Raw genomic sequence first — 60948 nt, forward strand, 5'->3', positions numbered from 1 at the left:
TTTGTAAAAGCGTCACTTAATCAGCTCCACGTAACTTAATAATTAACTGGCCACTAATTTAGAATTGTATGAATTAGCTATCATTAAATATTACATTACTGGGAACTCATTGGGTGGTTAAGGCCCCAAACCAACATTTTGATGTTCCAGGTTGTCTTTTGACAATTGGGCTTGGGCAAGAAACTAAATTAATTTCTCCTGACTTTTCTCTCTAGGAGATAATTAGTGATTAAAATGTTAAAAAACGAAATCTCCTATTTATAATGGATCTATTCCTGGCATCGTTTTTTCCACACCGCGCATTTTCCAAAAAAAAAAAAAAAAACATAAAAATATGTGCATTTTTTCCCACACAGACAAAAACACTGAAAAAATAAGAAAACACAAAATTAACTAATAAACACAAAAACACAAATTCATCTTAAGAATAAAATCTCAAAAAACCTAAAAAAAAAATTATGAAAAACCAAAATGAAAAATACATACGTCTATTAAATTATCGTGAGTGTATGTGGTCCAATCGTGTAAAACAAAAATCGTATGAATATGTCCAAAAAAACTGTTATGAATGCGTGTGTGCCTGTTATAAAATAATAAATAATTTAAAAAAAAAAAAATTAAATGTAGATTTTTTGAAAAAGTAATTGTTTTTTCGGTTTTAATTGTCTTCGCCGCCACAACAAGTGTTCGATTCGTCGAATAGTCAATATAATTATTTATTTTTTATTGTTTTGTGTACGAACTAAAGGAAAAAAGGGCTCAGTTGACTATTCGGGGATTGTGTACACCCAAAAAAAAAATCTTTTTAAATTCAATGTAGAATTTGATATTTTTCTCTGCACAAAAGATAATATGCATTTACAAATTTTTTCATTTTCTAAGTGCTATCGATTTTTCTCAAGCATTGGAATTTTATTCAAGCATAAAATTCCCGCGCTTCTTTTTTAAAGGAACGTAAAACAGTGCTATCTCTATGACAGATAACAAAAACAACTTATTACCAACTGCGCACGCTCAGAGATATTCTGTTTTTCATCATTTTTTATATATATATTATATATTTTATCTTTTTTGTTAAATATTTTGATTGCGCTAACCAAAAAAAGAAATCAAAAATCTTGTATGATGTTTAAATGTAAGTTTCCATTTATAATTAAAAAAAATCGTGTTTTAGCTTAAAAAAAAAAAAATAAAAAATAAAAAAAATTGTGCAAGCAAAACAAAAATGGGCTGCGCATGTGTGATGAAAAAAATTGTTCATCTTAAAAATTTTTGGCTCATCAAGTTTTACCACAGAACAGTTTTTCATCGACGCACAAAAAGCTCAGTTTTTAATTTATTCAAATTTTCTATACAAAAAAAAAAAAAAAAACAAAATAGCTTTTTTCATCTTGACGATTTTTTAAGAATCGCCTCTAAAATATTTTTTTTTGATTTTTTTTTTTAACAAAAACCTCTAAAAACAATGGAAATTTGTTTACAATTTTCGAATGAAAAATCCATGAAAAACTATACACACAAACAACCAAAAAAAAAAAAAAGAAAACCAACCAACAAAAATCCACAAGCTATTTATTAATTTTAAAAAATATAAAAAAAAATATTTAAAAAAATCCAAAAAAAATCCCAAAAAAAGATTAAAAAAAAAATAAAATAAAAATTAAAAACAAAAATAACCTGAGAAATGTTGTTCATTCGAGTGAAAATTCAAAATGCAACAAATATGAATGTGAAATGTCGATGTACCATTGTCTTATACATATAATATATATTATTAATTATGATAATGTATTTAATTGTAATCTTAATACGTCTCATAAACAATAAAAACAGTCAAAATTTAATGCATTTTTATTTATTACAACAGTTACCCACCTACTTCGATTCTAAAATACAATATTAGTCAAATAAAATATAGGTTAGGTTACGTTAGAGTGGCTGTCCTGGGTTGGGACAAACTTAGACCATAGGGTCCGCTGTGATACCGAAAAAAGGTTGGCCAATCCCCGGCCACTACTTCATGAAGTATTTGGAGTTGTTTAAGAACAGCAGGAGTGATTTCACGTCAACAAACTTCAGGTCAGAGATATCGTTAAAGAAAGGCTGGCACAAGTGAGTCCACCTCCTCGTGGCAAGAGCTGGGCAGTGACAGAGAATATGAGACATCGTTTCCTCCTCCTCACTGTGACAGTTCCTGTAATGATCATGATACACTGTCAGGTCCAGACGTTCAGCGTGCCTGCCACCTAGCCAGTGTCCTGTAGAAGCCGCAATTGTTTTGATAATTGAGAATTGTGCAAAAACCTTATATTATTCCATGAACCATTTGGAGCTGTTTATGAACAGCAGGAGAGCTTTGACGTCGACGGACTCCAGGTCGGAGAGGTCGTCAAAGAGAGGTTGGCTCAAGTAAGTCCATCTCAGATGAGACATTGTCTCCTCCTCAATACTGTGACAGCTCCTGCAATAGTCGTGATACACTGTCAGGCCCAGGCGTTGAGCATGCCTGTCGCCCAACCAGTATACTGTAATAGCCGCAACAACTTTGTGAACAGAGGCCCTTGGAAGTGATTAAGATCTTCGGAACGCCTGCGATTGTACTTCATATCTATCTTGTAGTACCACAAGTACGTTCCTCCCTCCACTAAGATTGGTCCTTTTTAAGGTATCCTCTTTTAGGAGCAACTTGTATGTATGTATGGTTCCATATCCCTTTAAGGGGTGTTAGAGACTACTTTAGCATATTTCTTCTAATGCCATTCCAGCCCAAGCTTTTAGATTATCCATCCAGCTAATTTTTTTCCTTCCAACTGTTCGTTTAGCTGGAATTAGGAGCAGCTTGCAGTTCACAAATATAAAATATCATGGTATAAAGAAAAAATTCATCTATCTTTGAAACTTTCCACAATTCTAAAACCTTTTTTGAGAGGTTAAGCCAAAGGGCGTCGTATTTTATACTGACGGATCTAAGTTAGAGAGGATAGTGGGTTGTGGGTCTTCTCTGAAAGTTTTACAGTGTACTCAGGACGTAAAAAGTGAGGTTGAGTTCGTAAATGAGCAACGTAGATCAATTGGGTCTTGGGTCCGTGGGACCCATCTTGTAAACCGTTAGAGATAGAACAAAAGTTTAAATGTAAAAAATATTCCTTATAAAAAAATAATCAACTTATGTTTGCAACATTTTTTCGTAAACATCAATGTTTACCCGTGAGGGCGCAAATTAGGCGTGAATTGTATAGTATGTTTTATATAGGAATATCAGTTATATATGTGTGACATGTATGTATGTGTAATGAGATAGAGTAATTAACACTGTCTATGCATGGTATTTCAACAATTGACTCAGTCAATTGTTTGTTTTCACTTGTTTAATTTATAAATTAAAATGAATTTTTCCATACAATCGCAGTTTTGCCTGGTTTCCCCATAGCCCTGGTTTTGTTGAGTCCCGATTATCGAGATTAATTTATATCATATTTTAACGATTTGCCGCCGAAATTTTTGTCGCTTCGGGACTTTAATTTTTGCTATACCCCCCCCCCCCCCCCAATAGATCGGGCTCTGGACTTTCGGAACAGAATAGTGTGTTTTTTTGGTAACTGATCACGAATCCGGGGATCTAAATTCAACAGGGTTCAAAATTCGTGTCATTTTTGGCTAAAAAACAATTTTTAAGGCGAAAATGGAAATATGAATATTTTGCTGCGAGAATTTCTCCTAGAAAATTTTTTTGGTCGCTGATCACGAAAAAAGGGTTTATATTTTTTAATAGGTCAAATTCTTAAATGAGCAAAATAGGTCTTGTAAACCGTTAGAGACAGAACAAAAGTTCAAATGTAAAAAATGTCCCTTATAAAAAAATAAACAACTTTTGCTTGAAACATTTTTTTGTAAATATCACTGTTTACTCACGAGGGCACACATTAGATGCAAATGTGTAATGTGATAGAGTAATCAACACTGTTTATACATGGTATTTCAACAATTCACTAAGTCAATTGTTTGTTTTCACTTGTTGTTTCTAGAATTAAAAAACTTACCCTCTCTCCACACAACCTCTCCTATGGTCAATGTCAATCGACTTCCAAATTTCATGATATCTAATTGTACCTATTGCAATATCCATAATAAATATAACAAAATTTATAATTTTCTGTCACTATGTCTTGATATCAATTGTCTTCAGTTTCAAGTCTCGATGGAGCTGCTTGTTTATCTCTAAAAAATAATGAAATCTAGACAAAGTCGTGCATGTCACTCAACATTAACTATAATAATAAAGAAATCGCAGTAAGTAACCTTAGACTTGGCACGACTTTGTCTAGATTTTATTACTTTTTGGAGATAAACAAGCAACTCCATCGAGACTTGGCTAGTTTTTTACAGAATGTTTTTGGTGTGATTTCACTTCTTTTTGTAGAAACGTGAGCATATTGATTTGTTTTATCAGATTTTCTTATTTGACACAGTTTTTTTCTTGTTAGGAGTAGTTTTTTTATTATTACAAATCTGTCTTATATTTTTTCCGGTTCTGATTCTTGTACAGTAGTGGTAGTTTTTCGGATTGCTCATTCCGTTCATTATTAATTCTTTTAGACGGTTTAGGCGGTTTAGACGGTTTAATTTCTGAAAGATTGGCGCGGTATTTACGCCTATGCCATTTACGCCTACGTGCTTTACATCCGGAGGGTTCTACATTTACGCCTTTGTAAAGGCGGTATGCTGATCTCTAATAGTTAGGTTGGGAAATTTTTTCGTGGTGTAGGCCTACTGGGGATCTCGCCAGAATAAATAGCGGGAACGCATCCCAATACACAAATGGTTAGTGTGCTCAGCAAAGCGGGCGAGAATCAGCTAGTAAATTATATAATGCATGATACAGAAGGATGTTCAAATTCAGAAAATAGTTGTTCGATGAATATTAAACATTTTTCTTTTTAAATTTATGCATAGAATAAGAATATGTGCATTTCTTAAATATTATTAATTTTATAATTGTTATTTTAATCATTTAAATGTTGACAATTCGATGTATGTATTTGATTTATGTTGCGCAGATATGCAACGCTATCGTTTATATTATTCATAAAATGAAATTTTTTCTACCTTAAGCTTGCCATACACGATATAGGTTCGTGGTTAAAAATGAACGATATGTTCCGCAGACAAACTTGAATACGAGAAATGCTGGGCAATTACACAGAAATGGGGCTCCACTTATTTTTGGCTATAAAATAGTCAAAAATTAAGCTTTTTTTTTTAAAAAAAAATAATGCTCCGTGACGGATTTACGAAAATCCGAAATTTTCCGACAATTTTGTCAAATTTTTCTTAGAAAATTACAAATATTTTTACTATAAATTTTATATGGTTCTCAAAATTCATGAAACTTAGGTGACGTACGAATTGACTATGTCTATAATGAGGTTCAGTTAGAGCCAGTCTACGAGGTTTTGGGCTCGTCTTCAGTTCACTTTCTGATCCACGAGTGAGCCATCCCGTTTATGGGATCGAGCTAGCTCGGATCTGCGTTTTTTTAGCCCTTGCAAAATGCCTATGATTGAAATACAAAGCCCTTGTATTTCTTCCTTTAAGAAATTAACCCTTCCGTTATTCCCGTTCCAACTCGACCCCATTAAATTGGAACTTTGTCTTCTGGCCCGAAACTGGTATTTTTGTCAAGATGTGCGTAGCAGAACTTTAAAATAAATTCAGAAAACTTCATAAATTGGAAAAATTAAAAAATCATTTCCGACTGGAAACTTGATTTCCATCGTTTATTTTACATAAATTTTAAGGAAATTAATCGTTTTTCTGAGAAATTTTTAACAAAAAATTGAAAACGAAAATTTGTCAAACTTCAGAAAGGAAAAACTCAAATATGAATTTTAATTTAAAAAGCTTAATTTTAAAATATTTTATGTCAAAAGATAGGTGGGGCCCACTACTGTATAGTTACCAAAACTTTCGGCGCTTCCAAATTTTCTAAGCTTATTTTCTCACGACATGGCGATTCGAATTTTCCGTCGAAACTGCTCAATTTGATCCAGTATACTGGCTTAGTTAGCATACTAAACACTTAGTTTTGAAATCCAATCATTCATATGTTGAAATTAGAGATCGGATAATACGAATTTAGTTTAAATTTGATATTGAGGTTATAATAGTATTATTAATAGTTCAAGAAGTGTAGGACTGAAAAAGGCTTGGTTAGGAGTTCATTAGTCATTTTGAATTTATATTCAAGACCAAAATTTGGAACCTTATATTAACATCCAAGCGTTTCGTAAAGTTACGTAGGTAAAACAAATTCTGATAAATTGTATCGTGTATATCAAGCTTTATGCGAGGTGTTTCTCATAAAGTGCGAGCCCTGAGTATGTGAAAACTGTTGGTCCTAGAAAGAAGATGTTTAAAAATATTAGATACCATCATTTTAAATCACTCATATCTACTTTTTTTCAGCTATTAAAGATAAAAAATCGACGTTTTTGGATATTTTTTGTTGAGAATCTTTGTTATTTATAGCAAAATAAAAAAAAATTTACAGAATATTATATAAGTATTAAAGAGTAGGCACACACGTTTTTTAAACAAGTAAAACACATGTTTACATAACGTTAACGGTGAAAGCTCTAAAGTAGGGTTGCCACCTCGGTCAGGTCTCTCGCCCGGGACATTATGAAGGTGGTGTTGGGAGTGGGAGGGGGTTAGTGAAAAGCGGGAAATTAAAAAAGGCCAATTTCGTTGTATTTAATTTATTTTAAATATAAGTATGAAGTAATACAAATAAATTTGCAATTTGCACATTTGGTCCATCTTTTCACGAAAACTGTCAGTCAGTTTGTTTTGACATTAATCCTTAAGTATCTATCAACAATTATCACAAGATTAAGACATACAAATTTTACATAAGCATGACTCGATACTCGATCGAAACAAGCATACATGAAAATTCTGCACGAATGTTACTTAAATAAAACGAATATAAAAATTTTACAACTGACTCATCGTCACACCAACAAAATAAGCTGAAAAGTCCTCTAAACGTTAAAATCATGAACAAACTTAATTCTCACTACTCTAGTTGCTAAGGTCGAATCCATATGATGGAGATTCAGCAATCATAATGCTGATTTTTTATTTTTCGACCCTGAACACGCGGTGGCCCGGCAAAATTTTCAAAAACTCGGCTGTTCGGTTAAATCTTCTAAGTCCGTCACTTCCGGGAGAGGTTTCAACCCTACTCTAAAGTAAGGTGCGAATCGGTTTACACTCTAGCACCGCTTTCAATGGTCTGAGGCAAAAAAACCAAATAAATTTTGATAGCCTTTAAGGTTATCAAAATTAAATATGTTTTGGTGAAAAGAAGATGAATTTATTGGTCAAATATGGTAATAAAAAATGATATATATTTTTGATAGATTTTGGACGTTTGGAGACCGATTTTAGCTATTTTCAACATGTTGCACAAATATTTTAATCGATAGGTTAAATAGTTTTATCAGAATCGTGGAAACTTTTTGGAAAACCATATTTCGAGGAAAACAGCGAATTCTGGACCATACATTCAACCAAATAATTTCTCATAAGTTTCTTCCTGTTCCGAAAATTACTGTTTATTTTTCTAGAAGTGATTGTTATAAGGTGCGTTACATAACATAACATAGTAAATATAAATTGAATGATACGGTAAATCGAGAGTGGTTATCTAACTACACCAAAAAACAACTTTCAATGCAAAACAAAAGAGTTGAGTTTCCTGATTTTTGGCCACAAATTTAAAATAAATACTTCATTGGGAACATTCATTACCACCAATCTCTGCATTCATTTGAAAATTGGGAAAGTTTTTAAAAGTTGAGGAAAAAAGTGATTTTTTTGGCCAAAAATGGCAATAATTTCGCACTGGAGTGTGGTATTGTCGAATTTAGATCCCACATTCGTGATCAACGACCGAAAAATCCTTCTGAAAGAAATTTTCGCAGAAAAATTTTATATTTCATTTTAGCCCAAAAAAGTACATTTTTTGGTCAAAAATAGCAAGAATTCCGTATTGGAGTGTGGTATTAAGAAATATTAACCCTTTTTCGTGATCAGCGACCAAAAAAATCTTCTAGGAAAAATTGTCGCAGCAATTATAATTCAATTTTCGCATAAAAAATTGTTTTTAGCTAAAAATGACACGAGTCCCGAACCCTGTTAAATTTAGACCCCCCGGATTTGTGATCAGCTATTAAAAAAGCCACTAAATCCAATTCCAGAAGCAAAATATTTATTTTATACATTGAAACTCTCTCAAGTTTCAAATGAATGCAGAAGTTGTGGTGTAGAATGTTCGGAAAGAGCCAGAGCCCGATCCAGTGGCGGGGGGGGGGTTGGTGCAGCAAAAAAGAAAAATCCCGAAGCGGCAAAAATTTGGGGCGGAAAATCCTTAAAATATGATATAGATTAATCTCGATAATCGGGACTCAATAAAACAGGGCTATTCCGAAAACTGGGATTGTATGGAAAAATTCATTATCACTACATAGTATAAAACAAAGTCGCTTTTTCTGTCCCTATGTCCCTATGTCCCTTTGTACGCTTAAATCTTTGAAACTACGCAACGGATTTTGATGCGGTTTTTTTTAATAGATAAAGTGATTCAAGAGGAAGGTTTATATGTATAATACATCCATAGTATAGTATATCAGTATAGTAGAGTAAGGGGTTGAAAGGGATTCAAAGGGTTCAAAGATCTATTGTTTTTATCTAATTTTAACCTTCGGAGGGTAGAAAGGTGTAGCGAGAAAGTGGGAAGGAATTATCGAATATTTACAAATATACCTAAGTGGGGTATCAACTAAAAGAGCATGACGTGTACATTACAAAACTGTTATCCCACGCAAGGAAATGTGGAGGGAGGGGTGCAAGTGGGGATGTTGCCCAGCAAAGCGGGTAGTTCACAGCTAGTAATTTATAAATTAAATAAAATACTGAAAAAACACCATTGGAATCTATGTATGCATTTAAGCGAAACTGTACAATACATATACCCTGTATACAGAATGTTTTTTAAGTTGACATATGCTTGAAACTCGAAAAATAACTTTTATCGATAAAAATAATATGTGAAGGCGTACCTACATCTTACGCAGACATTAAACGTGATTTAGGTTTTCAAGCTCACTCTAATCTATAACTGGTAATCGATAGATGAACACTTTAAATTAGAAAGTTGTTATTGATTAAAAAGTAAAATATTTTATTCTCGCAAACGAAACGTTTTTTCGCAAACCTTATAGTTTAGGCAATAACAGACTGAAAAGTTTTACCCAAAATTGTATTTTCGAATCAAAATTGTTACTTCGTATAATTGATTCTGCGAAATCTAGGAATTCTTCGAAAAAAAATTTCTAATAAAAGTGTATTATTTTGCACAGAAAGCTAGATTATTTTAATCAATTACTGTCGCGTTTACAGAAAAACTATTCGGTTCACAAGAAGATGTTTCAAACAGAAAATGTTTGTATATTTATAAAAAATAACTTTCTAATTTAAAGCGTTCATCTAATGTTTGTCAGTTATGAATCAGAATGAGGTTTTAATTGAACCTGAAAAGTAAGATCGAATTCGAAGCCGGTATGAGATGTGTACCTTTGAAACTAATATTTTTCGTTTGAAGCGTTTTCCTCGATTAAATTAATTCCTCGATTAAATATGCAGGACACACTGCATATGGTATGAGTATAAAAGATGGGAAAAATTATTTTTTTGTCCGGAGCGTGTAATTAGCTAGATCGGGCCCTGGAAAGAGCTAGGAAACACTTAGAAAAAATAACTTTTGAAATCGGTGCTTTGCGACAGGTTTCCAATATTTGACAATATTTTCCGAATTATTTACTCGACTATAAATAGTGTTCTAGCGGCTACAAAACGGATTTATAACACAGCTTCATCCCTCCATGTTGACCTTCGATATTGTGCATATGGCTGCACAGTATCGAAGCTTGGGTGGCGTGACTGACATTACATTTTGACAGATACTTTGGACAGTATAAATTGCAGGTACACGAAAATATCAATGCGCAGTCCGCCACCAAATTAGCAACGAGTAACATACATAATAAGATTAATTACGATTAGCTAATTCATACTGATGATGACTACTTGGTAGTCGAAATGCGTATTTATAAAATACACAAATCTAGGAAATTGGGGTAAAAATCGAAATTTATTTTACATTATTTTTCGAATTATCTACTCGACTATAATTAGTGTTCTGGCGGCTACAAAACGGATTTATAACACACCTCCATCCCTCTGTGTTGACCTTCGATACTATACATACTATATTTTCGATAAAAATATGACTAAAAATTAATATAATTTAATTAATGTTTTTAACTATAATTTTTTGTTTGAGTGACCGTGTTGTCATTTATATTTAAACAGGCATGTGAAAACTTCAAAGCCGGTTAGTAATCAATTTAGAGCACATGTTCTTGTCATGTTATCAAAATTTGTACTCGTTAAAAATGTACAACTTAACTTGTACACGTTACATGCACAGAGGTAGGTAGGGTAGGAAAAAACATTGATTTATAAAAATGTGCTTTTATATACAGAGAAAATAAAAAAAGTTGATTGTGACGCAGTCACAATCAACTGATTGTGACACTGATTGTAACACTGTGCCATGAATAATTATAATGATAATTAGTGTCTGACCGAAACTGGAATTTCTACCGAAACCGAATCATCTTTTTTGAGGACTTGATCCGCGCTTGAGCAGGATAGATGGGTCCAAGATTTGGCACTCAAACATAATATATCAAGACTCCATGCAGGCTGCAACAGGTGCAAATAACATCTATGGATCTTTCATCGTCCTCCATATATGTGTCAACCCCTCCAAGTTGGATTATCTGAGATCCTTAAGTTAAAACGATAGTAGTTCGATCAACAATATTCTCTCAGAAGAGCCACTAAAAATGCAACACAAAGTCTGGGGAGAGGGAATAGGAAGGATTAACTGTCCTTCCAAAACACTCGAAAAAATTTAACCATATGTCAGTCATTTATTGTTAGATTTGTAATTCCATGTCGAAAAGTTAAATTTTGAAATGCGGTTTCTCACATCATTTTTTCATTTTTAAAATTTTTATATTCTACATTTTACATCTTCAAACATTAATTAATCACCTATCGGTCCCTACTTTGCCCCGTTTTTCACCCTTTTAGAGGTAGTATTTCGGAAAATACTTTTTATCGGATGCCTAAGCCATACATAGAACACACCCTCAAAGGCCTCTGCGATCAGCGCTTTAGGTTGTGCGTTGATCCGTCTGTCATTCAGTCAGTCAGTCATTCAGGACAAAGCATTTTATATGTAGGTATAGATTATGAATAATAGTAGTTTGATATCCGAACGCTTCACTGGGCTTAAAAGTAAAAACTACTGCTTATCCCTCTTCCATAACACCTGAAGGGATTGTTATACGCAGCTAAAAGATAGGTACAGTTTTCAATTTTTTAAATTGTAAAACAGTCATAATTCATTGAGTATATCAAAAAAGGTGGCCATAATTTTTTTGACATTTACTATTTTAAAGATTTCTGCAAAAATTTTTTTTACAGAAATTTAATCTATGTTAATTGTTAAATTCTTTTTTTTAAATATATCTTTATAAATTATAGCTCATGTGTTATTCTGATGTATAAGCTATATTGCTGTACAGTTTCATTAAAAACCATTCGCTAGTTTTTGCGTGAAAGCTTAACAAACAAACAAACATCACATTTATAATATATAGGGATATAGGGATAGCGATAGTATTAAATAATATAAGCGAGCCTCTACTAGGTTTAAAAGTAACTTTTTGGTGGTAAACTTTACAAAAAAAATACAAAAGATTTAGACATGAAATGAAATGTTGTAGTTCCATATTTATGTCTAGATGTGTTATCAATCATTATTTTTAGAAAAAATTACATAAATAATAAAAAACAACAATATTTTTTATTTATTACATGTATATATCTATATATATGCAGAGACAGTAGCACCATCTGTGAGCTACATCTAATGCTAATATATAATTGGCTACATTTAATATTAATTTTAATTGAGTGACCATCTGTAGATTCTTTCAAGTATTAAAAAAAGTCATAATGAAAAATACAAAAAACGTGAGAACAAAATATGAACAATTAATTTTTGCAGTTCTACAGTAGAATAACCAAAAAAATTAAGTGATATTAATACAAGTAATGAAAAAATTTTAATTATAGTTATTATAATTTTAAAGTTATTTATTAATTAATTGTTATTTTAGCAATAAATTGCCACGACGCGACGTCGTACGTTGACTGGTCGTAAAGAACATGATCGTAATCGATCATTAATGGGTGATCATCCTTTAGATATTGCTCAAAAGAATTTGAATTTTGAAGTATATAATGTATGTCATCGTCGTTGGTTTGATTTACAAATTAATAAAGATGGGTTTTGATGTATTTGTCATAAATTTAAAATAAAAAATGAATTAAATATTTTCACAGCGCATAATAACATGGATCTATTTTATATGATACCATTCGCGAGCCATTACAAAGTTATACTTTTAGCTGGTTTTATTATTATTATTGATGCCGCTGTTAAAATCCACAAAACAAACTGAACAAAATGGCAGATTCTGTGACCGCTGTCAAACTTAAACTGACTCACCATCACCAACCATTTAAAATGAGCCAGTAAAGTGTAATACAATGCAAGTGGAAGTTCAAAGAACGCAATCGGCTGAATGGGCATAATAAAATTTCTTATGAATAATCAGAATTATATTAGATTTTATTTATTGAAATAAATGAAAAATATTAATCTTACATCTTAAAAATATTAATCTATTGTTTATTTATAACAATAAAATATACGTGTAATTTATTTTATAACCATGTGCGTATTAATACAGGGCTGTTACTATTGGACGAAGAAACGAAGGAATAAAGTTCGAAAAATTTGAGCAGTAAGTCGGATTTGAATGCGGTTTTTGACATTCGATTCGTTAGAGCGTCAGGAAATTTTATGACCTAGTCTGATTTATAAGAAATTAAAAATATGCAATTAGCATAATTAATATGAATTTTATAATTGCATTTTAAATTGACCGTAAATATTAAATTAACAAATCGGTTAATAGTGATGAAAATGATTTCAAACTTGTTACATGGAGGTTTTTGAGATCGCTGAACATGGAAAGTGATCAAAAATGATCCCCCTAAGAAAAAATGTAATTTATAGCCAAACTATTCGACATATGTATAACGTCGAAATATTTTCGAGTTCTTTATTCAAATGTTACAATTTTGGTTTGTGAAATACTTTTGATCTGTTCAAATTTTTAGAACTATTCAAGATTTCTCAATATGGATCGTTTTGACCACCCTTGTAAGAATAGTAGGTAAAATGATCCTATTGCATTTTTTATCAAACAGTTCATATAAAATATTAACTTTACATTGCATCAACGATTTGTATGAAAACAAAAATCACTGGTAAATTAATCTAAATCAACACATTCAAGACCCGTTACATGATGGCGGATCATTTTATCTATTATAATTTTACACACAAAATAGGGATCAATTTAGCTTATATAAAGGGGATCATTTAACCCGTAACGACATATTTGAATTTCGTCATAAAAACTGACCTTAAAATTTATTATACGTCTATGAAAATGTGTTATAATATTATTAAAAGTCAACAAAAGCCAAGAGTAAAAACAACCAGCTGACAAAAACTAATACAAAAAAAGAAATTTTGCGTTGAAATTTGCCTTTCCATAAATCATAAGCAGTAAAATTAATATTTTCGCTACGAAACACAAATTAGCTTATACATCCCCATAAGTCTTTGTTGAACGATAAGTATACTAGAAGGCTTTAATGGTCTACTTAAAACAAAGAGGGATCATTTTACCTTTATCGATCATTATAGACCACTTTCCCTTACCTAATAAGGAAGAGTTTTGAATAAGGAAGGTAACATAATAAAAATTGCGTTTAAGTATGAATAGGGTATTCCACTATTTTTGAAAAAGTACTTCAAAATGTTGATTTTGCTAATAAAAAGCCACCAAAAATTTATTTCTGAAAAATACACACGCTTTCTTGCCAAAAACTTAAATTAATCGGGCATCCAATTTGATGACGTAATATCGGTATCACTATACGAAATAACACAAATAAGTTTGACAGATATATTCATAGACATCTGATTATAATAAATATAAATACTTATTATCTATGGATATATTATACCCAGCTGTCTACACTGAACTAACTGATGGTCTATGGTTCATACCGCTATGACATCACAGCAGGGCTTACCCGCGTTTTAGGTCACGTAATATACAGTTTAAAAATTACGATTTTTAATTTTAATATTATAAAATGTGCTTTTATGACTCGAAATCAGAATATTTAAGTATATTTTTACATAAACTTTAACTTTTTTCAAATTTCATAATTTACTTTTGACTAACGATAATGCCCTATTGGTGTAAAAACGTTTATTCGAAAATATTTGCAAGATTATTCACAACTACACAATACGCAAATGAATGAGTTCAGGTAGTAAAGATTTATTCAAGCAAGCCATAAACTTTTTTCAAGATCTTGCGCCCTCCAGAATCTACTCCCTGTGCCTGGGGACCGGCGGCACCGTCTATTTACAGCACTGGACTCGAGACGCGCTCTTTTTTTGGCTCAAAACAATGATATAAAAAAAATTATTTCATTAAAATTTTTATATAAAACTGCAGAATAATAATTCAAAAAAAGAACTGTGGTTAAGAATGCCTGTGGAAGTCCTTAAATACAACAAGCAATTGGATTGCTAATTTTTCATATTGCACACATTTGTTAAGTTCGTCCTATATCTTCTCTTTGAACTTTTAATTTGTGTTTCTATACAAATTGTATTTCAATCATGTAATCTGTATTGCATAAACTGATTAAAAAATGAAATAAAAAAATTAAACGTTGAGTATTATTTATTAGATAATAAATAATATTCAACGTTTAATTTTTTTATTTCATTTCATTTCGTGTAACCTTAGATAAGGTTACACGATCACTACCGGTATTCTTGATAGTCGTAGAGAAAAAATACAAGAGTTTAGACTTGTAGTTAAAATTGTTTGTACCTTATTTTAACTTTGATTTTGAATTTTGTAAACTACATGAATGTAGACGAAAAATAGGAATAAATTTTTTCGATATCTACCTTGATTTTCAAAATATTGAAAGCTAACTAATTAATCAATATTTTCAATTTTCGATATTTTGATAATTATTCCAAATATCGTAAAATTTTATTCTTACTATTCGTCTTACATTGTCAAGTTATAATATAATTCACTATCAAAATTGAAAAAAAATAATTTTTTAAATTCCACTTCCGTTGTTACATACTCATACATCCTTAATTAGTCGGGCCCAACGGATTTTTGTGTTAAATTATTTATTAAGGTTTTAACATTAATTTAAATAGTTTTGTTCTCTGTGTAAATCTATGAACATCTATCTATCGTTTTCCCATAAGACCAATGTTAAATATGCCTATTTTTGAAGTCACTTATTTATTAAATAATCAGGCAACCCCCTCCCCCCACCTTAAAAGAGACAGTCCAACTATATATGTATAAAAAAATCAAGCCTTTTATCCAACATTGCTCTGGCGCTCGTACATTCTAAAGGGGGGGGGGGGGGTATCTTCAGTTTTTTACACAAAAAATCGTGGTTTTTTGTATTTTTTAGAGAAACTTTATTTTATTATCGCAAAAAATATTGCATAATATCATGCAAGTATTAAGATAGCCCGGCATTTTTTTTTCTTTTACTGGTAGATGATAGTTCAAAGTCCCTTGATCACAATAAACACAGTTTTGGGGCCTATTGCTGGGAAAAATTTTGAATTATTTCATTTTAAAATTGTGATCTTTAACACAATACCTTATGAAAGAACTCACAATAATGTTAATTGTACAAAAATTAATCGGCGATTGAGCTTCAAAAAAGTTTTCATCATAAAGAAAATTTATCACAGATTCTGTTTATGCAAAAAAAAAACTTCACGGTGCTTTCCAATCTGGTGTCAGAACAATACTCCATCAACTCTGAAACTTTTGTTGGAGTTAATTTACCATGCATATATGTAATATACCAAGGGATACTAAGTTTAGTCCCAAGTGTGTGCGCTTAAAAATATTGATGCTACCAACAAAATTTTGATATAGTTTTGAAATGAAATCACTTAATTAGTTCATTTCCGGTTTTCTGTCTGTCTTTCGTCTGTCTGTCCGTCTGTCATCACGATAACTCAAAAACGAAAAAATATATCAAGTTTTTAAAGCGTGCTTAGGACTTAAAAAGTGAGTTCGTAAATGAGCAACATAGGTCAATTGGGTCTTGGGTTCGTAGAATCCACCTTTGAAACCGTTATAGATAGAACAAAAGTTTAAATGTATAAAATGTTCCTTATAAAAAAATAAACAACTTTTTTTGATAATTTTTTTCGTAAACATCACTGTTTACCCGTGACAGCGCAAATTATGTGCAAATTGTATAGTATGTATTATATGGGTATATCAGTTATATATGTGTGGCATATATGTATGTGTAATGTGATACAGTAATCAACACTGCCTGTGCATGGTATTTCAACAATTAACTCAGTTAATTGCTTGTTTTCGCTTGTTTTCTGTTTCGTTTACTACAAAACGAGCTATTAGCAATACTAGATTAAAAAACTGTATAGAAATCGGTTCGCATCAGGTACAGTTACACGTATATGGGTATGACTTTTTTTCTACTTCGAATTTCTTCATAAAATTTTAGGAGAGTATTTCTATGATACTAAAAAACATTTTTATGTAACAAAATTTGTTGAAAATTTTTGATGAGAAAATCCGTTTAAGCCTTTTTAAAGCTACCATGTTCGCATACCCATAACAACAACATTACCTTTAAGCTTTAACATTTTATAAGTACCTAAATATATAAAAATATTGCAAAATAAAAAATTCCTGGAAATGAAAAACTCACAAGCTAAAGAATAAAAAGCATTTGTCATAGACTACTAGGAAATGTTTAATTTTTCTAATAGCATAAAATACATTCATAACAATTGTTGTGTAGGCTTAAGGAGCTTATATGATTCTGTTTAATTTTTTTATAAATCTAACAAATCAGAATAGCAATAATAGCTCCTAGCTTTTTCATAAATAGAGTGTCTGAAAAGAATAGACACGACTGAATAACTCGGATATTAAGATCGGTGAAAAATAACATGTTTGAAATTTTGACTTAAATAAAGTACACAAATATTTGAAACAAATGTAAAAAGACCCCGCACACAATACATTGATATTAGGTTTCGGTTAAAATTTTTGAAAACTGTGGATTAAGGTCGCCTTATCAGCTCAGTTGGTATGCGCAACCAATTCCGTCCGCGGTATGCTTAGGGTAGTGTGTTCGATTCCCGCCGTCTCAACAAAATTAATTTAATTAATAGTTGTGATGGGCTGGTGTAATGCAAGGTATATGCATAAAAAAGGTGCACTCAGCCTCTGAAATTGAGGAGCTGATAAATGAAATTATCAGTGGAAAGGTGGTAAAACGCATATTCGGTATCATAATGGGCTCTATAGCCTAAGTGTGTTCTTCGTGGACAGCCAATATAACCTAACGTAACCTAACCATGGATTAAGATAGGTTTGATCATGGTGATCAAAAGTTATTATGGACTAAACTAACAAAAACCATTCCCTTCCGAGCCCATCATGTAGGCATAACCTTTGAAGGGCCGTAGTTCGGAAGGAAAGGGTTTAGTCCATAAGAGCTTTTGATCAGCATGATCGAAACTACCTTAATCCATAGTTTTCAAAAAATTTTAACTGAAACCAAAAATCAATCGGATGATAATACATTTTTATACCATGTATATATGAAATATACATAGTATATTAAGTTTAGTCCCAAGTTTGTAACGCTTAAAAATAATGATGCTAGGAAAAAAATTTTGTCATAGCTGTTCATAAAATCATGTAATTAGTCCATTTCCGGTTGTCCGTCCGTCCGTCTGTGGACACGATAACTCAAAAACGAAAAAAGATCTCGAGTTGAAATTTTTACAGCGTACTCAGGACGTAAAAAGTGAGGTCAAGTTCTAAATGAGCATCATAGGTCAATTGGGTCTTGGATCCGTAGGATCTTGTAAACCGTTAGAGATAGAACAAAAGTTAAAATGTAAAAAATGTTCCTTATCAAAAATTAAACAACTTTTGTTTGAAACATTTTTTCGTAAACATCACTGTTTACCCGCGAGGGCGCCAATTAGGCGGAAATTTTATAATATGTACTATTATCAGTTATGTATGTGTCACATGTTTGTATGTGTAATGTGATAAAGAAATCAACACTGACTATACATGGTATTTCAACAATTAACTCAGTCAATTGTTTGTTTTCACTTGTTTTTAGTTTTAAATTAACAACAAGTGAAAATAAGCAATTGACTGAGTTAATTTTTGAAATACCACGTATAGCATTCTTCATGACGAAATTGACTGATATTCCCATATTTAATACATACTATAAAACTTACACCTAATTAGCACCCTCGTGGGTACACCAGGGATCTTTACAAAAAAATGTTTTAAGCAAAAGTTGTTTATTTTTTTATAAGCAACATTTTTTACATTTAACCTTATTTTCTATCTCTAACGGTTTACAAGATGGTAAATTTGTGTCCTACGGATCCAAGATCCAATTGACCTATATGTTGCTTATTTACGAAACCTCACTTTTTACCTCCTCAGCACACTATAAAATTTTCAGCTTGATATCTCGTTTCGTTTTTGAGTTATAGTGGTGACAGACGACAGATAGACAATCGGAAATGGACTAATTAGGTGATTTTATGAACACCTATACCAAAATTTTGTTCGTAACGTCAATATTTTTAAGCGTTACAAACTTGGGACTAAACTTAATATACTATGTATATTTCATATATACATGGTATAATTAATGCAAAAATACTTATTAAAGGACAAACTTTTATTGTTCAAAAAAGTAAAAAAGAATTATTTCTATGAGACTCATACATGATTATTTGTAAAAGCTTGAGGCGCTTCCAATAATCCTCAATATTTTGAATTGAACGCCCCCAGCTTTTACAAATAGTGAAAACATGTATGATTGATTCATAGAAATAATTATTTTTTACTTTCTTCTGTAGATTTTAATTTTTTTTAGTTTTTTAACATTTAGACAATATTTACTAAGAACAAAAATATTAGCATTATCCACACTTTTGAGGCACCGTGTATATTATTATAAGCTGTATATAACTATTGTCTGGTTCAAAGCTTTTCTTGAATCGAAAGCACTCAATAGTTTTTATAAACACATTAAAATTAGTTATAGGCGGGGAGCCCGTGACAGTAGAACTGCACTTACAGAGATTTCAAAATTTCGCAAATGAATCAATACTATTTAACGGCCGGCCCTATTTAACCATAGGTACAATATGGGCTAGGTGTGCTGAGGTTTATCCTGATTTATTGCAAATTTTATCTGTTTTCGAGGAAATTTGGTGTGGCAGCTCTTATCGTGGCAGAAAGTCTATTACACCGATTTTTTATATATAAATTCAATCCAATTTTAACCTTATCGAAGAATTATTTGGTTTTTTTTCTATTTTTATTTGTTTGTTTTGAGTTCTACTTTCGAAATATCTCGGTGTGACAGATCAAAATTTGACCAAAGTATCTGTCACTACAGTTTATAATATAACTTCAACCCTCGGAAATCATAAAAATGGAATGTATTTAAATTTTTTTCGGAGGGTTTTTTAATTTTCGTCACATAATATACTCAAGTGCCATGAAACAGTGCCACAATATGCCATGAAACAGTTGTCGACAAAATCTAGTTCCACGAATAAATAAAGGCATATTAGTTAAATAAAATATAATTATATTTTTTTCTCTATTTAATTTAAATTTATTTATAAAAGGCATCGATACACTCATACAAAGAATGAACAAGTGAAAGGAAACAATTGGCTGAGTTAATTGTTGAAATACCATGCATAGTCAGTGTTTATTTCTTTATCACATAACACATACAAAAATGTATAGACAGTGTTGATGCGCAATCGTTTGTTTTTTTGACGTCACGTAAATAACAAAAGATATTCACTTTTAAATAGACACACACACAACTGATATTCCTATATTAATATATACTATAAAATTTGCACCTAATTAACGCCCTCGTGGGTAAACAGTGATGTTTACGAAAAAATGTTTCAAACAAAAGTTTTTTATTTTTTTATAAGGAACATTTTTTACATTTAAACTTTTGTTCTATCTCTAACGGTTTACAAGATGGGTCCTACGGACCCAAGACCCAATTGACCTATGATGCTCATTTACGAACTTGACCTCACTTTTTACGTCCTGAGTACGCTGTAAAAATTTCAACTCGATATCTTTTTTCGTTTTTGAGTTATCGTGTCCACAGATGGACGGACGGACGGACAACCGGATATGGACTAATTAGGTGATTTTATGAACAGCTATGACAAAATTTTTTTCCTAGCATCATTATTTTTAAGCGTTACAAACTTGGGACTAAACTTAATATACTATGTATATTTCATATTTGCATGGTATAAAAAGGGTAATTAAATTGATTTAAATGTAATGCTGAAAAACACTATCTTCTATATATATTTAAGCGATTTACCACTGACTGGCTCATCACGAAATCTCCGAAACTATTGGTCCGATTAACTTCAAATTTCGCATACTTACCTATTTCGTGACAAAGGAAGAGACGGATTTTATGGAATTTTTTCGTGGGTAACTCGCCTCAATAAATAACGGGAACACATCCCAATACACAGTAACTCATGGATGATGTGGAAATCTGTGTAATCACTGACTGGCACTATATTTTCCTATTCAAAATTTGAAAAATTTACAATCAATATCAAATCGAAATTAAACATTTCGTTAATAAAAGAAGTATAGATTCACATCCAAATGGTTAGTGTGCCCAGCGAAGCGGACGGGAATCAGCTAGTTTATTTATAAAATTCAGCATTACATTTAAATCAATTAAATTACCTTTTTTCATTCTTTGTATGAGTGTATCGATGCCTTTTATAAATAAATTTAAATTTAAATAAGAGAAAAAAATATAATTCTATTTTATTTAACTAAAAAGCCTTTATTTATTCGTGGAATCAGATTTTGTCAACCACTGTTTCATGGCATATTACACTTGAGTATAATGAAGCAACTTCTTTTGTGAAGCAACTTTTGTTATTGTGAAAAAAATGGAAAAAAAGGAATTTCGTGTTTTGATAAAATACTGTTTTCTGAAGGGAAAAAATACAGTGGAAGCAAAAACTTGGCTTGATAATGAGTTTCCGGACTCTGTATTTTTTCCCTTCAGAAAACAGTATTTTATCAAAACACGAAATTCCATTTTTTCCATTTTTTTCACAATAACAAAAGTTGCTTCACAAAAGACGCTCTATCTCACAAACTAATTGACTTACAGACGTCAAATTTTGACACGAATCATTTGAAGGTTGGTACTATATAAAAATAATATGCATTTAATACTAGCGACGCCATCTATGTGTCAGACCGGGGACTTATCAGCCAACCTGTTATTATGTGACGAAAATTAAAAAACAGACCAATTACAGTAAGCAGTTGCTCCGAAAAAAAAACTTTTAACAAAAAGAGACCCGACTTCAAAAGAAAAACTTTTCCAAAATAATTTAAAATGTACTATAAAAAGTAAAAAAATAACGATAATATAATGTAGTTAAAATTATTGTTATTTTTGAAGTCGGTGTCAGCCAGGCAAATGTATAAAACTGTTCTGTCAGAGTTGTTTCCTTGACTCTCACCGACTCCAAAAATAAAAATAATTTTAACTAAATTATATTATCGTTATTTTTTTACTTTTTAAGTTTTTCTTTTGAAGTCGGGTTTCTTTTTGTTAAAAGTTTTTTTTTTATTTTGTGATTTTTAGTGAATCTGAAGTTCACTAACTAATTTGTCACTAAAAGAGAATCATCGAAGTGATATTGAGTAATTCGTCCTCTTGTCGTGCATACTTAATGCAAATTTAAGACTTTTATGGTTTTCTCATGAATGCCGTTGTCAGAACTGGAAAATTAAATGGGACCAAACGAGAAACACCAGCTTTCAAACAGATAAAGAATCATCAAAATCGGTTTACCCAGTCTAAAGTTCTGAGGTAACAAACATAAAAAAAAAAAATACAGTCGAATTGATAACTTCCCCCGTTTTTGTTTGAAGTCGGTTAAAAATTTAAATACATTCCATTTTTATGATTTCCGAGGGTTGAAGTTATAACAAACAATTGACTGAGTTAATTGTTGAAATACCATGTATAGACAGTTTTGATGACGCAATCGTTTGTTTTTTGACGTCACGTAAATAAAGAAAGATATCCATTCTTAAATAGCCACACACACATAACTGATATTCCCATATTAATACATACTACAAAATTTTCACCTAATTAGCGCCCTCGTGGGTAAACAGTTTACAAGAAAATGTTTCAAACAAAAGTTGTTTATTTTTTTATATGCAACATTTTTTACATTTAAACATTTATTCTACCTCTAACGGTTTACAAGATGGGTCCTACGGACTCAAGACTCAATTGACCTATGTTGCTCATTTACGAATTGGGCCTCACTTTTTACATCTTAAGCACACTATAAAAATTTCAGCTTGATATCTCTTTTCGTTTTTGAGTAATCTTGATGACAGACGGACAGACGACAGACAGGTAGACATACGGGAACGGACTAATTAGGTGATTCTATGAACACCTAAACCAAAATTTTTTTCGTAGCATCAATATTTTTAAGCGTTACAAACTTGGGACTAAACTTAATATACTATGTATATTTTATATATACATGGTATATAAATAAATTATACAAAATCTTGGTCGGGGCGTCAAATATTTTGTAAACATCTCCTTTGTAAGGGGGCACTATATCGATCATGAGCGAGTTCATACTCTGATTCGCATTTGGCCGATTTCTTGAGAGTTGAATCCGCGCTTGACAGATGGGGCTACTGGATAGAATTTCATAGAGAAACATTATGTAACTTTTAGATAATTTTAAATGGGAAGAAAATTGAAAAATTTTGTGAAATTCTGAAAATTTAGATAATAATTATTAACTGGTTTAAAGTTGCAAATAAAGTTCTTGATATTATTTTTGAGAAATATAGACTTAACCTTCACTTTTTTATACCCTGTATAGATGAAATATATATATCAAGGTATACTAATTTTAGTTCTAATTTTGTAACACTTAGAAATATTAATGATACGAACAAAAATTTAATGATATAGGTGTTCATAAAATCACATTATTAGTCCTTTTCCAGCTGTCCGTCAGTCTGTCCGTTCGCCCGTCGCGGTCGACACGGTTACTCATAAAAACGAAAAGAGATATCAAGCTGAAATTTGTATAGCGTGTTCATAGTAAAAAGTGACTTTTAGTAAATGAGCAACATAGGTCAATTGGGTCTTATGTCCGTAGGATCCATTTTGTAAACCGTTAGAGATAGAACAAAAGTTTTAATGTAATATATATTCTTTATCAAAAAATATTTTTTCGTAAACATCGTACTGCTTGCCGGTGAGGGTCCACTTACCCGTGAGTGAGTTACCCGTGAGGGATTTGCGTGAGGACGCAAATTAGGACAAAACTTTGGTGTAAATTTTCTCCAAAACTACAACAAGTAAGGAGCTGAAAATTTGCAAGTAGTTTCAAATAGTGGTTTTGTGAAAAATTTTCGATAAATGAAAAAATAATTCTAGAAAATAGTTTCGAATATTTTCGAAACTTTCAAAAACCAAATAAGTGACGGTCGAAAGGGCGCTAAAATTGTGTTTGTTATCTAAACTCTTCAAATTAATAAAAAATGATGCAAGCACTGACATTCAACACTTTTTATACAGAGTATTTCTACAATTAACTCAGTCAATTGTTTGCTTTCACTTATTAAACTTAAATTCTATGAAATTAATTCGTAGAATTTTTGTTACTTAAATTCTATGAAATTAATTCGTAGAACAGTATATTTTTTCTCTCTTGAATCATTCAAAATTATTTAAACTTTTATATTATAATTTTTTTTTTATTTCTCTACTATTTTAGTGACGAATGTACGTCCTTAAAACCCTCCGCGTCTTTTTTAATCGTTCACCGCGTTCAATTTTTAGTAACAAATTTAGGATAAAAGATTATTATTTTTCTGCTCAACAAAGCCTAGCCTAGTTTAGGGGAAGGTGGTCTAAAATGATCCCTCTAAGAAAAAATGTAATTTATAGCCAAACTATTCGACATATTTACAACGTCGAAATATTTTCGAGCCATTTATTCAAATGTTACAATATTGGTATGTAAATTTCTTTTGATCTGTTCAAATTTATAGAATTATTCAATATTTCTCAAAAGGAATCGTTTTGACCGACCATGTAAGGATTGTTGGTAAAATGATCCCATTGCTTTTATCAAACAGTAATTGCTTTTATCAAACAGTACACATAAAATATTAACTTTACATTGCATCAACGATTAGTATGGAAACAAAAATCACTGACAAATTCATCTAAATCAACACATTCAAGACCGGTTACATGATGGCGGATCATTTTATCTATTATAATTTTACACACCAAATAGGGATCATTTTAGCGTATATAAAGAAGATCATTTTATCCGTAACGACATATTTGAATTTCGTCATAAAAACTGACCTTAAAATTTATTATACGCCTATGAAAATGTGTTATACCTAATATTATTAAAAGTCAACAAAAGACAAGAAGAAAAACAGAAAGCTGGCAAAAAAACTAAAACAAAGCAAGTGAAAACAAACAATTGACTGAGTTAATTGTTAAAATACAATGTATAGAGAGTGTTGATGACTCACATTACACAAACATGCATGTCATACATACATAACTGATATTCCCATATAATACATAGTATACAATTTCGCCTAATTTGCACCCTCACGTGCAAAGTGATGTTTACGAAAAAATGTTTCAAACAAAAGTTGTTTATAAGGAACATTTATTACATTTAAACTTTTATTCTATCTCTAACGGTTTATAAGATGGGTCCTTTGGAAACAAGACCCAATTGACCCATATTGCTCATTTTCTACAGCTCACTTTTTACTATGAGCACGCTATAAAAAATTCAGCTTGATATCTCTTTTCGTTTTTATGAGTTAACGAGTCGACGGGCGGACGGACAGACTGACGAACAGGTTTACAACGGTTTATAAGATGGGTCCTATGGACCCAAGACCCAATTGAGCTATGTTGCTCATTTACAAACTCGACTTTTTACGTGATGAGTACGCAGTAAAAATTTCAGCTTGATATATTTTATCGTTTTTGAGTAATCGTGTTGACAGACGGACGGACGGACAGACAACCGAAAATGGACTTATTAGGTGATTTTATGAACACCTTTACCAATATTTTTAAGCGTTACAAACTTGGGACTAAACTTAGTATACCTTGTATATTACATATATACATGATATAAAAAGAAATTTTACGTTGAAATTTGTCACACCATAAATCATAAATATAGTAAAATTAATATATTTGCTACCAAATACAAATTATCTTAACCATCTATCGATAAATATACTAGAAGGCTTTAATGATTTACTTAAAAAAAGAGGGATCATATTATACCACTTTCCCCTATTTATAAGGGATTTACGAGTTTCAGCGGCATTTTTTTCTATCCCCAATTGAGAGTAAATAATAATAAAAACAAACAACTGCACAAAATTTTATTACAAATTTTTTATTTTTTTTATACCCCAAAGTTTTATTTTAACAAAGACTACCTTGACTAATCGGATTTAAAATTGCTTTCCTAATCTTTTGGTGTGACTTCGAAAAATCTGTGGATATATTCTATAAAATTTTCATTAAAATCTAATTATTTTGAAAGTTTTCTTATTTTTCAAGAATAATTTAAGCATAGAAGGATTTAATTAAATCATGTGGATAATTTAAAAAATTTTCATGTAGGTAATAATTTTATTAATCAATATTATACACGAAATTATAATTTCATACTTTTGTGTCCGATTGTGCGTCCCAAGAAGAAAGAGAAAAAAAAACCAATAGATTGACCAATAGATTTTTTGACCTACCAACAAATTTTCAAACTTTTTTTATAATTTAAAATCTCTGAAAACTAAACTTAAAAAAATCAACCCCCTTTATATTTAAATGGAGTTAGTATAAAATTTGGTACTAAAGAGCAATTCAGGGGCGTAGCTACCACCGTATCAGCCATATCAATGTATTTTGCTTAACGTACGTGTATAAGCAAAAATTAGTTAAATGTTATGAACTATTAATTGTTCTATGAAAACATGCTTAAAATCTGAAATTCAAAAAATGCATTCTATTAAGGAAGTCATGGAATTATTGCTGATAAAATTCAATAGCCATATATCCCGTATTTTTCCGAGGTAATAACAGCATGCTTTCTATTCTTGACTCTTCCAAATGCAACCGCAACAGCTGAAAGACGTTTTTCAAAATTAAAACTGATAAAAAATTACTTCGACTTCGATAGGACAGGAAAGGCTATCAGACTTGTCACTATTGTCTATAGAGGCAGAAATTGTAGAAAAACTGAAATCATCTTCAGCTTTAATAAATCAATTTGCCGAAAAAAGATGAAAAAAAGTATATATTTAATTTGAATTGTTTGGCACTCTCAATTTATAGGAAAAAGTGATAACTTATAATCAATAAATATTTAAAAGCATTTTTGTTTCTTTGTGAGATTGTAAAATGTTTTTCCTAACTCGATTACATTAATTTCTATTTATCATTTTTTTTTTTACAAAAATGCAAGTTAAAATGATGAATATTTTAAAATTCATATGAACTACGCGGATATTTTAAATAGATAGTTAATAAAATAGATCATAGATGTCTACATGTTATATGCGCATGTTACCCATAATGCATTCGATAACTGGGTGGGAGTGAGTTGTCGTAGACGACAGTGAATGGAACAGCTTCATATAATTTTTTCCAATAAAACAATTTTAATAAAAAAAATTTGTTGTGAAGTGGCTTTAAAATTATAAAATGTAAATTGTATTTTGTAATAAACAAATCATATATAAATAAACCATTTAAATAAAAATATGTTGAAAGTAATTAGGTGAATTGTAGTTTTTAAATAATCTTAAGTAAAAGAAATATTATAAATATATTATAAAAAAAAAAACACATACACACAGTATGCAATTGAAGCCGCTATCCAGCCTTTTGAATTAAATGTTTTTGGTACAAAAATGACGTTTTACTACGCATACGGGTGTCGTCGACAAATCCAAGATGATACTTTTCACTGAATACATTGTTTACTGTCATCACCAGGCCTAAACTGTTTTAAGAAAAATTTTTTACCCAATTTTGTTACTGTGTAAGTTTTCACTTTTCTTCGAATGTAGAATTTCTATAATAATATTAAATATGATTTTTTTTTAATGGTATGTTAAATTTATCTCGAATTATTTTTTTCTGGAATGGTAAATTCACTCTTTTCTTCTTTGCACAATTTTTTTTTGGGTGAGGCTTCCTTATTTTTATTATGATTTTTTTTAGTGAGAGATAAGATTTAATGTTTATCTTAAAAAAATATATTCATATAGTTTATTTCATATAAGTTGAACACACCACGTGAAAATTCGATATTAAATCATTATTAGTATCCCGAAACACGTGTACAAAATTTTTCGTACTTGAAAATTTTTTCGTACTTCCAATATAAATTATTCAATACTTCCAATTTAGTTTTTTTTCAATGATCGGATGATATGTTCAAGTTATTTGAAATAAATCATAAATATTCTATTACTTTGATAAATATCTTCTGTTTTTTTTTTTGGATTACAATAGAACTTTGTGAAATTTTTAATAGCATTTGAGTTTAAAAAGATGAGCTTCTTTCTGTAAAGAAAACATTTTCGATTATATCTGTATGTATGTCTGACCGACTATTTATCCCAGACTTGAGACAAACACTGATAATTAATTATTCATCGAGAATTTATAATTATTTTTGTTTTCACTTCGTTTTGAATTTTTATTGATTCGAGATATATTAAATGGCTTAATTTTGGGCTGGTCACATACTTAAATTATTGGGGGTTATGTCGGAGAACTTCAATCATGCTAAATTGTTAAAATTAAAAATTTTTCTGATTTATTTTATACCGTTTTTTTAATGAATTTTCGTTAGAGAAATTATTCATAAATTTGCATAAAAATGTCAAATCGTTTTATGGATTTAATTTGAGGATTTTTGGATTTTCCTGAAAGTTTTAAAGAACTTGAGTATATAGTCTAGTCAACAAGTTCAAATTGATGAAATATAGAAATAAATAATGTTCGTAAAAATAAGTGTGATAGATCGTTGGATTCGGAATGATGTCTAGAAAAATGTGCTAGAAGCGTTTTTAATTTTTTTTCAAAAATTTTCTTAAAGAGGAGGAAAGGACCCCGCACACAATACATTGATTTATGATTTCGGTTAAAATTTTTTGAAAATTTAGGATTAAGGTAGTTTTGATCATGCTAATCAAAAGTTCTTATAAAATCAACCCTCAAAAATCCTTGCCTTCCAAGTTACGACCCTTCACATGCTATGCATAAATGTTATGGTAGGCATAACCTTTGAAGGGTCGTAGCCCGGAAGGAAAGGATTTTTGAGGGTTGTGTCCATAAGAACTTTTGATCAACATGATTAAAACTACCTTAGTTCATAATTTTCAAAAAATTTTAACCAAAACAAAAAATGAATATCTCATGTAGACCTTTGAAAGGTCGTAGTGCGAAAAGAATCGGTTTTTGGGGGGAATGACTCCAAAAGAACTTTTGATCAGTATTATCAAAACTACCTTAATTCCTAGTTTTCAAAAAATTTATACCGAAACCAAAAATCAATATCTCATGTAGGCTTAACCTTTGAAAGGTCGTAACTCGGAAGGAAAAGGCTTTTGAGGGTTGAGTCTATAAGAAGTTGAAAAAATATCTGAAATGTTCCTTTGTGGAACCGACCGGCACTGAATAAAATAGTTTGACCTGAAATTGGGTCGCGAAAGAGGTGAATCATTCATAAACGCCCATCTTGCCGGAGTTTGTGACTTCTGTAGCAAAACGTTCTATGATTGATTTTTCCTGAATATGTATTGCTAATTTCTTCCCTAAGCTTAATCAAGAACGGAAAGTTTCGATTCGAAATTTTGAGCATAACCGTATTGGGAGAAGTCCTGATAAAAAAGTTTTGAATGTTTTTCCCAACTGACAAAGAAGTAGAAAAGTAGCAATATATATTCAGGAAAAATCAATCATGGAACGTTTTGCTACAAAGTCACAGACTCCGACAAGATGGGCGTTTATGAATGATTCGCCCCTTTCACGACCTAATTTCAGGTCAAACAATTTTATTCAGTGCCAGGCGGTTCCAAAAAGGAACATTTCAAAATTTTATTTTAGACATTTTTTAAACTACCGCAGACTTCAGTTTTCGCAAAAAACTAAGTTCTAACTTTCCAAAACTCTTTGTAGTCTAGTAACTTTATACATTACAGCCTGCGTCAAAACCGATAATTTCGATGTTTTGCAAACTTGTTTATGATGTTGGTCCAATAAATAATCCAAGTTTGTCGCCTCAAGCGCCGAACGCAATTTTGTCAATAATCGAAAAAACCGTGAAAATTTCGGCGATTTTTTTCAAACTTTGGCGATTGTAACCCTATAGGACTAGGTTTTGATAGACCTTTTCAAGATGTTTTTAAAGTAGACTAAATTTGGTAAAATATGAGACTAAAACTGTCTCTGTAGACTCAATTGCTTCCGAAATAAAGTTTATTATTTTCCCAAAATATGCAATCTGAATGAATTTTGATCCTAACTCTTCGTAGCCTCCTGTAAATCTGAAACAAACCAACGAATCAGGGTCAAAATTCCTTCAGAACAATAAAATATTGCAAAAAATTACAAAGTTCGAAAAAAAGATACTTTGAAAGGCTTTATCTCGGAAACTATTGGATCTGCAGAAACAATTCTAATCTCATATTATCGGAACTTTAGTCTAATTGAAAAACATCCTGAAAAGGAACTATCAAAAATTAATCCTTTAATGGTTATAATTTGCAAAATTTGAAAAAAAAAGCTGAAATTTTCACGGTTTTTTCGATTTTGGACCAAGCTGCGTTTGGTGCTCAAGGTCAAAAACTGGAATTATTTATTAGACTACCGAATTTGACGCAAACTATTCCGTGTTTTCAAAAGGTTACTGGATTATTGATAGTGCCAGATAATAATTCCTCTTCTCAACGAGGGAAAATTTTAGTTTCAAATGTAGTAATAAACTTTAAAAAAAAATTAAAATGAATTGTACAAATGTCGAATGTGTAAAGCAAAAATCACTTATTTTTCGAAGTATCGTAGCTTGAAAATGAAAATTTGGTAATTGTTAATTCTAACGCCCTAAAAATAGAATGAAAATTGAAACAATTGTTGTTAGATTAGAGATTATTTAGAGTTAAAAAAACCCTGTACCAATTAAGAGGCGAACATCCATAAAACTACCGGGTGTCAATTTTTATTTTCGCACATCTCATTGTGTTTTTGAACAGGCTTGGATTCATTATGACGAATATTCGAAACTTCCCGAAAAGATTCGATAACAAGTGTATTTTCAATTCTAATCAAGTAAGACCTATTGGTGCCTCGTTGGGTTTCTCTTTAGGGATAATACCTAGAAATTGAGACGCAAAGGTTTATCCGGTCCCGATGAGGAAATCCAAAAAAAGGTTCCAATAAGGTATCTCAAATCCGGCATCAATTGGGAAATCCTAGAAATTTTTATGTATGTCCTACATTGGAGTCTCATTAGGTTTCCTTTTAGGTACTGTGTGGGAAAGGCTTGTCCGGTCTTAATTAGGAATCCCACTTTTGCCTCTATGAGGAAATCTCAATAAGGTCCTATTAAGTTATCCCAAATCTGGTATCAGTTGGACAATCCTAGAAATTTTTATGTTTGTTCTAAATTAAAGTCTCAATGGGTTTCCCTTTAGTGACAGAACCTAAGGACTGTGACGCAAAGGCTTGTCCGGCCCTAATCAGGAATCCCACTTGTGTCCGAATGAGGATATCCCAGTAAACCGACTATAGTCGAGTAAATAAGCCGGAAAGGATGGAAAACTTTGAACAGCAACGATTAGAAAAATTTTATTTTTTTCGTGTTCCTAGACCCCGAAGAACATTTATCACCACTCACATTTGCATTTATTCCAAAATTAAGGAGGGGGTGTTTCAGCTCCCCAAACCACCCCAACAAAGAAACAGTCATGAAGAAATTTATCAAATGACAATTTTAATTCCGGGGATTTTTCGATTGCTTATCCGGACTCCGAGGTCCAAATCCAAAAGTACTACATTATAGTGGAGGTATTGTCTCATTTTTGGCCTAAAAACTCACTTTTTTGGACTAATTTTGAAATGAAAACATTTTGCCGCGAGAATTTCTCTCAGGGGTTTCTGGTCGCTCATCATGAATTCGGGGTCTAATATTTAAAATTTATTATAAAAATCATATTTAAAATTTCGCCCAAAAAAGTTAGTTTGATGACGGTAAAAAATGGTACGAAGTCCGTATGGGAGTATTGTATTTAGGCCCCGGATACCAAAAACAATCCCTTTAAAAGGGTGGGTCTTAGGTCAAAATGGCACGAATCCACAATAGTGTGCTGGTGAATTTTGACCTCGGATTCATTATCAGCAATAAATAAAAATACTCCCTAAAGACAATTCCGGAGCCAAAACTTACGTTTTATAAATTTTTTCCTGACCGTTTCTTGTTGGAAGGGCTTTAAACTCTTCAACTCCCTCAATTTTCAAATTAATTCTGAGGTAAGTGGTTATGATTATTTGTAATGGTCTAAAAAACACCCAGAAAAAAGAATTTTTGAAATCGATGCTGCTCGACAGTTTTTCCACACTAGTGTTTTCCGCTTTATTTACTCGCCTATGTAATTTTAGAATAAAAACAGATAAATCACCGATTTACGTGTAACTTATTTGTTTGCCACCCTTCTATTCTTGGGTTCTTAAATCGTGGGTTGAATTTTCTTTTTAACTTTCTTCTACGCATATATTTTCTCTTGTGAAAATTGGTACCAATTTATAGTTCATTAGGTCTTTATTTTAAATATTTCCCGTATTCCCAAACTTGGAGAAAAAAAACTAAAAAATCACCAAAGCAGGGTTTTTGGCACAATGCATCTTTCTGCAAATTATAGTTTACCTGATCAAAGTGGGGCTAAGCAACCTAAAAATAACGACATGATTTTTCTGTATACCAAAATAAATCGAATTATCTCAGTTTACGTAATTTCATATTTTTGCACTTGTTCTGTTTTGTGGGCGAAATATTTCAAAGTACCAAAAAGGGGTTGTTTTGCTGTTTTTTTACAAATTTGATCAATACACTGAAAAAAAATTAAAATAATGAAAACCTCATCCCGAAGTTAACCATTTCATGTTGAAATAAAGTAAAAATACTTTCAAACAATTTCCTAATGATTGGAACAAGTGCATGAATGAATTCATTGATACAAAATCACTGAAGTTAAATAAACAAAATCATTATTTCTATGAAAGAGATTGATTTTAGTTTAAAGTCATGTATTTTATTGATGGCAAATAAAATTATACTTAATTGGAATATACAGAATGTTCGATTTACATCTAGGCATATAAATATCATGAGTATATGAGAATACATGCATTAAGCAATGCATCTAAGTGATAGGTATTATATACATGTGTTGAAGCTTCGATATTCGTTGAGATATTTGTAAGACGCTTGGAGAGTGGGAGTTTCTTAGTTGAATAGATGAATTACAACAGATAATCCACGATACAAGTCACTTTTGCAATTTCATATAACACCTAGATAATACCTCTTACTTAGATGCATTGCTTAACGCATGTACTCTGTCATACTCGTGATATTTATGTGCCTAGATGTAAATCGAACATTCTGTATAATCGTGTAAATAAAGCGAACCGATAAATTAAAAGAAAATTTATTTGCGTTTGCTTTCAATAGAGGATTTGGTTATGATGATCGCATATCTATCATGTCTAGTCCATATGTGATTGTGCCAACTACATGAAGATTGTTGTTACTAACTTACAGAAAGTTTTAAATAAACTTATTGATCATTTTTATAATATACACCATTTTTTGGTATATAACAAGTATCGATAGCGCAGTTGGTTAAGCTGTAGAGTCCAGGACACCAAAATCAATAGTAATCCATGTGTCGATGGTTCAAATCCGACTTGAAGAAATCTAATTTTTTGAATAAACGTATTAGCAGGTATAAACTTTTTATTTTTTTACCCGCTCATGTAATTGTGACAATCACAGCACTATTTTGTTATAATATTTATAAGTGGTAGAACCAATCAAAAAAACTTTGTTTAAAACTATGCATTTCAAAACAAGAATATTTGAAATTTATTAGACAGTATATTACTTTCATACAAACAATTCATGCGTTTGTTTCAACTTCACCATTCAACCCCGTATTGTGGTTGTATCATTCATGGTTCCATTCGCCATTTTTGATCTCGCGATGAGGTTGTGAGACAACCTGAAATCGGTTGGTATTAAGAATTTTTTTATCACTGTACATCCTTACTAATGGATGGATCGTTTTTTATAACCCTTTGGTGTATTTTTTTTTTTTTGGTCATGGATACTTGCACATTAGATACATATCAGTACAGTTTGTCCGATAAAGTTTTCAAGGGTATTGTTTAAAGGTTCTTCACGTATCATGCATAAAAACAAAAGCACTTGTCATTTTTTGATAGACTGGACTCCGAACAACTGTAAATTTTAATAACACGTTATTAATTACGTAATGTGCAGACGAATAAACTGCTAATACAGAATGGGTACAAACTGAGAAATTATCAGAGAATCATGTTTTGACCGGAAATTATGTTGGAAATTAATAATAATAATAATTATGGGGTTTAACCTCCGTTTCTCTGACATATACGTATATAACAGAGGCCACCCACATCATTATTTGTTTATTTTTATTTATTTCATTACAAACATATTTACAATTACATTTTGATGTGGGTGGAGTCGGTTACTTCTCTATCTTCTCTACCGCCCTCATTAATCATAATTGTTCACACTGCCGCTGCCTGGATTCGAACCCGCAACCTAAGTCTAAATAGACAAACAGTACAAACTTAGACCGCTAGGCCATTTAGGTTCATTTATTTTGGAAATTAGGAAAATACATTTATTGGCACAGAATTTCATCCAGATCAAATGATCAATTTTATAATCTCCGCGAAAAAGGAACCCGACACAATACATTGATTTTTTGTTTAAGCTCCAATTTTTTGAAATATATCCATTAAGGTAGTTTTGATCATGCTGATCAAAAATTATTATGAACTCAACCCTCAAAAACCCTTCTCTTCCGTACTAAGGCCCTTCAAAGGTTATGCCTACATGAAATATTGATTTTTGGTTTAAGCTCCAATTTTTTGAAATATATCCATTAAGGTAGTTTTGATCATGCTGATCAAAAATTATTATGGGCTCAACCCTCAAAAACCCTTACCTTCCGTACTACGGCCCTTCAAAGGTTATGCCTACATGAAATATTGATTTTTGGTTTCGATTAAAATTTTTTGAAAACTATGGATTTAGGTAGTTTTGATTATGCTGATCAAAAGTTCTTATGGACTCAACCCTCAAAATCACTTCCCTTCCGAGCTACGACCCTTCAAAAGTCATGTTAAATTTGGTTTCAGCTACTCAAATAACCCCTAGATACTAATTTTGAACAATTTTTAGGTTTTTTTAGAGGGTGGTTATACCCCTATCCCTAAATATGCCCAGTCCTTAAATACTAAATTATGAAGTTTGGTTCTAATATCATAAGTATCTTTTTTTCTATTTTTAACCGACTTCAAATTCAAACAAAAAGAAGTTCTCAATTCGACTGTATTTTTTTAACCGACTTCAAATTAAAAAAAAAAAAAAAAGAGGTTCTCAATTTGACTTTTTTTTTTTTATAATGTTTGTTACTTTAAAACTTTCGTCTGGGTCAACCGATTTTGATGAATCTTTTTTGTATTTGAAAGCTGCTGTTTCCCGTGTGGTCCCAATTCAGTTTGGTCCAGTTTTTAATGGCATCCATAAGAAAACTATATAAGACTTAAATTTGCATTCAGTATGTTCGCGAAAGGACAAATTACTCAATATCACGCCAACCGATTTCGATTATTCATTTTTAGTGGCAAATTAGTAAGTGTACTTCAGATTCACTAAAATTCACAAAATAAAAAAAAAAAAACTTTTAACAAAATGAAATCCGATTAAAAAAAAAATGCAATAAAGAGTAAAAAAATATCGACAATATAACGTAGTTACAATTATTGTTATTTTTGGAGTCGTTGTCAGCCAAATTAATGTAGCAAACTGTTCTGTCACAGTTGTTTCCTTGGCTGACACCGACTACATTATATTGTCGTTATTTTTTTTTTTACTTTTTAGAGCATTTTTATTTTCTTACTTTTTGTAGTCGGTTTTCTTTTTGTTAAAAGTTTATTTTAGAATAATGTAAATCGGAGTTGTGAATCTATTTTTATCAGGTCATTTAGCCTTTTTGACTCTTGTAAATGGAATTTCACCTTTGAACGATCTTCAATCGTTCATTTCTACATTATCGAGTTTCGATATTTCGAAATTTTATATCTCAAACTTATTTTCATGATAGCTACCTTAAACATTCTACGAATTTTCTCAATTTATTTCGAATTTTGTACATCTTTTGAGTAAAAAAGGGGAGAAATCCTTTCCAGAAATATAAATCCACGTTATAGATAAAAGGGTGTTGTCGTTAGTCCAAAATAAATTATGAAATTTGAAAATAGTTAAAATTTATGTAAAAATATACTCAATTATTCTGATTTCGAGTCTTAAAAGCACATTTTTCTTTTATAATATTAAAAATAAAATCGTAATTTTTAAAATGTATATCACGTGACCTAAAACGTGGGCAAGCCCTGATGTGATGTCATATCGATATGAACCATAAACCATCAGTTAGTTCAGTGTAGACAGCTTGGTATAATATATCCATAGATAATAAATATTTAATTTATTATAATTAATTGTCTATGAATATATCTGTCAAACTTATTTGTGTTATTTCGTATAATGATACCGATATTACGTCACCAAATTGGATGCGCGCGTTTTTGACAGTTTAAAATTGAATTTAAGTTTTTTCCAAGAAAGCGTGTGTATTTTTCCGAAATAAATTTTTGGTGGCTTTTTATTAGCAAAATCAACATTTTGAAGTACTTTTTCAAAAATAGTAGAATAGCCTATTGAAGCCGAATATTTAAAAATTATCAATAATACAGAATTTTTAAAATAGGAAAATATTTATAAACAATGCTCTGAAAATCCAAATACGAACAAATCCATTTTCCTTTACAGAGAAAATACATTAAAAAAAATGTAATTAAAAAAAAAATTATTTACTAAAAATTGTCGCGTGGTGTAAAATAAATTAGACGCATGCGCATTTAAGCTCAAACTTTATATTTTTTAAGTAGCTTAATTAAATTGTAACAGGATTTTTCCTGGAAATTTGTGTTTATTAAATGGATTTAAAAACAATAGATGAAAAAGTTTTTCACACGTAATAAATACAATTTTCCTGGAAGTCCATATAAAATAAGTAAAATATACTGGCAGACATTAAAATCGGGTAATTAGAACTTTTTGTATTAGTGCAAGCTCTGGTAATGGTGTTGAGTGTGCAAAATATGAGTACCGCATTTTGTCAATTGTTTCTTAAAAGCTTATAGATTACAATTGTGAATCTTGCCAGAAGCTCTATTGTCCCAATTTTTGCATACACCCCCCCCCCTCCACAGAAACAGTTAGATATATTTTTTCAACTAAGTAAAAGTTACCATAGGTTCTATGGGTCATTTAACGTCAAAAAGACTCTTTGTGATTTTTTTGTAAACTTCTTTGTTTTCGATATATTAACAGTTTAATGTTTGGCAAAACTCCAAAAAGCCATTTTAAGAGCTAAAAAACGGTGCATAAAATTAGATTTTTGAGATTATCAAAATTCTAAAAAAATGTTTGAACATTCTTTGTGAAGTTCAGAAGAGTAATTACAGATTCTTTAATTCTAAAGCCTCAACTTTTAATTCTGCAAAAGATGTAATAATTCTTATTAATAACAGTGTGTGCGACTGAAATATTTAGTATCTCTGTCTTACTTATTGTTAATAATGGGAATTAAACATCTTTTTAAGAATTGAAAATTAAGCCTCTAGAATGAAGTAACCTTTATTACTCTTCAGAACTTTATTAAAAGATGTTATAGAATTATGATAAACTCAAAAATCTAATTTTATGCCCCGTTTCTTAGCAACAGGAAGTTTTTCCAAACATTAAACTGTTAATATCTCGAAAACGAAGAAGTTTACGAAAAAATCACAAAGAGTCTTTTTGACGTTAAATGACCCATAGAACCTAGAGTAACTTTTGCTTAGTTCAAAAGATGTCATCTAACTGTTTCTGTGGAGGGGGAGAGCATAGGGTTTCTGGCAAGATCCTTAATATTAATCTATAAGCTTTTCTAAACAAGAATCAAATGCGGTACTCATATTTTGCACACTCAACCCCATCTAGAGCCTGCTCTATATACTAGCTTTTCCGTAAATATTCAACAAAATGGACTAAAAAGTATACTCGGGGTTTTTGAAGTCTTTGATGACGATTCTGAAGTTAGAATTGGGTTATACTCCCCCCTCTTGGGGTTAGTCGCTCTTCGCTTGCCCAATACTGCAGTATCCTGTAAAAATTCAACAAAATGGACCCAAAAATTATACTCGAGGGTTTTTGGAGTCGTTGATGATGATTCTGTAATCAAAATTCCGATACCTCCCTCCTGGACCAATAGAAATATATGTGAAGTATCTAGTAAATTTTATGAAATTTGATAAACCCCCGATAAAAAGTTTAATTAATTTTTAAACGGCTGAACTAATTTTCATGTAACTTACAGTCTTGTAATGTACACGGCACGCTCTTTTATTTAAAACTCCATTTGGCTATATTTGAAAATATTCGATCGTTCACCCCCTACTCCTCCAGTATCCTCTTGCGTCGAGGTAACAGTTCTGTAATTTACACGTCATGCTCTTTTATTTGATACCCCACTTGGCTAAATTTGAAAATGTTCGATCCCTAGTTCCCACTTTCACACCCTCCCCGTATATGCCTTTGCGTTGCGGTTGAAGTTTTATAATGTACACGTCATGCTCTTTTATTTGATACCACACTTGAGTATATTTGAAAATATTCGTTTGTTCATCTCCATTGCTATGTTGTTAAAGGGGAGGGGGATATACCCACATTCTACCTTCAGAATCATGATCAGTAACCCCAAAATCCCCTAGTACACTTTTTTGGTATATTTTATTGAATATTTATAGTATATTTCCGTGTTGGGCCAGCGAGTGTCAAATAACCCCAGGAGGGGGGGGAGTATATCCCCATTCTAAATTCTAATCGTGTTCAGCGACCCCCTTAAACCCCCGAGTATACTTTTTTGGTCAATTTTGTTGAATATTGAAATTTTAGACCAGCGGGGCAAATTACCCTAAGAGGGGGAATTATATCGAAATTCTGACTTCGGAATAGTGATCAACGACCCCGAAAACTTTCGAGTGTGCGTTTCTGACCCATTTTGTTGCATATTTTCAAGGTTTTAAAATTTTCGAAAATCACCTCAGAAATTATGGGTTTCAAATAAGCCCATGGGTTATAACAATGGGCTTATTTGACCCATAGCTTGTCAAACTTTCTAGCCGAAAAAAAAATAAATGTAGATTTTGATATATAAATCTTCCTGATCAATAAAAAAAAAAACTGGCCCGACAGGTTGGGGTACATTAAAATTCTTCATTTTAGCCTTTTTTTATCTAAAATGATTCGTCTCTTTATCAAAATAGAATAAGATAAGTTCACTTGTATCACTGACCTATTCAAAAATTTTAATAATCCAATTTTTTTGTCTGTAAGTGTATTATAGTAGAAATATTTTTCTAGCGAAATTTCGAAATTTATTTAATTTTTTTTAAATGAACATATACTGCATGAATTTTTTTATTTTATTTTATTTATTTTTTTGTTTACCAGGATTCTTGCTTGAAACTCGTTGAAAATTGTTAAACTTTTTGATACAAAAAATATATTAAAAACGAAACTATAAAACATAAAAAAACTAGTTTTGAGGCAGCTTGTTTTAAATTTAAAAAAATCAAAACAAAACAAAGTCTTTAAAAATGGCTCTAATGTAAGTTGAACATTTATAATTTTTGTCAAGCAAACCAAAATAATGTGCTTTTTTTTGTCCACATATAACAACCAATCCACAGACTATGAGGTTGTGGTGTCAAAGTTTCGAAAATTTTTTAGAATCTTTTTTTTTTTTTACAGTATGTTTCAGGATAAATGGTGTATTAAGTATGCAATGTAATTTAAAACAAGTGAAAACAAACAATTGACTAAGTGAATTGTTGAAATACCATGTAAAGACAGTGTTGATAACACTGCACATTACACACACATACATGTCACACATATATAACTGATATTCCCATATAATACATACTATAAATTTGCGCTCTCACGGGTAAACAGTGATATATTCAAAAAAAAGTTGTTTTTTATTTTATTAGGAACATTTTTTACATTTAAACTTTTGTTCTATAAGTGTAAGAGCAGTTTACAAGATGGGTCCTACGGACCCAATCGACCTATGTTGCTCATTTACGAACTCGACCTCACTTTTTACGTAACAAGCACGCTATTTTCAGCTTGATATCTCTTTTCGTTTTAGAGTTATCGTGATGATAGAGGGCAGACGATAGACAGACAACCGGAAATGGACTAACTAGGTGATTTTATGAACACCTTTACCAAAATTTTGCTCGTAGCATCAATATTTTTAAGCGTTACAAACTTGGGACTAAACTTAGTACACCTTGGTATATTTCATATACATGGTATAAAAATTATATTAGAACTACCTTAATCTAGCCACGCTTCGATGTGACTTTATTATACCATGTATATGAAATATACCAAGGTATACTAAGTTTAGTCCCAAGTTTGGCTATAGGTGTTCATAAAATCACTTTAATAGTCCTTCATAAAATCACCTTAATAGTCCATTTCCGGTTGTCTGTCTGTCTGTTTGTCGTCTGTCATCATAATAACTAAAAACAGAAATAGATATCAAGCAGAAATTTGTATCGCGTGCTGAGGATGTAAAAGGTGAGGTCAAGTTCGTAAATGAGCAACATAGGTCAATTGAGTCTTGGGTCTATCTTGTAAACCGTTAGAGATAGAACAAAAGTTTAAATGTAAAAATGTTCCTTCTACATTTATAAAAAAATAAACAATTTTTGTTTGAAACATTTTTTCGTAAATATCACTGTATAACCGTGAGAGCGCAAATTACTCGCAAATTGTATAGTATTTATTATATGGGAATATAAGTTATATATGTGTGACATGTATATATGTGTAATGTGTCACAGAGTAATCAAAACTGTCTATACATGGCATTTCAACAATTAACTCAGTCGTTGTTTGTTTTCACTTGTCTGATGATAATTATTAAGGTAATAATTAAAAATAACTTCGTGAAATAGCACCCCCAATTGCGAATTTTCATAAATTGTTGATTGAATTTGTTTGTCTATCCAAAATTTTTGTTTGCTCTCAAATTAAAAGTCACAATTAAAAAATTCTGACATCAGCACTGCCCAGATGCAAATTTTCATAAAAGTCATTCGTTCTACAACGCTATGTCCACGTTTTTCAATTTTTATTTTGACGAAATTAAAATTTGTGTCAGCACCCGAAAATGCGAATTTTCACAAAATGCAAATGCCATTCGGTTTGTCCATCCAAAATTTTTTTTCGTTTCCTTTAAATTTGTAACTTTTATCCACCCAAAAGTTATGACAAAAATAAAATTTTACTCCAGCATTTAAATATAAATTTTTCTTAGCATTATTTTCCGTAAGACATAAATCGAAAAATTGCATCTTTTGTATTTTGGAACCTTGAACGTAAATTAATATCTCTATAAATCCTAACAAAAATGTGAAAAAATATGTATCTGTCCTTTTCTTACTCATGTGAACTTTCGGAAATTTTCAGAATAAATCTAGAAATGATCTAGAAAGTTTGTTTAAACCGACAACTATAATATTGATCAACTTTAAACTGACCGCCGAAAGCTGTTAGTGCCATCTCTCGACGATCAGTAGAACTATCAAGTCAGAATCGGACACGAACTTTCTGGACCTTCTTCCAAAATTTAAATCTTTTAATTTCAACCAAGTTTAGTGTTTTTTCAAGGGTTTTATTGTTAAAAGAAAGTTATTTATATTAAAATATTCTGTCTGGATATAAATTTTATTAAATTTAACGATTTTAAACTAGAAAAAGGACAAGAGAAGTTAATAGAATAGAATAAAATCCTTCGCTCGAACATTATTTTAAACAGAAGCCTCTAGAACAACTTCAGGTTATAAAAGGTGGCTCTCTCGGCGATTTGAGTCAGTCTTGCTTGAAAAACCACAGAGTTCGGATCTATAAAGAAACCAAAGCGAGAATAAATGGAAAGCATATTAATCAAATTAAATTTTTGAAAATGTTTCTAACTTTGAAAGTGATATACAACTAAATATTCTAGAGTGTTCTGGTACTAGAAATTTCGAAATTCGACGATATATAAACCAAAATCCAGTGTTATTTACGTTAAAAAATGGATCCTTAAATTTTATTTATACCATTAAACATGCGATGTATTTTAATCCGAGCAACATCGGGTTTGGCTGCTAGTAATATATAAAATAGGTAAAGAACAACTAGAAAATTTTCGAAACTGATACGCCATTGCATCCTAGTTTAACCAAAAAGCACAAACATTTCACACTACCATTTTTTTTTTCTGTTTTAAAGAAACAACAAATCATCACTTTTTTTTGGAAACCATAAAATATTTTTCATATTGATGGCACTAAAACTAAATTTTCCATAATACATATATAAATGTTTTTATCATAAATGTGTTATCAAGAATTGTCATTTTTTTTAAACTATAACTAGTGTACAGTGAAACCTCTATAATATAAATTAATAACATATACAAATATTTATTTTTCTTTATATGGTGTGTTTTATCAATTTTTGTACGTGACTTCTGTGTTATTTAGAATTAGATAGTTAGAAGACGCTTAAAGCACCTGTTAAAAAAAAAGTGAATATAACAAATATTTCAATGTTACGAAATATTTATTACTAATTCTTTTCATTTATAGGCAAATAACTGGGTTTTTTGTTTTTCTGTAATTTTGTACAACAAGTTAAATTTACAAAATTTAAAAAACCCCCGACAAGTGCGATTTATTCCTTGAAAACCAATTTTTGAAAACTCTGCTATAAAATGTTCTCAATCGAGTCGGTTCGACCGTTTAGAGGCTAATGCCATTGAGAAACACACAGACGCACACATAAACACTTTAAACTTATAACACTCCTTCTTAAATCAATATCGATGTAATGGCCAAGGACATCAGATGAGATGAAAAGGATACTTAGAGAGCTATCATTTTTTGGGACAAATTTTTGGAAATATTTGATTATTTAAATATTGAAATTGAAATATTTGAGTTGAGTTTGTTCTTTTGAATTATTGTTTTGAATTACCTAATTATTTGAGCATTTCACTTTTCGAAATGAATTGAATCAGGTTTATCTGACCATTCATTTTCATAATAATTATTTATATGTCATGCCTTTTCCAAACTTAATCGATGTTGTAGATCATCGCGTGATTTTATTTTTTACTTTTTTCGGGTACGGAAACCTAAGCTCGCACTTGAATGGCTAAGAACACTCTCCGTTAAATTATCATTTAAATGAAACCAAAAAAAAATTAAAAACGGTTCATCCGTTCAGGCGTTACGATGCTATAGACAAGCACACACACATAAATTTTGGTTCACCTAGTAATTAAAAAAGTATAGCTTTTTGAAGTAACAGTGTTCGCACACCCTTAAAATAAGTAAATATATAAAACTTTTAGTGAGTTATCGTTATGGCTAGCACACCTAATATCTCTCAAGTTAAAGCTTTTTGAAGTAACAGTGTTCGCACACCCTTAAAATAAGTAAATATATAAAACTTTTAGTGAGTTATCGTTATGGTTAGCACACCTAATATCTCACAAGTTAATGCTTTTTGAAGTAACAGTGTTCGCACACACTTAAAATAAGGAAATACATAAAACTTTTAGTAAGTTATCGTTAAGGTTAGCATACTCAGTACTTCAAAAATTAAAGCTTTGAAGTAACAGTGTTCTCACACCCCTAAACTAAGTAAATATATAAAATTTTAAAAGCTATCGTTAAGGCTAGCACACAAAGTACTTTTAAAATTAAAGCTTTTTGGAGTAACAGTGTTCGAACACCCTTAAAATAAGTAAATATATAAAACTTTTAAAGAATTATCGTTAGGGATAGCACACCCAGTACTTAACAAATTAAAGTTTTGATGTAACAGTGCTCGCACACACTTAAAATAAGTAAATATATAAAAGTTTTATCGAGTTATCGCGTCTCCCAAGGTAATAGGTGATTCATATACATCAATGTTTTTTTAATACCAATAATGGTTGACACAAAATTCTTTAAAACACGATAAAATAGGTCTGACGAAGATTGTAAAATAGTTATACTATTGTTTTACACTTCACAAATATTTATAGTCCGATCAATAAAGATAAAAATACTAAAATACTAAACTAAAAAAACTTCAGTCCCTATGAAACATAAATATATACTTTTGTTTCTTTATATATGTCAATATCAAAATTTACCTGCAGCTTTACACCCGGGGCTTCGTTATATAATAAAAAATTTTTTATTACATTATAAACTCTTTTCCGAAGGAAATGGAGCTATTGATTTTGTACTGATTGAAAATTGAAAAAATTTCTTCAAATGTTCATCGATCCTACTTAGTAAATGTCAAAAATGACCATCGTTACAATTTATATATACATAGTGTGTCCCCGGATAGAGGTAACTATACTTGTAAATTTTCTTATTTTCGTTTTAAGAAAAAAAGTTATTCTTTATAAAAAATTTTGCTTATTCTGAAAAGTATGTAGGCATATTTAAAACTTCTAAATAATTTACAGGGTAGCTAAAAAATTGAAATCACTATTTTTCTTTTTGGTAAACTGCCCTTCCTTTTTATAAGTTGACAAAAATTGTTCGCAATTAACAATTATGACTCAAATACAAAATACAAAATATCAAGAAGATTCGTATACTTTAATTATAGCATCATTTTTTATTTGAACAAAAGTTGTAATTACAAAAAAACGTAGCAAAGAAAATAATAATAAATCATAAACATGTACTATTCGAGAGTGTATTTTTTTTGTGAACTAGATTAGAAAATTAAAAAGTCAATTTATTTTCTCGGGTAAACATTACCTAAGAATGGAATTGTCAAAGTTGTAAAGATCTTGAAATTCAATCAAGAATTGGAATCTTGAGTCATAATTGTTAATTTCGAACAACTTTTCTTAGTAACATTTTGTCAACTTAACAAAGGATGGGTAATTTACCAAAAAAATAAAATAAAATAGTGATAATAAATTTTTGACTACCCTGTACATTATTTAGAAGTTTTAAATATTCCTTCATACTTTTCAGAATAAGCAAAATTTTTTATAAAGAATGACTTTTTTTCTTAAAATGAAAAATAAGAAAATTTACAAGTATATATATATATATATGTATATATATATATATATATATATATATATATATATATATATATATATACTAGTTTGATAACCGCTCGCTTCACTGGGCTTAAAATTAAACCTCATCACTTTTGATCTCACTGATCAACGTTCCATAACACTTAAAAGGATTGTTTTATGCAGCTAAAAGATATGCACAGTTTTCAACTTTTTCAATTTTAAAGTAGTCATAATTTATTGTGTATATCAGAAAACATAGCTATAAATTGTGACATTTACTATTTTAAATTTTTGGAGAAATCTTTAATTTATGGTTCAAAATGATGATCATAACTCAGATCCATCTGTGATCATCATTTTGAATAATAACTTTTTGTAAAAATTTAAAAAAGTAAATGTCAAATTAAATTAAAAAAATTTTTTTTTTGTTTGTTTATAATTTATAGCTCATGTGTTATTCTGATGTATGAGCTATATTGCTGTGCAGTTTCATTAAAAATCATTGGCTAGTTTTTGCGTGAAAGCGTAACAAACAAACATCCTTACTTTCACATTTATAATATTCTAGAGTGATACCCACCCGCTTGCTAGAGTAATCATATATAAGATTTATTCACTGTACATGACACTTTTATCTTAAAAAAAGATGATAATTCTTGATATTATATGGTTTTACTGTAATCGTTTAAAACAAATAACATTGATTAGTTGAAATATGACTATTGAAACATAAATTCGTAATTAAAAGCACTTAATAACAATTAATTAATTAATTTAGATGTAATTATTACTATTAATTATTTTTACTTTAGTGCTTGTGAATTTTTTTTTATAATTTTGGCAATGAAATGTAATCATTTGTTTCATTTGTGAGAAAAAATTTATTGCATGCATGCGATATTGTAGATAAAAAAGACAAATAAAAAACATTGTCTGTGTCCCCTACCTAGAACCTAACCTTTTGTTTTTGATTTTTGTTTGCTGTTTAAGACAAATTTATTAATTTTAGATATTTATTTTTAATATTTAAAATGATTCATTTTGTAGGAGTGAAGTCCGGTCTTTTGAGACATATTTCTCAAAATGTCCAATAGCCAAGTGGAAGCTTGTCTGTAAGTATTTTTTTTTTTAAATTTATTTGTATTCTTTTAACCGTTAAGGTAGTACGTTCGTAAACCCACTTTTCTGTAGAATCTATTGCAATTTTGGGTAGATAAGAATAACCGACCCCTTGAAAATTTTTAAATTTTTTACCCGTCTAGTAAAAGAGATTTTTGCTAGTTGTAACTGCATGAGTTAAGGAGGTATAAGCACTGTAATGGGGGTATAAATTTAAAAAATATATTTTTTTAATTTTGATGGTGAATTATGTTATAACTTGACGATAAAAGACTAAAAGTAAGAAAAAAAAATTTCGATATCTGGCGTAATTTTCAAAATATCGATAATTTTTGTCCATAATAACAATGTATTTTATATATATCAGTGATTTTTTTTCTTAAAAATTTGCATGGATATCTTATTTGAAATTTGAACCACATATGCTTTGAGTAAAAGTCCATCGATAAAAAAAATTTTGAGCATGACAACAATGTTTGATTTAATGGCTCAAAATTTTTCATAGGTAGACTTTTACTCAAAGAATATCTGGATCAAATTTTAAGAAACAAAATCAAGTGAAATTTACAAAATTTAAAAAGCCCCCGACAAATGCGATTTATTCCCTGTAAACCGATTTTTGGAAACTTTGCTATAAAATGTTCTCAATCAAGGTGGTTCGACCGTTTAGGGGCTACGATGACACTGAGAAACACACCAATGCACAGATAAACATTTGTTACTTATTGTCAAGGACTCAGATGAGATGAAAAGGATAGTGAGAGCTATCACTTTTTGGGAAAATTTTTTATAAATATTTTAATTGAAATTGAATTATTTGAGTTGAGTTTGTTCTTTTGAATTATTGTTTTGAATTACCAAATTATTTTACCATTTCACTTTTCAAAATGAATTGAACCAGGTTTATCTGACCATTCATTTCCATAATAATTATTTATATGTCATGCCTTTTCCAAACTGAATCGATTTTGAAGGTCATCGCCAATTTTTTAGTTTTTTCGAGAACGGTACTCTAAGCTCGTACTTGAAACATAGCTAAGAACACTCTCCGTTAAATTTCCTTTCAAATGAAACCAAAAAATTAATATCGGTTCATCCGTTTAGGCGCTACGATGCCACAGACAGACACACACACATAGCGGTCAAACTTATAACACCTCTTTTTGTAATTCGGGGGCTAAAAAGAACTAGGTCAAAAGTAAACATATTAGCAATGGCATAGAAAATTAAAAAACCAAGTGTATCCATTCATATAACGGATGTACGAGCAGGCTAGATATGGGATTGAAAATATTTTTATCTTTAACTTTGATGATAATTTTGTTATAACTTCATGAACGTAGACCAAATATAAGAATAAAATTTTTCGATATCTGCCTTGGTTTTCGAAATATTGAAAGATGGACAATTAAAGAAAATTTTCGATTTTCAATAATTTGAAAACTAAACCAGATATCGAAAAATTGTATTTTTACTTTTCGTCTTATATTGTCAAGTTATAACATAATTCACCATCAAAATTGAAAACATTTTTTTAATATTTGTTTACCTGTAATTACTTGTTAAATTACGCTCATACATCCTTAAATGTATCTACTAGTTGACTGAAAGTGACATATTTTACAACTTTACTATGGACTTTTTTTTATACATTAATTTATGACGAATTTTTTGAAATCAAGAAAAAGGTTTTGCCCGATTTTTTCATTAGCATTAAGTTAGCTAAGCACCTGTTACGAATCGACTCAACAGTAGGTGGATAAATTGCCGTTAATTAGTCGTGAATTAGCTGTGAAAACCGATTTAGACGTTTTTTTTTTTTTTTTGCTTAGCTAACTTGATATAAAGTTTGTAAAACACGCCTCCAAAAAATGACATTAGAACGTCCATGAAAGAATGGGAATGGGATAAGTTTTTGTCGCTAATTCGTTGTGAAGAAATTAATTTTCTAAATTAATTTTTTTTTTTTTTTTGGGTGCTTTGCTAACTTGATATAAAGTTGGCAAAGCACGCCTCCATAGAATGATTTTATATTGCTTTCGTAGAAGAATGAGAAAAAATTAGAAGTACTTCGGCTAAGTTGATATTACTAAAAAGCACATAAAATTGTAAGAAAAAATATGAACCTCCTAACTCAATTTGGTGAATCTGTCGAGATGCGCAATCTTTAAAATCGCGGGAAAACAAAATATTTCGAGCTAAAATAGGGAATAGGTGTACTTGGAAGCTGACGCCAACTAAAAGCATCCCCTTGACACTAACCTAATCTACACATCGATATTCAACTGTCTATCTAAATTTTAAAGCGCTGTCGAAGTGCGCAAAACCTTAAAATCGTGAAAATCCGTGATATTTCGAAAAGAGGGAAGGGGAGTTTGGACATGCATACCCTCAAAAGGTGCTTCTTTGACACTAATATACCGATTTTTAACCCTCTGGCATTGAGTTTAGCTCAATTAAGGGGGGGGGGTTGCTGTACCTTTTGGAAATAGGAAGGTGAAAAAACTCGCAGTGGTGGAGTTAAGGAGTGGCAAAGGAGCAGTTGTTCGCTGGACCCTCGAAATAGGGCACCACAGGGGGGGTCCGAAAAACATTTACAAATGGTAAAAGAAAGAAAATGGAAAAAATTTGTATAAGAGGGGACGAAAAGGGGATCCGAATTTCTTTAAGGAAGACTAAAAAAAAGGGGGGGAGGAAGAAATATTTCTAGAAGAGGGCACTGCAGCACCACAAGGGGGGCACCAAGTTCATTAACGAAGCTCTTAAACTTTTCATTGTCAATTATTAAATTTGATAAAAATTGATAACAGTTTATCTAAAATTGAAATTTAATTATGTATGCATGTTAAGTATTGAAAAGTTTACTTTACAGGAAGTAATTTTACCAGTATACAATAATTTGTATTTAATAATCGGGAATTATCATAAAGTTTTAAAAGTGATGGTTAAAGTGAGTTTTTTTTTATTTTTATTTCGACACAAAAAACTTTCTTGAAGTCATTTATTTTTAGAATTCATTGAACAGCAAAATTAACCCAACAAAAATTTTTTTTAATATCTTATAAATTGCAACTTTACAAAAACTTATCATATTCGAAAATTTTCATTCATTACAAAACTTGAAGTTTCTACTAGAGGATTTAGAATAATTTAAATTTCACTTTTCACTGTCTCACCTTCAGAGTGGTCATCTTTCGTATCACAAATATTATTCTTATGATGGCAGAAAATTTTACGCTATTGCGCAAGCGCCAAAAGCGAAATTTCAAACTTAGAGTTTACATATGTCTACGTGTCTCCTAAAAAGATACATCGTGTCCCAAAAAATTTATACACACTTTGCGTGATTATAAAAACAGTATATATTCTGATGGATTACAGATTAAAATTACAAATTAAAGAAGACATATGTAGAATTTCATTTGTCAGCACAAAAACTCAAATTGATGCCCATTTTGACCCAAACATTGCTGATAACACGAAGCAATGGAATCACAAACGTGGTGAATTATTTCATTAGGAATTTCGATGTATTCTCTATGAATTGCCGACTTCAATTGATCGACTGTTGCCGGTTTCGACAAATAAACCTTATTTTTTATGAGTCCCCGCAAAAAAAAATCCAGTGGAGTGAGGTTTGGAGACGGCAAAGGTCATTCGATGGCAACTCTGCACCCAATCCATCTGTTGGTAGTGGAGAAGTGCTCCATCTTACTGAAAATAATAGTTCTCTTCACCCTCAAACTGCTCACAAACACTTAGCATGATATTTACAAGCAACAAATTCAAGTAAACTGCGCCGGTAACAGTGTTATCAGAAAAGAATGTTCCAATTAAACCCTGCGCTGATAATCCACACCACATTGTTATTCCTGGTAAATTTAAATGATGTTCTTCTGTAACATATGGATTCTCTGGTGCCCAGTAGCTGAAATTGTGACGATTGACCAACCTGATTGTGACCCGCTGGTGGATCTATAAAAAACTCCTTTCTAAACCGTCTTTACACTTTCACAACGTTCTCACACTCATGGTAGGGAAATATTTAAGTGTATATACATTTTTTGAGACACTCCGTATCAGGATTGAAGTAAAGTCTGGGTAATTAATACAGCAAACGCTAGGAGCGCTAAATTTCAATTTAATCTATAGTGTCGACAGCAAATAACTTTGTGGACCAAACTAAAAAAAAAACTTTTAATTTATAAAAAAAAAGTTGTTAATACTCCGAGTTTCTATAGTAAAATATTTTATTTTTTTGTAGGTTAATTAATCGCCGCATTGAACAAAGGCAGGAACATAGTATTTCACATACAGAAATAACAGAACGTCGTGTCATACAAGAAACTGGATCGGATATGCAACATTATAAAGGTGGACTTCCTGGTGAAATGCCAACATCCGTTGGTAATTATCATCCACATAGTAATGGACATCAAGTGGGTGTTGGCGTTGGTGTAGGTGTAGGTGTTAGTGGTAGTGGACATTCACCACATTCCTCATTATTATCGTTACATAGTGATGAGACATCGGTGGGTGGTGGCCGTCAAAAATCGCACACCGGTTTACCCGGTATTCCTTCGCACAGTCAACAAGTAACCACATCTAAAGTTATACATGAAGTCACGCATCAACATCAGCATGTCGGCTCAGATACACAGTCTATTGATTACGTTGCCATGCCCTTAGGTAAGCTAATTTTATAATGTTTGCCATGCTAGGTCATAAAGTCGATAAACATAAAAAATTCTTTTTCCAAGTAAGAGAACATTTAATTAGATCAAAATGTGATATTCAGTCACTGTTTTTCAATCAGTTCTGCGACGTACAGAAAAAATTTTTTCCAATACTCTGTATGCATCGACCTCTACACCGCAATGTATATTGAGCGAGGGCTAAACCGTTTATCCGATCTTTAGATATTGTCGATCTAAGGTATGTTTTGAGACGACGCAAGGTTGAAAAATAATGTAAAATTGAATATTCTAGTTCAAAAAGTCGAGCAACAGTTTTCATTAAAATTTTTCATTTTATAGAAAAAGAGACAAGCTAAAAACTCTTCCTTTCTGAGCTACGGACCTTCAAAGATTATGCCTACATGAAGGGCATATTATAATTAAAGGGTTTTTCAGGGTTGAGTTCACAAGAACTTTTAATCAGCATGATCAAAACTATCTTAATCCAGATTTTTCAAAAAATTTTAACCAAAACCAAAAATCAATGTATTAAAACGACTTTTTCTTTTAGAGAATTTTGAGGGTTGAAATGATCAGATTTGGTAAATATTTTCACATATAGAATTTCCTCATTTATCCATCTTATATTCTACTATATTTTGAAAATTTCTTACGAATATTCAAACATGAATTTTGTGTGTATAATTTCAGGTATATATCAGCATTCTGGAGCCGCTCATCAATGCTCACAATATATAGATTATAACACAATAGAACATCCACCCCAAATGTCCATGTATGGGGGCCAACCAGAACCTCAATATCATTTACACTCACATTATCCGGAATACGAGCATTATCCATATAGTGGAACAGCACCAACAGCATATATGGGTTATCCAGGTTTAGGAGATCGCCCTTCAACACCACAGAGTCCAAGCGAACATAGTGGACCACCTTCACCGCATGCCGTAGGTGATCCATGTGCCACGGATTATTTACCATCATGTTACGATGATCTTGCGGATCAATATAGAGTTACACCATCACCAGGCATGCAACCGGCAGTAGACCGAGGTGGATATCCTACCGACGATCAAGGAATCGTTTATGGATACGTACCTCCTTCGATGTATAGTTTAAATGGACGTGTCCCAGTTGTCGATGGGGCGCTTTACGAAGATGACGATTTACAAAAACATATGTCAAATATGTCAATATCAGTACATGGCCATAATATGGGAACACTAGGTAGTCGATCACGTGGCGGTCACTCAATAACATCTGGTGGAGGTGGAGTCGGCGACGAGGAACAACAGGGTATGCGATGGCGTGATCCAAATTTAACTGAAGTCATCGGATTCTTAAATAATCCAAACAATGTTATAAAAGCAAATGCCGCTGCATATTTACAGCATTTATGTTACATGGATGATCCAAATAAACAAAAAACTCGAGCACTAGGTGGTATCCCTCCACTTGTTAAATTATTAATGAACGAAAGTCCTGACGTATATCGTAACGCATGCGGTGCATTACGTAATTTAAGTTATGGACGTCAAAATGATGAAAATAAGCGTGCAATTAAAAATGCTGGCGGTATTCCGGCCTTAATAAGTTTGTTAAGTAAAACACAAGAAGCAGAAGTGAAAGAATTAATAACTGGTGTCATATGGAATATGTCGTCATGTGAGGATTTAAAACGAGCTATTATCGATGATGCTGTCAATGTAATTGTTATAAATATTATTATACCACATTCTGGATGGAATCCAAATTGTCCAGGTAAAATATTCAGTTTTTTTTTTTTTAGAGTTTTAAATCCCAATATCTAGGATCAATTTTTAGGGTTTCGTTCTTCCGATGAAAAATATATACTATATAGCAGGGATGGCGAACCAAGCGAACAATATTTTGGGCACGCCACCGATCTTAAAGTTCATTATGAAGTATTAAATTACGAAGAAACGCGAGTGATTATATGAACATGCGCTTGTTTGTTACTTTAGTTACATCGTGGATTAATTTTGATATTTTGAAACAAATCACAAATCCGTTACTCAAAAAAGCGAACCGGCAACTGCAATGAAAGACAATAATAAACAGCCTACCTCTCTGCTTAAATATGTTGGCGCAAATTGTCATAAGAGCTCGGTAAATTACGCGGCTGCAAATGTCATTGCTGGACATAGTAAACCTTTTCAATTCAAAAGAAAGAATCTTAAAAATGGCCGGAAATGTAACAAATTAACATAAAATTGACATTAACTTCGCTCCTTTTATATCGCTATGACTTGACGAAAGCACTGACGTCACTAAATCGGAACGCACAGGATCCTCGAGGTCTAAAACTCTAGAAAACGTTAATTAACTATCCCTGAACAACATTCCAAACTTTCGTAAAACGTCTTTATTTATCTCTATAATCACGCGGTGGGGCTGCAGATATATGCTACATTATATTATAAAAATTGATCTCGGCATTTGAGCGTATTTTAAATTTTATTTCGTATAAACCCAAAATTCTAATTAATTAATTTTGATTAACAGGTGAAACATGTTGGTCTACCGTTTTTCGTAATGCATCCGGTGTATTACGTAATGTTAGTTCAGCTGGTGAATATGCACGTAAAAAATTACGTGATTGTGAGGGTCTTGTTGATTCATTATTATATGTGGTAAAATCGGCGATCGATAAAGCGAATATAGGTAATAAAATTGTAGAAAATTGTGTGTGCGTACTTCGTAATTTATCGTATAGATGTCAGGAAGTTGAGGACCCAAATTACGATAAGAATCCACTACCAACACAAAGTCGAATATCAGAGAATGCTGCATCCTCAAAGGGTGAAAATTTAGGTTGTTTTGGAGCAAGTAAAAAGAAAAAAGATGGAAGTGGGGGACAAGGAAGTAGTGGCCTAGGTGGTAACGATCAAAAAGTGAACTTATCCGGATCGGGTGGATCATCCGGTCAACCAGAAGGCTTACGACGTGAGATTGGTAAAGGTACTGAATTATTATGGCAACCAGAAGTAGTGCAATCGTATTTGGCATTACTACAAAGTTGTTCGAATCCGGAAACACTCGAAGCGGCAGCTGGTGCGTTACAAAATTTATCCGCATGTTATTGGCAGCCTAGTATTGAAATACGTGCAGCTGTTCGAAAAGAAAAAGGTTTACCAATACTAGTTGAACTATTACGAATGGAAGTAGATCGTGTTGTGTGTGCGGTTGCAACAGCGCTACGTAATTTAGCAATTGATCAACGAAACAAAGAATTAATCGGAAAATATGCGATGCGTGATTTAGTTCAAAAATTACCATCAGGCAATGTACAGCATGATCAAGGTAATAGTAATAACATTTACTGTTTAAAGTGATATTTTCATTCTTTTTTTACGGTTCCATAGCCAATTAGCAAGAAACGGAATCGTTATAATTTCGGTTTGCTTGCTAATTTATCCCTTTCAATAATTGGTATCGTTAGATAAAAATTTTTAGAAAAAAATTTCGGGAAAGGTCTTTTAAAATGGAGTAAAAAAAGTCAAATAACTTTTTCCTATAATGAATATTACAGGAGATAACGAATTCTCCATCTTTTATCAAAAATAACTTATCGGTACAACTAAATTAAAACAATTACTTGGGAATTTAAAGGATTATTTTATTTTTTAAAAAGAATTCCAATATCACTTTAAAGCTTCTATCACACAATCGTCAATTTAAGGTAGTACGAGCACCAAGTAAATATTAGATTTAAGGTTGAAATAATTTGTACCTTATTTTCAACTTTGATGATGAATTTTGTTAACTTCATGAATGTAGACGAAAAGTAAGAATAAAAATTTTCGACATTTACCTTGGTTTTCGAAATATCGAAAGCTAAATAATTAAACAAAATTTTCAATTTTCGATATTTTGAAAATAACTCCAGATATCGAATAATTATACCATGTATATATGAAAAATACATAGTATATTAAGTTTCGTCCCAAGTTTGAAACGCTTAAAAATATTGATGCTACGAAAAAAAATTTGGTATAGGTGTTCATAGAATCACCTAATTAATCCATTTCCGGTTGTCCGTCCGTCCGTCTGTGGACACGATAACTCAAAAACGAAAAAAGATATCGAGCTGAAATTTTAACAGCGTACTTAGGACGTAAAAAGTGAGGTCAAGTTCGTAAATGAGCATCATAGGTCAATTGGGTCTTGGGTCCGTAGGACCCATCTTGTAAACCGTTACAGATAGAACAAAAGTTTAAATGTAAAAAATTTTCCTTATAAAAAAATTAACAACTTTCGTTTGAAACATTTTTTCATAAACATCACTGTTTACCCGTGTGATGGTCAATAGGCGGAAATTTTATAGTATTTTATAGTACTATACTTGAATATCAGTTATGTATGAGTCACATGTATGTATGTGTTATGTGTGATAAAGAAATCAACACTGACTATGCATGGTATTTAAACAATTAACTCAGTCTATTGTTTGCTTTCACTTGTTTTATTCTTACTTTTCGTCTTATTTTGTCAAGTTATCATATAATTATCCATCGAAATTGAAAAAATATATTTTTTTAAATTTGTGTCTCCAATACCGTGTTCATACATCCTTAATTAGTCAGGTACAACGAGGTTTTTTGTTTTCAATAATTTATTAAGGTCTTAACCATGGAGGTTATAAAGAAGGAGAACGATCGCTATAGAAAATATAGTCTCCGAAATATGGGCAAAATAAGTGAAGCGTTACGATCTCTAAGTTGTCTCATTAAAAGCAGGCTGTTGTGCGCTAATTTCTAATGGTCTATCAACGTTTAATATACGTGTAAATAATCATTCAATTTTTACATTATGCAACTAACTTCATCTACTTGTACTCATAAACAGCTAACTTCGCAGATACTACTTACCGACTGGTGACTGAAATACGAACTATAAATTCTACATATTTTCAGGGACAGATGGGCTAATGCTTTAGCACGTAGCGATCGTTAACTTTAATTTAAATAATTTTTTTTTTTAATTTCCACCAACTAGTTTTGTAGAAATCTATGAAAACATATCATTCATCTACCGTTTTCCCATAAGACCAATGTTAAATATGCCTATTTTTTAAATCATTTATTCATTTAAATAATCAGGCAAAACCCCCCCCCCCCTCCCTCCTAAAATATTCAGAATTTATTTAGACTTACTTAAACTTCATATAAAAAAAATCAAGTTTTTTATTTAAAATCGAGTCAATGGCGCATTTTACATGTTGATTAAAAATCCCTTCAATGGAATTGCGCCTTTAGTTTTGACGCTCGTGTGATTTAAATTATATATATATATAAAAATATATGTAAATATTCCAAATGAATTTAATATAATTTTCGTATTTAAAGGTACATCCGATGATACAATTGCTGCTGTATTAGCCACACTAAACGAAGTGATTAAAAAGAATGCTGAATTTTCACGTTCGTTGCTCGAATCCGGTGGTGTAGAACGTTTAATGAATATAACACGACAACGTCAAAAGTATACACCACGTGTTCTAAAATTTGCTGGACAAGTGTTGTTTACAATGTGGCAGCATCCTGAACTACGTGATGTGTATAAGAAACATGGTTGGAAAGAATTAGATTTTATAACGAAGTCAGTGGTGGCTGCATGTAAAACTGGTGGACCAAATTCACCAAATAATGCAAATAATACGTTAAATCGGCCGATGGCTTCGCAAGGTGGTACACGATATGAAGATCGTACGATTAAACGTGGTAATCCACCCACTTCATCATCGAATAATACCAATACAAATGCTGGCGTTGTTGATTCGGTTCCAGTTAATATGTATCAAAGGGTAAGTTTATTACTTCACCACAATCGTACATAAAAAGCTTCTGTCAAACAGAAAATTTATCTATCTCTGTTGGCTCAGTAAAAGCGCTTCAATGATCGATCCACTGATCAACACAAATTTTTTCACAGAAGTATAATGATGTTTTCGACAGATCAAAACACAACACGCGTTGTGTTGACGAATATTCCCGATTATACCGATGTTCAAATTTGTAATACACGATTGAAAATCTCGAACCCTCGAAATCCCGAACTTCCAAAATGCTTTAACACTCGAAAACCCAATAATTCTTCAACTTTGACATCTCACAGCTAACATTATTTTGAGTCTGCGAAAAAATAGGTATGGTTTACATTTTTTATAACTCGTGGCGCTGACATCTTAGTGTTAAAATCCGATAGAAAATGAACCGATCGTTGTCAAGTAAAAAGTCTTAGAAGGAGCAGGAGTTTATTTATGAGATAAATAATAATTTGACTAATAGATCCAATAGAATTAAATTATTTAATAATTTTTTTTAACAGAATGAAGATATTCCATTAGCCGATATGTCGTATCCAGAGAGTGCTTTGCATGTGGGTGGCGGAGCACCAACAGGTGGTCCACCTGTCGCAGGAGGTGTACGAATTTATCCTCCTGGACCAAATCCTCAACAGCCTACGGTACGTACATACCAATATTAAAGATTCTCTCTAATTTTTTTTAAAGAGAAACTTTAATCAAAAATTCACTTTTTCCCCCTTTTTTATGTATTGATATGAAACATTCCCTGTTTTTCTCCAAACTAACTTTTCAACTTTCACTATTTTTTATTTTATTTTCTTTTTTTTTTTTTGAGTGTGCATGGATTTGATTTGTGTGAAAGTGTCTTTAATAATCCGTAAGGGCTCAGTTTTATTGAAGCATCATGTGACGGCAAAATGTAACTTTGTTTAATTTCTGCGTTTATCGCTTACTGTTATTTGGCGCGTCAATGAGGCTGAGTATTAAGTGTTTGCTATACTGGTTTGAAAAAATATCCATAAATTAGACACAAATTTGAATAAACCGTAATGATCCTATCAAAATCCACCTTCATATCACTTCAAAACTAGCAGGGACATACGCAGAGCACACAATTTTTTTATTTCATTGCTTTTTTGCAATAAAATAAACATTCTCCAATTTTTCCACTTAGATTTATAAGAAGTAACTTCAATTGCATCCGCGTTTTTTTCGTTGTTTTTGTTTATTATTTTGAATCGCTTGGATTTTTAGAATCGAAATTATTTATAAACATTCAACGATTACTTTTCGGAAAAAAACAGGGATACAAAAAAATTTGAGATTATTCTTAAACATTCACCACTAAAATTTTGCAAAATTTTTTTGATGCAATGAAGTAATTTGTAGATTTAGTAACGCCTTTCCCCCCTCTTAGAGTAGCCACAGACCTTGAAAATTGAGAATTCCAAAGGATAATTAAATGGGATAGTGTCAGGGAATTATAATTAAGTAAATTTTAGCTTTTTTGGAAATTCAAATTATATGCGTTTCTATTATACAGGATGTCTCGTCGTAAGTACCGCACGCTTTTGTTGTTTCAGATTGAAAATAAAATTTTAAGATGAAAAATCCTCTTGTCATTTTTTGATCCGATGCGAAGATAGTCAGGTATTAATTAAAATAGGCAGCCAATCAGAGGCATTGTAACTAAAAATTAAAATCACTTGACTCTGACTGAGACTTATTATTAATTAATGATTTTTGATAGAATAAAAATAAATTATTAAATAATTATTATTGTTATTAAAAAAAAATTTATTAAGTATTCAGTTTGAGCAAAGTCAATAACTTTTAATTTATTGCTATAAAAATACTTAATAAATTTTTTTTTTAATATAAATAATAATTATTTAATAATTGATTTTTAATCTATCAAAAATCATTAATTAGTCAATCTCAGCCAGAGTCGAGTGGTTTTAATTTTTAGTTTCAACGCTACTGTATGGCTGCTTATTTTAATTAATAACTATCCGTGCATCGGATAAAAAAAAGAAAGATAATTTTTCATCTTAGAATTTTATTTTCTATCTAATGCAACAAAAGCGTGCAATACTTACGGGACACCCTGTATATTGGATGTTTGATGAGAAAAAACGTTCTTAATTTTTGCGAAAGAACTACAAGAAGGAGATTTACAAAAAGTTGTTTCATAAAAAGCATCCCACGAAGATGTAATAGATACTTCTGTAAAAAAAAGAAACCAGAAATTATTAAATAAAATATTCAAATATTTTAAGCCCATAAAATATGCCCTCGATTCAATACTCTTACGTCAGCGTTTTTTCAAGCCCGCGAAACTGTTTTTATAAGTATTTAAAGATTAAGCCTTCAGCTACTTTAGTGAATAATTCCGAGTTCCGAAACAAAAAGTATTTAATGAAATTTGAGAAGGACTTTAAATTCACCCAAAAACTACGAATTCCGGTCGTTTGTTAAAATCAAGAATTTGACAATTCTGATCATTTTTGGTGACAATACGAAAAGGAAAATTACTTTTCTTTATTATTCGACTGTACTTTTATTTGAAAGGAATTGATGATGGGAAAAAAACTTTGACTACCGTCTCTGACCCCTAGGCAAAATACTAAGAATCAGCCCTATTTGCCAACTTGTAATAGGCTGAGTATAAAGTTCTGATTTCGGTTAAGTATCTTAAAAAATTTGACTGTGGTATCAAAGTTCAAGGATAGGCAATAATAAATTCCTTCACAGCCACTTATTTTAAAAACACTTCACTTTGATGGTCCGCACACAACTGACGCTACGGAAGAAACATTGAAGAGCACGTCAGCAATGCGTGTCAGACGCTGGCGTCAGCTACCTCATGGGAAACATACCTTTAGAATCCACAGTTTCAGAAAATTTCATTTAAAGTTATATTCTATATGAATTGCATTTAGCGTAGGGTCCTTTGGCTTCATTTAGTGGGGAGAAGGAAGAAATCTAATCTTCTCTGTCACTATCCAGCTCTTGCCATGAAGAGATGGACTCTCTTCATTCAACCTTTCTTTGGCGTCCTCTCCGACGTAAAGTTTGTTGGCGTCAAGACACTCCTGCTGTTCTTAAACAGCTCCAGATGATTCATGAAGTAGTGGCCCGGGATGAGCCAACCCTTTTTCGGTATCAACAGGCCCTTTGCTCTAAGTTTGCCCCACCCCAAGACAGACACTCAAACCTAACCTTGACTGAATTTAGAAAACAATGAAATGCTATTTTAAGCATATGAAGCTACTAGGACTCTGTGGAAGTCAAAGGCAGCGCAGATAGCTAACTTCTATGCATTATTTTGCTTTTATATGAAACAAATTTTTGTAAATTTAATAGTTTATCTGATGAAAATTCGTAATGCTTTGACATTGAAAGTATTCGTAAGGACGGGGGTCCATAAGGGAGCACAAAAAAACCAGAAACAATCAAATCGATTTCTTGTGGCCACTCTGTTTCTCTATACATCTTTTGACATTTTATATCAAACTCAAGTGGTGTGTTTGAGAAAAAACAATCTCGCGTTAGCGTTACAAAATTATAACAGTAGTTGTTTTTGATTTTCCAGAATGGCTGAAGTGTGTCTGCTTGTATGTCCTCGCTCGCTCGCTCGCCTACCAACCTACCAGTCCGTGATTCGAAATAACCAGCGTTTCAACTGCGTAAAAAATAAATAAAAAAATTTATAAAAGACACTCAAAATTTTTAATATTTAAGTAAAATTAATTTAACAAAAAAAAAAAAAACAATAAATATTTACGAATCGTTGGATAATAAATACATTCCAGAGGTTCAAAAAAAAAAAAAAAAACATAACCTAAAAACAAAAGCACAGTTTATTATTAAAAACAAATAATTAAAAAAAATTGTATTACTTTATTATCAAGTAGTTCGCACTACTAAATTCTTTGTAATTTGTATTTTAGTGACATTTTAGGGAGTGCATCGTATAAATATATATATAAACAAAATATAGACCAGGAGGTTATCGTATCAAATTTATGTATCATTTTTGTTTGATTATTGCGGTTCTATTCATTTGTTGTAAAGTTTGTTTTTTCATATTTAAGGAAATCTTAAAATATAGTTTTTACTTTGTCTGAAAGTAAAAATAGTCTGAAATTATCAACCTTCGAAAGTG

The 60948-nt window shown here is 31.2% G+C and overlaps 1 protein-coding gene across 2 annotated transcripts; it reads left to right on the top strand.

Moving 5' to 3' along the window:
* The first annotated feature begins 27353 nt into the window (after nt 1–27353).
* LOC123302325 (juxtamembrane domain-associated catenin) lies at nt 27354–60459 on the top strand. Of its 2 annotated transcripts, XM_044885209.1 has the most exons (9): nt 27354–27613; nt 39473–39629; nt 46179–46243; nt 50515–50939; nt 51638–52711; nt 53477–54274; nt 56320–56777; nt 57302–57439; nt 60376–60459. In XM_044885209.1, exons 3-9 carry the CDS (start codon nt 46215–46217, stop codon nt 60382–60384), a joined length of 2931 nt encoding a protein of 976 aa, XP_044741144.1. In that variant the 5' UTR covers nt 27354–27613; nt 39473–39629; nt 46179–46214; the 3' UTR covers nt 60385–60459. The 2 variants fall into 2 exon arrangements, with proteins under 2 accessions (XP_044741144.1, XP_044741145.1); XM_044885210.1 differs by lacking the exon at nt 39473–39629.
* Nucleotides 60460–60948: the final 489 nt, after the last annotated feature.

This window comes from Chrysoperla carnea, chromosome X (assembly GCF_905475395.1).
Source record: "Chrysoperla carnea chromosome X, inChrCarn1.1, whole genome shotgun sequence".
In the NCBI taxonomy this organism is placed as follows: domain Eukaryota; kingdom Metazoa; phylum Arthropoda; class Insecta; order Neuroptera; family Chrysopidae; genus Chrysoperla; species Chrysoperla carnea.

Coding starts and splice junctions, on each gene's coding strand:
- LOC123302325 (XM_044885209.1), top strand. CDS start 46,215: ATGTCCAATAGCCAAGTGGAAGCTTGTCT. Junction 50,940..51,637: donor TTACGTTGCCATGCCCTTAG/GTAAGCTAATTT, acceptor GTATAATTTCAG/GTATATATCAGCATTCTGGA. Junction 52,712..53,476: donor ATGGAATCCAAATTGTCCAG/GTAAAATATTCA, acceptor TTTGATTAACAG/GTGAAACATGTTGGTCTACC.